Consider the following 53,334-nt stretch of genomic DNA (forward strand, 5'->3'; position numbering starts at 1 on the left):
ATCAGAATTTGGTGTAGATTCAACGGTATTTTGTTCCCATTTATTATTTAGAACTTCTAAACTCCAACCATGAAATTTGAAAATTCCTTCAACAATATTTCATTGATCTTTCGTTACGTTTATTGTGACTTCTCTTTTTTCTTCCATTGAAACAATAAATATCGTGATTACGCGCGCTTTTCGTTGGAACCTTATGCTGTTGGTGTTGTGGAATTTAGGTAACATGAGTAATGTTCGACTTCATTGTTTTAATCTAGGGTATTTTGTTTTATTTGAAAACAAAAGAACTATACTTCCAATGCCTAAAATTATGATTTTTATATTTTTCACCGAGGAAATCTCATGAGTTTTTCATTTTATAAAAAAAGGAATGAAACGTTTCTTTTTTTTTTTTAATTTGGCGGCTATGCATGACAATGCACTATTGACCTTACTCTTATAATAGTATATTCCATAGATCTAGATTCATGAACTTTGAAGAATTATTCTATATTTGAAAATGTAAGGGGGCATAGGTTAAAACCCCTAATTGTGTGGTTATCTATTTGACAAATTAATTCGAGGATTTTTGGGTTTACACACACCTTACTGAAAGAGTAATCAAGGGAACCAAGGTTATAGCGGTAATCAAAAGAATGTAATCCAGGGACAAAGACCCGACATTGAAAACAGACATACACAACAATGAACATACAGTAACTAAAATCATACATACAAAGTAACAAAAACAAATGAGCAACTCGGACTCCACTAAAAACTGGGAGCATGGACAAGGTGCACCGGTAGGGTAAGCATCCTCTGATTTTCTAGAAACACCTGCCGAGTTGCTCATAAAAAGTCAAGTCCGGGGTAGACAAACGAGGAAAGGAAACCTATGACCTGTTGAATAAATCAGTTTTCATGGTGCAGGTGGATACACCATAACGATCCACGAGTTCATGATGACGACCATAAAACTTCTGTACTGATGACTCCAATCTTGTAGCAACATAACCCTGTTCCAGAAGCCTATTTGTTAGAGTTCTAGCGCGATACAAAAAGTATGCGTAGTTTCGGGATCACACAATATATGTAATAACACATACATTTTCGAACTAAATAAAAATTGCTCAAATTAAAAAAAAAAAAAACCAAACAAACAAAATAACCCTTGTAATAGATGCGTCCTATATTGAAACTTGACGCAATTTTCAAATACCGCAAACATAGTATAAGTAACGCAATGAAGAGAATAAGAGATGAAAATCGTCGTGAGATTGGAAGAAAAAAGAGAAAATCAGACAGTGGAGAACAAATGAGAGTTAGGAATGAAAAAAGAACGTTACAAGAGGTCTTGCCTGTCGTAGGGACCTTACAATTCAATGTACAAACTAAAGCACAAAAACACACTTTTTAAATAAAATTGATCGCGCAAAATCATTAATTGGTGACAAAGTCTCTACAGTAACCACCGCGCGGTTCTTCCTGAAACACCATGGACATAAGGATAGCAACCTATCTTCAAATACTGCCACAAATGAAACCAAAAGTTTTCGACCATACTTATTATTTTCGGAAGACCAATGCATTGAACCTATCTACCTTACAACTGAATCCGCTATTCGAAACCTGTCAGCCGGTATCCAAGGACATTGTAGACAGTGCACCAAATTTCTAGATGTAAAAAAGACGCACTGTTACTATGCAATGAAAAACTGTGATGGATCTGCCGAGAAACTTGGGTTTTTATTGGATAACATTGTTTTCCATTACCAAGATATCCATTCACATTGTTCATCGTCGTCCCGATGTCATAATGAAAGTTCGTATACGCTTAGCAAAACCCTTCTAACGGATCCAGTCGCAATTAAGTTATTTGAAAAAGCAATTCACAATTTGCAACTTTACAAGACTCCACAGGATTACGTAGAATGCATTGATACTCACTGTGTAGAGTCTTTTAATAATGCATGTTTAATATTTCACGACAAGCGTACGTCAGTTTCACTAGTTGAAGATCCGTACCATCAACGTCGTCGGACTGGGAAACGTGTGTTAAAGCGTAAAACACAAGATTACACTAAAGATATTTGGAACCTGATTGCGGAACATTTGTACAGTCGAAATTAGTGTTCGTTCGTCTGCTGAAGTGAATTTTCGAAGCATTCGAATTATGATCACTCATATCATTCAATAATTGAATGTAAGTCATTGCGTTATTATTCATGTCTTTAAAATAATATGATCAACTTAATCATGTGCCTTTTGTTGTTGTTCATGACAGGATTTGTTTTGATTCTATTTTTACACACAAAATAATCGTTATCACCTGATAAGCTCCGCCCACATTTTATGTCGGTAGGCACTACCGCTAATGCATGTAGTTTTCACCAGCGACATACACAATACTATCGAAACCTATCACTAGAAGCCCTCCTTACCCTCGCCAGGACTCAGAATCCGTGGTGTGCAACAATATACCAAACTGATATTTGTAATGAAAACGCTACCCTTTGAATAACTAGGTCAATACAAATCATTTTTATACATTATAAATGTGTATGATCAATACACTGACATTCAGCAAAAGGAAAACGACATGAAATGTAGAATGTATCAACCATGAAATTTTGTCACGGTTCAGGGGTCATTCTTCTACCTATGACTTTTTAAAATGAAATCACATCAATAAAAACCAGTAGGATGTCGAATGTTATTTCACTCATTTGCACCATTCTGATTTTATTAGGGGCCTTATATTTTTCTAATGATGAAGACAAGCTAGTAGACAGATCGCTGGAATCAGCATACGATTATATTATTGGTGAGTTTTAAAATTTGTATTTATCTATTCAAGGTTGGAAACGCACTATATTTATTAGGTGATGGCACATGGATCAATCTCTAAAATTAGCTTTTTATTATTTTCATTTACTGCATACATAACAAGCTTGTCACCAAAATACAAGAGAAAGCAGCTGGTTTCAAAGTTTTATTTAAAAGTCAATATAAAGTTCATTTTGGAAAGGGGCATATAACAAAACTCGTGTGCTTAAATTCTTTTGAAAACTAATAAGCAATTTGTATTAAATAACACATAATATAATGTTCAAGTGTGTGCCTCACTCGTATGCTCACCCTTTGAGTTCACTTCATGAATTTGTTTGGTTCGTTCTCCTCGTATCCATGTGTATTTTGATATTTTGTCTTTCATCTTGTTTCTCCTGTCAGTATATATTTCCGATTGTTTTGTCCTTGAATATTCCCATTTGCATTGACACTTTGGTGTTTTCGATTTTCCAGTGGGTGCAGGCTCAACGGGATCAGTTATTGCTAATCGATTGTCTGAAAATCGAAACATCTCCGTTTTACTGATTGAAGCGGGCGACTCTGATTATGGAGATGATACTATACGAATTCCTCTCATGGCTCCAGCAGTACAAAATTCACAAAAAGATTGGAGATTCTACACTGTCCCACAGCAACACTCCTTGTACATGAAGCAGGGACAGGTACCACTATATAAGACAGCTCACTTAAAACCAATTTCCTCGATCTAATCGTAGAAATAAATGTAGTTATTGTTCATGTTAACTAAGGTAGAACAAAACACATGCATTACAATCTGGGACTTACTAGGATTACAATTAAGATTAAGACCATCACACTACATGCTTGAGATAATCAAACAGCACACATTTTAATATATATATAATGAAGTTCTGATAAAACACTGGTTCAGATTTATACGTTTATAGTACATGTATCTTTGTACCAGTTGTATGGTCTTTCGATAGTATATGAAATATCAAGCTTCCAAGTGTAGAACACAAGATAATGTTTACCGTTAAATTTTGCAGAGGAATTTCTGGCCGATGGGTAAAGTTCTTGGGGGAACTAGTAGTATGAACTTTCTTGCTTACGTCAGAGGAAGTAGATATGACTATGATCAATGGGAATCAGAGGGATGTACAGGATGGAGTTACAGAGACGTTCTACCGTATTTTTTGAAGAGTGAAGATAACCAAATAAATAAATATTTTGATTCAGGTTACCGTCTGTTGGTTTAATATATGTTATAATCAAATTAAATCATATGTCTTTTTCTCATCATAATTTTTTCTTCAATAATAAATAGCATTGACAATGAAGACGTTGAAAATATGTTGTTTTGCATAGTACGTACATCATATCATTTTGTTTCCAATTTCGATTAAAATCTATTTCAACTGACTGTTGATCCTTCATTCAGATTGGAATATTTGTTTCCATAACTATATCATAATTTGTTTTAGCATTTCATTCTGATGGAGGAGTGTTAAATATTAATGAACCTAGAAACACAGAATTGCCTGATATTTTAGCGAAGGCTGCAAATGAAATTGGTTTGCCCACAGTCGATTTCAATGCAGAGAGTCAGCTAGGTAGTAATTTACTTCTAAACTCTACTATAAAGATATGTTTTCTTTCAATCGTAAAAATAATCTTTGATTTTATTAATCTTTTTGATTAAAAGATATGCAGAAACTTTGGAATATCGCGAATTTTGTTCACAGTATTTTAAGTTACAATACAGTCAAGCATTAAATGTGTAGAAGAACTAGTTTTTTAGTTCTGAACCGAAAAATTATTACATTATTTTTTTTTATGATAAAAAAGAGTCTTACATGTGGAATGAGACGTGTTTTTTGTTTTGTTTTTTTTTTTTTTTTGAAAATTTTCTTAACTGTTTGTCCATTTCTGTTCATAGGGTTTTCGTACATGCAGTCGACTCTGAGGAATGGGGAACGACTCAGTACAGCTAGAGCTTTTCTTAGACCTATATTGGATAGGCCTAATTTACATATCAGTATAAATACTATGGCAACAAAGGTAAAATTAATCAGGAATCATGATCGTCTATGAATTTCTTAACAACCATTATCAATAGTACACAAAATGTTTTTTTTTTTAATTCAAATGTAGGATCGTTAATTGGTAATGATTTTCACCGCCCCCCCCCCCCCCACACACACACCATATTTATATATATGTAATGTTTATGTGAATTTTAAAATGCGTTTATTAACAAAGTTATTTTTTTTCAATTTTGTTTAATGTTTTAATTGCCCATTTCAGTTAGATTAAGCCAAGACGAACCATACGTACTCAGCATTTTAATTATTAATGATTGCATTATATAAAATAAATAGAAAGAGCAAAAGGCAAATACAGAACAAAAGCAAACTTATGTTTATTTCAGATCATTATCGATGGAAGAAGGGTTGTAGGAGTTGAAATGGTAAAGAAAAATAGGAAAAAGAAAGTTTATGTTAATAAGGAAGTGATTGTATCAGCTGGGACTGTTAATAGTCCAAGTTTACTGATGTTGTCAGGTATAGGCCCCAGGAAACAACTTGAAAATCTTCATGTGAGTACAGTATTGTTTTAACTAATCTAATCAACATTGAAAAAACAATAGTAACCAACAATTTGTCTATTGGTTAGTACACGTCTTCTAAAGCCCTTTCTTTGATTTATTACCATTGTTCTCAAGGATTTCTATATCTGAACTAACGCTTTACCTCTGAACAAACATCTGCTTTAAGACCCTTTCTATAAATATGTACAACTTCACAAGGACAATTATTGTTCAAGACAAAACATAACTGTTCTCAGACATTTCCGTTCAGATGTATACAAGAGTAAATTGAAACGTGTTTTGAAAATACATAAATGACATCAGTTTAGGACTTACGAAAAATTCATGAAAAACAAGTAAAAAATCATATAGTAATCATAAGTTTTCCTTAAAGTTTATATATGAAAGGCTTGTGCTTATCATATAATTTTGGAAATTATATGTTTTTATGTGTTTCAATATGCCCAAAATGAATATTTCCTTATTGACCTAAACATATGTTGCAATTTTTCCTTTGCAATATATTTCTACGAATGCACTATACTGTAGGGAGGCTTTCTGTACAAATACAATCAGAAAAAAATGGAGTAAAATTAATTAACTAATTCTGAAAAGGATTAGAACATCTGAATTGTATGTACCCGTCAGTCTTTTTTGTCACAAAATACCTACAGAATAAGTGTAAATGGTATATGATAGATTCCCGTTGTTGCTGATCTTCCCGTCGGTGAAAATCTGGAGGATCATTATCATTTGATGGAAACGATCCGAATAAACAAACCCTATAATATGAAGTCTGGAGATGGATTATCATGGTGGAATCAACTGCAGTATAAACTATTAAGGAAAGGTCAGTATGAAAAAACAGATTTCTTGTGTTATTAGATACACGATAAAAGCAGTATTTTGTCATAACCAGAAATAATTGTAAGTGCAGTTGAACATTTTCGAAAATATGTACTGTAATTATCAACTACATTTACACATCATCTTTAACAATACATCTTTCTCTGCAGGTAAGTTATGGTGAAAAAAAACACAGAAGTCTTTCCATGATATATTATTTAAGATGTTTTCTGCAATGCAGAAATGACATCAATACATTCTCCTAATTGTCTGTAGTTCGAAGTATAAATCATAACATGAAAAGCTTTTACAAATTCATCATCAAAGGGAGATAACTAATTCCCCCTGTCATTATATTGTAAACTTCTAATAGAAACGAACTGTCATTTCATCTTCAATAGACCATGAACTATGTACCTATTGTCAAATTCTTTTTTTTTCAAGCATGATTCATTATTTTTCATTTTAGTCTGATTCTTACAGATTTCAGCTGGTAATATGGGGAAAATGGGTATATCGGAAAAAAATGCGCTGTGCGTATCGTTCGAATAACAATAAAATTAAAACAAATTACCAAATGATTTATGCAGGCATTTTATCTGGTAGTGGAGTAGAAGCTCAAATATTTGCACATTTACCGGACAGAGATCAAGAATTACCTAAATATCCGGATGCCCACATAGAGTTTTTATGCCATGCTAAAGATGATGGATTTATTGACGGATTTCCATTGAATCAAAATCAGACTGTAAGTTTTTATTTGCTAATGGTAATACAAAACAGGAGTTCGTGTAGTTTTTTCTTATCAAAATGATGCAATGCTTACCATTCACAAACGCAAATGCATCGACCTCTAAATATTAAAACTAACGTGCTCCGTGCGTAAGTGGAGTCAGTTGTGAAATCCGGGTTTTTCGTTTACTTTCATTCATAATTGTTATTTCATTTTCTATGTTGTGTGTGTCTAGTTATTTTGTTTAGTCATTTTCGCTGGGTTATGTCCTTTTATTGCTACAGTTCTAATCATGGTTCCCTTAATTTCACTTCCAAACTTGATGAAGAATAAATAATTGGTTCTTTTGTTTGAAACATATTTTTGCTTGTGGAGATACTAAGAAAAAAAAATAGAAAATATATTCCCTCAAAGTGAAAAAAGTAACAAATCAAAGTTCCAATGTTGGTATTATAGTTTGAAAAGGTTTTTCTATAAACGATTTTAGCTTTTTTTTACTACCTTCGTAGGTCAATAACATGTTAAAGACACGTGCTGGGACTATGGAGTTTATAGCAGTATTATTCCATCTCCATCCACGCTGTACAGGAAATGTACGGCTCAACAGTAAAGATCCCTTTGATTATCCTCTGATTGATCCCAACTACCTGTGTCATAAAGACGATCTTAAAGGCATAATTGAAGGTAATACATTTTTGTACATGCGAGAAAGAATTGAAATGGCTTTGTTCTTCCATACACTGGTAGCTTGCAAAGTTTAGTCTAATGCAGAAGTCCAGGGGCAACGGCAATCAATGCTCCCCTTACATAAGATACAATTAATAGAACGCTATCAAAAAGAACACTATCCAGTGACAACCACTAAACAAAGAAAAAAGACAAGTACAATGTAGAGTAAAAAACAAAAGTAAATTTCTAGATCCACTGACAATACTTAATACTTAAGAAGTAGTAATAAAAGTTATGAGAATAATTCATACTATTTTTAAATATCCAGATGATATTTGGACAATGTAGTTTGAATTGTACCCATAATTTGACATATTTAACATTTTGAAACTCATACATATTGTCATTAAGATAGAATTAAAATGATTAGCTACTTATCATACTAATTTTATTTCAAAATAAATTTACTCGTGGATCGTTATGGTGTATCCATCTGCACAATGAAAGCTGATTTATTCAACGGGTCATAGTTTTCCTTTCCTCGTTTGCCTACCGGACTTAACTTTTTATGATCAACTCGGCGGGTGTTTCTAGAAAAACGGAGGACGCCTACCCTACCGGTACACCTGGTTCATGCTCCCAGTTTTTTGGTGGAGTCCGAGTTGCTAATGTGTTTTTTGTTACTTTGTATGTATAATTTTAGTTACTTTATGTTCCTTGTTGTGTATGTCTGTTTTCAATGTCTGGTCTTTGTCCCTGGATTACATTCTTTTGATTACCGCTATAACCTTGGTTCCCTTAATTACTCTTGTGTTTTCATTGCCAGGAGTGAGACTTTTGCATAAATTGGTGAAATCAAAAACTTTACAAGACATTAATGGTAAAATGGTGAGACTTGACTTTAAAGGCATTTGTGACAAGATAGAATACGATACAGACCAATACTGGGAGTGTATAATACGGCATTGGGGGTCGACAGGATATCATCAATCGTCGACATGTCGCATGGGATCAGCGTCGGACCCTACTGCTGTTGTCGACCCAGAACTCAGGTTTGATTTACTTACATCTAAATATAAAAACGGTATACTTAATGACAGTTTTAATAAGAAGTGTTTCGATTTAAAGTTTAAATAAAACATCAATACAATGTCTTGGTTTCAAAATGCATATTTATCCTAAAATTATAAAATCACTTGCTGTGTAAATGACATAAATTGTACTATTATCATAGGGCCAAGAACTAGTTATTAACAACTAAATATTACCTCTGATTTTCTCTTTTCAGGGTTAAAGGTGTAACTGGTTTGAGAGTAGCAGATGCCTCTGTTATGAGACATGTCCCCTCGGGTAATACTAATGCACCTTGTGTAATGATTGGTGAAAAAGCAGCTGATCTCATTAAAGGACAAGACAGTGTAAAGGAATTCAGAGAAAGAATCAAACATCTTAAGTTATGATAAATTCATTTACAGGTGTTTATATACATGCGTACGGATATTCATGCAGGTCCACTTATTTTCACAAAATATTATTTAGTTCTACATAGACTAAAACTCAAAGTAATTTTTTTAATGACAAGCCATGGCACTGATAAAAAAATAAAGTTATTATCATATTGAAATGTGCTATGATTTGGAAAAAAATCAACATTAAACATCCACTTCTAAACAAGGCATGTTCTGAAGTCCTGATAATATGAGCATATAAGATTTGTGAATGTAATGCCAAATGTTGCCCCCCCCCAAAAAAAAAAACAAAAACAAATACACCCAATCTAAAAACACCAAAAAACATTTATGTTCAAAATGAAGGATATGTGGTCCAGTAGTTGAATACCAACCCTATTAACTGGAAGTTTTACTGGTTAACTAAACTTAAATATCCCTTCACTTTATTGATAAAAAATTTTACATTATACGAGTTCATACAAAATCACTACTACTAACAAACAGGGAAGGATTCCCATGATCTATGTACAGTTACCCTTCTTCAATTTTACAATCATGCCATACCATTTAAGCATTATCCAATAGACATTACTTACACTCATCGAAATATGGATGCTGAAAGAATATCTAAGCACATGATAATTAATAATTACTTCTGAACACATATCAAAAATGCAAACATATCGAACGTTTTCTCTACATAAACTGAACAAAAAGTTAAGAAAATAATATCTCTCTCCTCTACATACATTAGAATACGATCATGCTATGCTACTATTGTTTACGAATTTTACATGTGACTGTTAATCATATGTCACAACTACAATTAAATAGGTACCAGATAAGACATGTGAGAAGTAACCAAGGGAACTAAGAATTTTTGCTGGTTAACTAAACCTAGATATTCTTTCATTTTATTGATAAACAAGCTTACAAAACATTGTTCATACAAAATCACTACTACTAACAAACAGGAAAGGATTCCCTTTGTCTATCTACAGCTACCCTTCCTCCATGTTCCAATCATGCCATATCATTTTAGCATTTTCTCGTTAATTAGTGGTTATTATTTGTAGGAAGTGCTTTAAAAGTTTCGATGTATAGCATAGTCTCGTCCTTGTTAAATATAAAGTATAAACCTATGGTCTGCTTTTGTCATGTCATGCTGGCTAGAAAGATTAAGCTAGCTAATTAGTTAATAGAGATTATTGTGTATTCTGGTAGTGAATATAGTATTACAAGTTCCGTATTTTGCAACATAATGCAATTTTAAAAATAAAAATCATATAATTATAATTAAAACTTTGGTATGCTGTATACGTGTTTCAAGGAGTAACCACTCATCAGCATTAGAACCAAATACATAGAAAGTTCCAAGATTCTAAAGTAAAGTGTATGCAAGAAGTACACTAAACAAAACAAAATATATATATATCAAGATAAGAAGCAAATCCAGCATGGATCAGAGTAGACTACTTGGGTATGTAAAAGGAGCTACATTATTGCAGCCCAATGAAGTTTACCTTCTGGGATAAGGATAGCATTTATTTTCTTCATTTTCTCAGTGTCAGGCCTTCATGTAGGTTTTGGTTAAAAATATAGCTCTTAATATGGCTAAATTTCTTGAAAAATAGGGCATTACAGGGCAAATCTAATGAAATAAAGGGGTATTAAAGGATTTTTTCTAAATTTTGCACTAAATTTATACTCTAGAAATACACACCTATTCATCATGTACATCTCATTATAATGAAAGCACAAAACACATTACATCATATCAAGGATACACAATTAAATCATGTATTGTAAATGTGTGTACTATACCAACTAGGAAATCAAGGGAGCTTTGGAATGTCTTAAAGTCTTCAGTAACCACAGATCTGCAAACAGTCAAAGCTGTCTTGGTACCATGTTTTTGTAGTCCATCACAAAGACTTGAGTGTTTTGTATTAAATGAAATAGTAACAAAAGATTCCAGGAGCCTGAATCGCTCACCTGCTTCATTTTTTGCCTTTCAAGGGCAATAACTTCAATGAACAATTTTGACTCAAAGAAGACTTGGTAGGACTTATCATAAATTTCATTTAATCAATTGAAAGTTTCTTTTAATCTACTGTAGCTTTCAAGATATTGACTGAAAACTGCTAAAAACATCATTTTTTGCCTTTCAAGGGCAAAAACTTTAACAAGGAGTTGTCTGAAAACTTTGATATCTGCACACTTTTGTACGCCTTATCATTAGAATCTTTCCAGCAAGAGAAAGTTTCCTTCTATTTATCATAGTTTTCGAGATGTTGGCTGAAAACTGAAAAAACAAACATCATTCTTCATCTTTCAAGGGCAATAACTCTAACAAGGAGTTATCTGACAACCTTGATCTCTACAAACTTTTTAGCCCTGATAATGAGGATCTTTTCGGCAATTGATAGAATTCAGCTAAATCTAACGGTTTTGGAGATATATGTGAAAAACATCTGTCTGACCCCTATGTTTTATTTTTTGTAACAGTGGCCATGTTTTTCCATGGATCAAAACAATTCTATACAAAACACACCAAGGAGCATTCATACCAATTTTGGTTCTGATTGGTCAAGTAGTTCAAGAGTTGAAAATTTTTGAAATAAATAACAATAAAAATAGAGAAATATGTCAAAAAAGGGCAATAACTCCAACAGATCTCATCATGCTGAACACTTTTATTGCATGTCAGAATTTGGCTAAACTTAACGGTTTTGGATATAAGCAAATAAAACTTCTGTCTGACCCCTATGATGTATTTTTAGTAACTGTGGCCATATTTTGCGATGGATCAAAAATCCCAACATAATTTCTATGCAGAATATCCTAAGAAACATTCATACCAAGTTTGGTTCTGATTGGTTTTGTTGTTTCAGAAAAAAAGAGTTTTGAAAATTTCATAACAACGATGTAGGACAAAGACGATGGATGCCTAGTAATTGCAATATCTCAAACGTGATCTAAAGAAGAAATCTGAGAAAAATAATAAAACTGTCTTCAATATGTAGAATTAAGTTACAGGTCATATATGTACATGTAGAAAACAGGTTTACTATTCAATCCCCGAGAAAAAAACCTGACTTTTTAATTTTTTCAACCAATTAATTTCGATTTATATGGATAATAAAGGGAAAGAGGCTTAATTATACAAAAATATAGGGATTATAGGACATTGCAAAAAAAGATAGGGAAATAAAGGAAATATACAGGCCGTTGTAAGAAATTCAAATAGCCTGTTTTAATGTCATGGCTATGCTAAGTATTTGACATTTTTTTCACGCAAGTTGTCTACAAACAATTATTAAAAATTAAGAAAGCAATTTATTTTTCATATCCAAACTAATTAATAAATTTGTATAATGGTTTTTTCTCCCTTTAATACATCATCATCAATGTCCATATCGAAAGTGATTTGAGTTATGTCATTGTTTTAAAAAAGTACTTAGATCTGTCCCACTCTTTACAAAGCACAAACCCATTTCAATTATATGTTAACAAAATACGAAACTTTCATAATTTAGCAATTAAGAATTTATTTTTTGAAAGGTCATTAATAAAATTCCAAAAAAATAAGCTTTATAATATAAAATGATAAACAGTGCCTTCAGAAATATATATACACAGAAAATTGTCCAATGCATTACAAATTCATCAAAATCACGACACTTAAGAAGTCAGATTTCCAAATTGAAATTATGCAATTCATCACCACATGTTTACATTGAAGCAGTTCACAATTTTTTAAATGATTTAGCATCTTTTAATTAGTTACACTACAATATCTTTATGTGTCAATCTGCCTTCTCCAGTCCTTTAAGTCTTTCTAGAAGTGGTGGGTGAGAATAGTTCCATGAAGAATACAGCCAGTCAGTAACTGGGAAACCTAGATTATCCTTGTTTAATTTGATCAGAGCAGATCTTAAATCCGATGCCATCTTCATTGACTTGGCAAAAGCATCAGCTTGGAATTCAAACCTTCTACTATTGACTGTCATCAAAAAACTAAGAATCTGGAATTGAGATGAATGAAATAGAATTAGTAATCTGAATTTTATTTTCCTTAAGTGAAAATCTATACCTGTGATAGTTTAGCATTTCAAAATTAAGTATAAAAAAAACTCTAATAATGATTTTACTTTTTTTAACATTTATTTCACCACTAAGTTAAAACCTAACCACGTAATCATTCCTATGCTTATAAACAAGTTGAGAGCACGAACATAGTTATACTTAGATTATCTCCCTTCCAGATATTCAATAGCCAGCTATGGCTAATGTCAAAATCTAACACACTCTCTGATAAAACAATTATTTCTATCCTAGAATAAAATAAAAATTTCATGTGGTCGTTATTAAATTCTACTTATTAATAAGGTGTAGGGTACCACATTTATCTAGAAAGTGTCCATTTTTATTTCTTGTTGTGTCTATCATCACTGCGTTTCATTTTTGTCTCTTGACTTTCAATTTGGAATGTAGATTTATGAGACTGTACTTATTTTCATGACTACTTTTTTTCGCGTTTTGCTGTTGTAGGCAAATTTCGTGAAGATTTACTTTTGCATTTTTAATAAAATAATTGCTTGAACATATGAAGATAGTGTCTAATTTTGCTTTTTCATGACTATTTACTTTTGTGATAATTCTATGTCGACGAAAGTCTCGCAAATAAATCGCTCACGAAAATCAGTTGGTTTACAATAATGGAACATAATGCAGATATAATTGTATGAAGAGGTGGTAAATGTACATAGAAAAAAATACCCTGATTTTGAAAAAAGCAAATTTCCAATCAAAGGAGACGAAAAGCATGTCTGTAATACTGTATACTTTTTTATCATTAATATCAACAGTGTCCTTCAATAAAAATCTTTATACTTACAACATTATAAGGTGAGAAAACAAACTGGAATATAATAATAAGTCCAATGATAATGGGTTTTGTAGAAAACCCAAAGGCTAAATATAGATCATCTCTCTTAAACAGGATGGAAAATAGCATGAAACACAGGAACGTATTTATCTAAAAAGGAATAAACGCAATAAATATAATATAATTTCAAAATACACAGACCAAGGCAAGTTAATTAAGTGAATGTCTTTAGTCTTAGTCAACTATTACTTCATTGTCCAAGGTTAGACAGTGCCCTCGTTGTTGTTTTATCTGTGTACTTGGGTGGTCATTTCCCTATATCTTTAAATTGATAGTGATATTTTTATCAAGTTATTTTTGTATTTGGTTTAATCTCTACATCGTAGCTGTGATCTTATTTGTTTATTGTAAACTCCTTTCAATAAAGTTTCAGTTTCAAAATTATCTTTCAAGAAGAAATAAAAAGTTAATATTTCCCAAATCTAAATTTAAAGATTAAAATATCTTGTGTATTTTATCCATGCAATAAAAATACCAAATTGATTTTTTACCTATACAGGTTTTATTTTAAGGGAGACAACTCAATCTGATTAAATGTCAAATTCTAATACAAATATATGTTGAACTCTAAATTAAATTACAAAACAAATATTTGTTTTTCTTGACCAAAACACTTTATGTTATTGACATACTCTAAACATTACTGACTGAATTTTGAATGAAGCTACTGAATTTACTTATACTGCTCTTTTAAAATTACTCCTAAGGTTTGCATATATCAGTTACTGAAACTGAATTGTATACTAACTGAAATTCTAAAAATTACTGCACAAAATTTGTCAAGAGATTTCAGTATATGTGCTGAAGAAAAAAGTTGTTTCAATAAAAGTCTGAGTAGTAGGGAAGTATGTAAGATACATGTATTACTATATTTCAATCACGAAAGTCTACAGTTCTTGCCTAAATCATCATATCTGTTGGGTTAAAAGGTATGATGGTTTAGGCAAGAATAGTAGATTCCACATAAGGGGGAGACTCCCACAAAATCAATGAAAAAATTTAGAATCTCCTACATAAAAATTAAAGATTTGTGGGAGGTTTTTGGTTATAAAAACTATATTTTCAGTGAAAAATACTAAAAATTTGAATTTTTACATAAAAAAATGGAGGAAAAATCTCCCACATGTTAACAGCTATGAATCATCTGTGGCCAATATGTACATGTTTTTGTTCAACACAACTAATACTACATTGATTCATTTGAATAAAATTCTAATTTCATCCCACACTGACATCATAACCAATGTCGATATAGACAATACTTATACATTAATGAGTTATGAAACATCCTATTACATTCCCAACCTATGTATATCATAAATAACAATAGTAAACAATAGTAATAGTCATCAATCTGATATATTCTTGTTTCAGTCAATTAATCCTATCTACAGATACTAACGTTACTAATAATAAGATTTTTCAGATTGTGGCTGAGTTTCCAATGTCCTAATTCATGACCCAGAACTGCAAGAATTTCATCATTATTACATCCCTGTTTTTTATGTTCTTTAGGTTCTTCATTCTTTTCTTCTGTCTTTTCTTCTGTCTTTGCTTCTTTTGCTTCCGTGTTTTCCTGAAAAAGAAATAAAAACCTTTAAAAGATAAATGATCATTTCATGTGTCAAAAAGAAAAATCAAACAGCATTATATTGCAAATTTCTTACTGATCTAAATGAAATGTACTGTAAAAGAAATTATGGTACCAAAAAACATGTTTTCTATGAATTGTTGAATCAGAAAAATAAATTCTGTTGGAAGTTACCAACTTCCTTGGTTATAAATAATATATAATCATACAATTCAATAAAGCTCATTTTCAATAGTAATGTGGCATTCTTTCATTGTTTTCAAATATAGCCATTTCAAATTGTTTATACCCATCAGTTTTTTGTTATTTGGCAGGGGATCATTTAATGTCTCATTAGATGACCTATTTGTAAGTATGGAAATGTGGACTATGAAAAATATTATAACACAACACTTTTCCTTCAAATTTAACAATGAATAATCTCTTTAATATTTCAACAAGTATACCTCTTCATTCTTCTGGTCCTCTGTTTTCTTGTTGAGTGGAGAATAGTCCTCCAACAAAGTGTCAAACAGAACTATCCTCTTGTTCTTAAAGAACCCATAAAAGTAGGCATTACTGTGGGCTGATCTTTTGGACCCTAGAAAGAAAATCATGAGATACCGGTGTAGCACATGGTCACTATAAATGTACTAATTTTCATAGTTTCTGTCAAGTGAATATATTTGAGGGTATCAATATTCACTGTTTCAAAACATGATAAGATTTATAATTTATGATTTATAAATTAAATTAATACTTTAACAGTATTTATGAAGAGGTGGTAAATGTACCTAGAAAACTGTAGGTTACTACAGTAAGTTATAACCATTTACTCAACAGTAAAATACTATGTGGCTACTTTCTTAACGTTTTGTTGATAAAAAGATTTACTCTCATTAAAGTTTTCAAAAAATTGAAATGGTTCTCCAAAAAGATATGAAATATTGACAAATGTAACATGATAAAATACAAAAATTAGCAGTCAATCATAGTTTTCTCAACTCAAGTTCTTCTGCCCTCATATAAGAATTATCATTAAAAATTGTACTTAACTGGCTAATACAAAATAAAAAAAATATTAGACCATACAAACCTTCTACAACAAAGAGTTTCTTCAAGGGGAAGTCAATGCTTGCAGCTAATTTTTCAATTCTAGTTCTCAGTTCACCTTCAGGTAAGGGTTCAAACTTATCAAACAATGGTGCAATGTAGTCTGCATACACTGTTATCAAAACCTAAAACACATAAGTTCAAGTTAATTCAAGGCATCAAATACTGAGGTTAAGTATAAAATCAGAAGTATTAGACCTACTGTGAAAGTACTTCAATTTGGGAAGACCAATTTTCATGGATAAGGAAAGATAAACAAGTTCAGGGATTCTCCTTTTTGTTGGGAAGCAAATTTTGTGGTCTGACTAACCCACGAAAGCCTCAAAAATTGGTACACAACAAACAATAGTACTTCCACACTAGTTTATTTAAAATCAACATCAAAATGGTGAAATCAACAGCAATGTTCATAGATAACTGCTAGAGAGGTAGCAGATTGATTAATATGTGTCATTTAAATCTTACTTTATAATTGCAAAGTTTTTAATAGATAAAACTTCAACATCTGCGTCCTAATCCTTTGAAAACATAGTAATTTTCACAAGCCTTATTCTCATGACTCAACAGATAAATAGTAAGACGCTAAGCTTCATTTAGGTTCACAAGTGGAAGACATAAACATAGTGGAACAACAAGACAAAACAGTCTTTGCACAGGTTGGCATGGTTAAGGTATACCTTAATAAAATACATGTAGATCATTATAAAGATCAAAAACAAAAGATAAACTTTAAACTTACCAATGCTACACCAGATACTAGTACCAATGATACAGGTGTCCAATCTCTGAACAATCCTCAAGGTCAACAATGACTTTTGAACATACAACACACTTACCAGATAACAGGAAATGTCATTAGTCAGACTATAACTTTTAGATTGGACAATAAATATCTGTTATCTCCATTTAATTTATTAAATTATCAATAAAATGCTCTTTAGGATACAGCTTGGTATGACTGCTAAAGTTAAACCCCAAACAAGTCAAATACAATGTTCAAACATGATCAAACTGAGAAATTAGGATTGATATTCAATGTCTGAGAAAGGTGATTTTTCTCTCAGTATGAAAGTGGTCAAAGAAGTTAAGAGTTAGGTTAAATGACCTTTTACATTTCAGGGATGGAAATTAGCATTTTTCAGTGCTCTAGGATTCCACTTTCGCATCATCCAAGACAAGTGCAATTTTGTTGTGGGAAAGTTGATTATTAAGCCCTGCAGGACGTTAATCTCTATTTAGAGTTTTCCTGATGAGACCTAAAATTTTAAAAGATCCTAGAACACTGCATTTTTGGGGTTGAAACAAGTTGGCATCGCCATATACATATGCTGATAAACAAGTCAGCTATTTTTAAGCTCCCAGGTCACAAGTGGCTTGTGAGCAATGCAAATTCAATGGAAATAACAATAACACATCAAAACTGGATTAATTGGCTGCTAATTCAATTTAAAAAAAAAATAGGGCATTAATGGAACATTTTAAAGTGTAACCCTGCCACCTAATGGTGAAAAAGGGAGATGTTAAAAAAACATCATTTAGGATTTTGCTGTAAATTGAACTTCATCTGTATTCAATGGTACTCAACAACTGTGCATGTTTTCAAGTTATCATATGGAAACCAATGGGTGATGGACATACAGACAGATTTTCGGAGGGTATTATATAATACAACACAACTTCCTGTGTGTGTGGTTAAAAAATACTACTTATGTATATACATATTTTAAACCTAATGAGGAAAGAGATTTTGTATGATGTATCATGGGGGTTGTGTATGGGAATAATGGAAACATAGTATCTATTTACATTAAAATTATATCTAATATCAGAAAAAAAACAATAGTTAGAATATATTACTTAATATAATGAAGAACTAAAAAACAAATTTTAAATTAGTTACATAATAATATAATAAAAGAACTGGAGTTGAGATGGGGACAATGGTGGAGAATATATGGTGTAAATAGAAATTTCATCCAAGAGCTGAATTATATAATTGGGACAGGTTTCAGAAAGGCAAAATGACACAATCTAAAAAAAGAGAAAACAAAAAGCACTTTGTCAAATTCAAAACTTATCTGCAGAGCATTTGTCCTGAGGCAAAAAGATAATAAAATAAAATGAACTAAAGATAAAATACCATCTACCAAGAAGCAAAATTCAATTTAAAGCTGAAGATAAAATGTATGTAAAAAAGTTTTAAAATATAATACTTAATAGGTAAAATAACTATAGGTCATGTTATCCTGTGATGCTCTAACTATTGGAATCATTTTATTATTGTAACTTTAACGGTCTTTTTTATACAGTTTTACTGCTGAATTTGAAATCTACTTTAGAGTAGTTTTACAGAGATACTGAAAAAAATGATGTAAAAAATATACAAAAACCAACAAACCAATAAAAAAAATTGGGCATCTAATGATACATTAAATGATACCCTGTCACATTGTGTTGTGTTTGATATCCATAGACACATCACCATTTAGGAACACCAGATTAAACTAAAATTTGAACTTTATCCAGACTCCATAATCTCAAAAATTTGTCAGCATTCCATGAAGGGTAACTCCAATTAATTGAGAAAAAAAAATTCACCTATTTATATTCCAAGAAATATAAGTCTCATTTATCGATAAAAAGTTTGGTTGGGGAAAAAAAGAACAGAAAAAACTTTTATCTTGACTCAGTAATACCAAAAAGAACAAACTCTCACAAGTCGTTAATAATAAAAAGAAAGATAACTCAAATTCATCAAATTGGGGGTAAAAACAACTTAAAATAGCTGTAATTTTTTAGTAAATAATCCAATCAAACTGAAATTCAAATCTGATCTATATTTATTGATACCAAATAACTATTCAATTTTTGAAAAAGATTCTTTGACATCTTCTTAAGTTATCATCTGGATATTGTCATGGGATGGACCGATGGACAGACAAATGGACATTCAACTACAATATTTTTGAAGGGTATATCATATTCATACCTCACCAACTTGTGTAACAGGTATGAAAACAACACATATGAAAGAATAAGTAAATTTAGAAAGCAAAAGTTAATTTTACTTTAAGTAAAAATACAAAAAAAAAACAATAAAAAAAACATGAACATGATTCAAACTTACCAGTAGAAATATGGAGAAAACCAGAGAACAACAGCTTAGAGCATACAATCCTTTTTTCTGAATAAGAAAAGATCAGAACAGCAGAAACCACCATAGCTATGGTCATTAAAATGACCAATACATAATAACAATAGAAATAAACCAGCATTTAACTCACCATTAATACTATGGATAGATAAAACCAGCCAATGACTACACAATAATCGAACATCTTCTGTAAGATATAGATCAGGAGTTATACTTATCTCTGTCATGGAGTCAGCTGAGGCGTAAGATAAGACAACAGCATGACAGTCTAGATCTGTTCATGTACTTACCAATGAGACAATAAAGACAAACAGCCAACAGTAAACAAAAAAGTAGTCCCCACCAATCTGTATAATGTAGATCAGTAAGGCAGTGATTGGAATAGCTATTGCCATACCAACTAGTAACTTCTTAATATTGTCCTTTATGTAGAATGGTAGGGTCTAAAAATGTGAGAAAAAAAGAGTTCAAAAGAATGGTCAGCAACTTATAAACCTACAGTAATTGACAAATTCTCATCAAGGATGTCGAAAACAAACTATGTTATACATCTATAATATATTTCAACCTTCTGTAAGGCTTCTTTGAATATGATTGACATTGTATTCTTCTTTACTCCATGTTAAATAATTCTGTAATGGTACTATAGATATGTTGTCACTTTTTTATCACGAACAAATACTACAGGGAAGAAAAATATAATCAATATTATCATTTATAATGAAATCAAGTCATTTCAATTTTTAGCACATTAACAGATATACCAAATAATATTTACTTTTGACAGAATCTATGAAAATCAACTTATACTGTGAAATGTGACTATTCGTCACTATTATCCACGTTCAAAATTTCAATACCAATTGTAGGGATATTTCCGTTTCAATTACCTTCATAAGTAAGACAACATATAACAGTAAATATCATATCATACTTTTAAGATTTTTATTTGTTTACTTTCTTTGATATAACTGCTGGTGCATATAATGTCATTTTGACCACTAGGAAACTACGTGGACTGCCTAGCTTTCATTTTAAGAATGTGACATCATAATTTAAGAAGTGTATTTATTCACATTTTTTCCCACACAAATGATTTTGGAGTATATTATATATGAAAGGTATAATATGGCAAATACTTGTTGTTCATGGTATTTCAAGTCAAATAGCAATATATGGACCAGTTGGTTGCCCCAAAAAATTCAATAGACCTCAGCTTCCCTTCAGTCCATATGATTATTTGGGGGCGACTAACCTGTCCATGTAAAGCCATATGACCCTATAGGGAAAAACATTGTACAAAGTAAATATAACATGTATTTTTTATCAGTATGTGTACAGCATTCTTTGATTAGTATGTGTACAGCATTTTTTTATCAGTATGTGTACCACATTTTTATTATTTGACTATTACTTCTCCTACTGGATTGGGTGGCTAAATCCTGTATTGGCACACTTTTGTATTGTATTGTTTTGGCAGTCTTTATCATATTCAGGCTAATATTTGAATGTTAGTCAGTTAAAAAACAAAATACTGGCTTTTTTTTCTAACAATTTTGTGTCAAATCAACTGTGATACTGCCAATAAAAATCAAATTTTTTTTATCAATTAAGGTTAGTATTGGTTTTTGATTTCAATAAAATGAGAAACCCATAGCATGCTATTCTCTGACCTTATAAAAATAGGATATCACTCCGACCATGACTATTGTTCAGTTTAGGTCTTTTATCTTGACAATAAATTGAACAGGGTTAGGATCTTCATTAGGACTAAATGCATACTTGGTTTAGACAATAAATATAGAAGGGTAATGATTTAAGGAGATAGACCTAGGGTAAGGGACATAACTCTTGAAAATCAGTGATATGTTTGTATCATATTCAATTTTACCAAAGCCTTTCAAGCTTTCATTTGAAACAGAGTGAAATCAATCCAAGTTACTTTGATGCTTACATGACATTGATATAAGAAGACTAAATAGAAACATTTCAGTGATTTGTATGAGTTGTGCCCCTTACCATAGGTCTACCTCCTTAAGAATACTTGTAGACACAGCATAAAGGGCAGACTATATAGTGTACCAGTTGTCCCTTTCACAACTTTTGTTGGTCAAGGGACAAAAACAAGTTTTTAAAATGTACTAGGATATATTTAATTCCCCTCATATTACCAAGTAGATAATTAATCACAGTTAATGAAATTGCACAAGGTAGTTCCACAAATAATTGCAAATAATGTCATGTCTTAAACTTGTTAGATCTTATAAAGATGAGTCAGTTATACCTGTTTATTGAAACCATGTTTCTCCTCAAGAACAAAAGTACTATATAATGACCAAGGCTGGGATGTGATGGTACTGAATACCTGGGCATACAGCATAAATACTATGGAAACCATGATCTATAATAAAATGTAAAAAGTGCTGCACATCTGGAGGAAAATGTCTACAGTTTTTGCTAAAGTGATTCACAATCTGAGTAAAAAGTCTTTTTGATCAATGGAGATCACATGTGATGGACCAATTTACAAAAATCAAAAATGGAGCTACAAACATATCCTTTGTCAATTAGCTTTTACATTCAAAGTTTTCAATCAGGACAAATCTTTTGATCTCAGGTTGTATTGTTTGAGATGCAATAATGGCTTTCATGATTAACACCCACATTCCTTTATTTTGCGCTGTATATGAAACATCTTTCAATACAAAAAGTACATGTAGTGTATTACATATATTAATAATTTTTTTTTTCTACAGAAACAAAATATCAAACCTTGAATTTAATAATTATATCAACACATACCTTCATTTTTTTTTATTATTATAGCATAACACATAGATACCTCATAATCAGGACTGTAGCCAAAATATGTAATAGTGCTTACAGAAACATTCCATAGAAATGGAATTCCACCTAGCAACAAAACCATCTGTAACAATAAGCAAGTTAATGGGTTTAATATCTTAAAAAGAGTTTAAGTCTAGCAAAATATTTATAGTTAAATATAAAATATTTGAGAGAATTGATAACTTAATAGCTAATGATGCCATACAACGAATATGTTTTCTACATATCAGATTGTAAAACTATAGTCTTTGTAAAACATTAAGATATATGTTTTATGCTTATAAGTTTCCCTATAACTTAGAAGCACTAACAACTATATGGCTCATAGAGAGAATGCTGTACCTCTATGAAGATTGTTAACAGCAAAATGCAAAAAAGTATTATGTTGTTAAAAAAAAAAAAAAAAAAAAATTCTGTTAAAAAAAAATAACATTAAGCATAAAATACAATATACAGAGAACTAATAAGATTTTTACTTTTTGTAAGCCTTTGCAGAACAAAGGAAATGTGGAATACAGGCAGGTTTTCAGGGGTTTCAATGACACTTATATTATACAGATATGTATTAAGTATGATAACTTCAAATCTTAAATTGAGATATAGTAACATCACCTGATATCTTGTAAATACTTAAAGCAGAATTCAGAAAATATCTACAGCAAAATTCTGACAAGTAACAAATCCGCCTAAAGCAACAAGTACAACTAATAAAGATATCCACAATGTATTTATCGAAAAAATGAAGGAATTTACGTAAGATTATGATTTTTTAAAAACAAATTTTGAGTGACACATATAGGTTGACTATAGTTACAGGAAGGACACATGCTGACCCTGGTATAACTTGCAGGTAGGGTAACAAGTACTCACTAAAATTATTTTGGATAGTTTTGAACTGAAAAGAAATTGATATCTGTATAATGATGTGCAGTTTTTATTCAGTTTAGTAAAAAAAATGAAATTCAATTCATGAATATAGGAAAGGTGTCCTGCACATGCATTTTTGGAAAATTGAACATGGGTTTGTTTCAATATTAGGGAGCTTTACTGGCAGCAGGGAAACTTATTAAATATGGTTTGACAGTAAAAGACTGGGATCTTTTCATTCATTTCTACCTACTGTGGTTTCTATTTGTGAATACAATGACTGCCAGCATCCAAATGTACTTTTATCTAAGCCATACAGCCTTGCTTTGGTAAATGTCTCCTGATCAAGAACATCTTTAAGACTCCCTGGCACTGTTGTCACTGATTTATACAACTTTCTCTGGAAAAAATGCAATGTAAGGTAGACAAATAATTACCAGCACATTGAATGTTAAATTAGCTTAAATATGGCATTGGTCATATATTCAGTTACATGTTTAAACATGTATTCTATAAAATACATGACATATCAATTACAGTGCAAAAAACTTGTGACTTTATGTTGATATTTTTTGGTAGTCTGAATCAGAATTTGAACTCTGACATTCAGAGGAGTAAAACAAACACATGCTCTGTGAAGTGTAATTTCACACAGTCAGTGTTGGGTCATTACAGTAATGTGTGTCTTTGTGTCATTAAAGTAATGTGTGTCTTTGTGTCATTACAGTAATGTCTGTCTTTGTGTCATTACAGTAATGTCTGTCTTTGTGTCATTACAGTAATGTGTGTCTTTGTGTCATTACAGTAATGTGTGTCTTTGTGTCATTACAGTAATGTGTGTCTTTGTGTCATTACAGTAATGTGTGTCTTTGTGTCATTACAGTAATGTGTGTCTTTGTGTCATTACAGTAATGTGTGTCTTTGTGTCATTACAGTAATGTGTGTCTTTGTGTCATTACAGTAATGTGTGTCTTTGTGTCATTACAGTAATGTGTGTCTTTGTGTCATTACAGTAATGTATGTCTTTGTGTCATTACAGTAATGTATGTCTTTGTGTCATTACAGTAATGTGTGTCTTTGTGTCATTACAGTAATGTGTGTCTTTGTGTCATTACAGTAATGTATGTCTTTGTGTCATTACAGTAATGTATGTCTTTGTGTCATTACAGTAATGTGTGTCTTTGTGTCATTACAGTAATGTGTGTCTTTGTGTCATTACAGTAATGTGTGTCTTTGGGTCATTACAGTAATGTGTGTCTTTGTGTCATTACAGTAATGTGTGTCTTTGTGTCATTACAGTAATGTGTGTCTTTGTGTCATTACAGTAATGTATGTCTTTGTGTCATTACAGTAATGTGTGTCTTTGTGTCATTACAGTAATGTGTGTCTTTGTGTCATTACAGTAATGTGTGTCTTTGTGTCATTACAGTAATGTGTGTCTTTGTGTCATTACAGTAATGTGTGTCTTTGGGTCATTACAGTAATGTGTGTCTTTGTGTCATTACAGTAATGTGTGTCTTTGTGTCATTACAGTAATGTCTGTCTTTGTGTCATTACAGTAATGTCTGTCTTTGTGTCATTACAGTAATGTGTGTCTTTGTGTCATTACAGTAATGTGTGTCTTTGGGTCATTACAGTAATGTGTGTCTTTGTGTCATTACAGTAATGTCTGTCTTTGTGTCATTACAGTAATGTCTGTCTTTGTGTCATTACAGTAATGTGTGTCTTTGTGTCATTACAGTAATGTGTGTCTTTGTGTCATTACAGTAATGTGTGTCTTTGTGTCATTACAGTAATGTGTGTCTTTGTGTCATTACAGTAATGTCTGTCTTTGTGTCATTACAGTAATGTGTGTCTTTGTGTCATTACAGTAATGTGTGTCTTTGTGTCATTACAGTAATGTCTGTCTTTGTGTCATTATCTTTATATTACTTTAAAATTTGGTTTTGAAGAATTGTCATCTTCTGTTAAAGTGGGTTTCATTACTTTTGTTGTTGGAGCATTTCAGAACTTACTTAAAGGTTTGTCTACTGTTGTCAATGACCTTATGATGACCTCTAAATGTATATATTGGTTTAGATTTAAGTTATACATACATGTAGATGTATTTGTTGTGATTCACCACATATGATCTGTTTTCATTATACAGTTGATATTAATGGGTAAAATTAAATAGATGGATACTCTTTTTATAAATAAAAAAAATAACAAATGGGGGCTTCTTCCATGCAAAATAAGCACTTTGAGGCAAGCTTTGAATTATCATTTCTTGTCATATCATCATAAGTTACATGTCCATTTGTTTGTTTTGCAGTTGAATTCAATGCCTAACTTTCATTTTTTTTTAACACAGAAAATTACAAAAATATTCCAGAGCATGGTTGGTATATCTATGCTATATATTCATAATTACAATAAATCTAACTTGTATAATTGTACAATTACTATTATTATTAGACATTGTCAAGTTGTTTTGGGTAGATATCTTTAACAAGGTTTTAAAAGTTTAGATTTTTATCAAAAGATATCTAAAAGTATTATTAAATTAATGTAACAGATCATGTTAAGAAAGATCTTGAAAGAATTCAGCCATGGTCTGTGATTTGTAACAGTAGAGAGTCAAATTGGCCATGAGAGGAGCACAATTAGTACTCACTGAAATACAATGAACAATCTGTGTGAACAAAGCATTACCAAATGGAATATGAATATTGCCATTTAAACAATACAAAGCATTGGTCATATCTTAATTTGCCCAATTAATGTACATGTAATTAACCCATCAAAAATCATTGAAAAATTCATTTTATAAGAAAAGAATTAAGTGCCAGATTTGATTAGATATGACAACTTTTCTTTAATTAGTTCATGTGGTAGCATTGTATACAGGTTAAAAATTTATAATTATCAACTGAAACATACAAATGTTGACAGTAATAAAGTTGATCTAATACCTTATGCCTAAACAAAAACAAGAACTACCTTCTGACCCTTATTTTGAAGGAGATGCTACTAGAAACACCAAATTTTTTTAAAGGCCTTAAACAAATTTTTAGCATTCCAGAAATAGTTTACCCCATTATTTGTATAACATTACTGCAATACTTAATTAAGAAGTTTTAAATAGTGGAAATCTGGCATTGATTTTTGACGTGGCATTATAAAATAGTTAAAATTTCAAAGGCATGCATTATAATGTATTAGAGTTATGCCATTCAGTAGCCATGTCTGGAGGCATTTTTTGACTGAATAAACCCAAAACCTGCCTAAATCCTGAATAAACCAAAATCTTACTAAACCAGACACTGTTTGAAGTCCCTTTATATCAGTACAAATGTATTTTGAAGCTGGTAACTGAACAAATTCTACAGTCCTAAAGAGATTCTGTCTAGACAGGTTTCAATGCATATTTCTCTGATGACAGGAGCATTCTACAAATTGTAAATATATATACACCGTACAAATAAAGCAAGCAGATACAAAATAAGCACATTTTAAGCTGCATGGTTTTATCAATTACAAAATAAAATACTGCTACTAGTCAATAAATTAAGTTTGATTATACCTGTCTTGTTTTTAGATATTTTCCCCACAAGTAATTAAGCCAAGAAAATTCTAAAATAGCCAAAAGTATGCTATTTTCAGTGATGTCCATTGTCACGATTCTCAACTACACAGTTCCAAATCAAAAGTTTTTGTTCTATAAAAACTACAATAATTCATTTACTACATATAGCATCTTAGTGCTACTGGAATGTCTGGGGAAATGATTATGTAGTACATTGATTGAAAAAAAAAAAAACAAAAAAAAAAAACTACAGAAAACAAAAAAAAAAATTGCTGGAAGTGTATTCAAATTTATATAACCTTGGTTAATGAACCTAAAGAAAGTGTTGTAGTACATGTAGAAACATGATGTCAGGTTAGATTAAAAAACTAGTAAAGTAAAATACACATCTGTTTAATGACTTCAAGGCAAAAATGTTTGACAGCATGAAATGTCAGTTTAGCTGTAGACCTAGGTGGGAGTCCATAACAAATTCATGGTTTATAATGTAAATGTCCTTGGAAGTTTGGGGGGGGCAAGTAGGGGTATTTACTTTAATAGTGATTTAATAGTGATAGGAATGTCTGTCCTTCCTTTCATACTTTCTTCTGTTGAACAGGGGGGGGGACCCATCTCTTATCTATTACTCCTCCAACAGCAATGGATGGAATTGAATGAAACTTGCACAGGATCTTTATTACACTTTCCCATTGTGCACCTCATATTTTAAAGTTAAAAGATGCATATAAGCAAATGGGAGAGTGGGGTGTCAAGCTCACAGTTTTTTCTAGTTTTATCAGTATGGACCTAAAATAAATCATTTGTCAAAATAGGGAGGTTTTCTAGTTTAGTGTGGTCAACACGTTCATGTGTAAAAATAAAAGACAAACTTTGATTTTCTAAATACAATTCCAGGAAATATGATGAAACAATGAAGTAAATACAGACAGAGTCAATCCAACAAGGCTCAAGTATGATAGATTACACAATAAGCAAGACTATTCTCCAGCTTTTATTTATTTTTACTTTAAACCCCCCCTCCAAAAAAGAAAAAAAATATTACCAACGATATTTATTGTCCCTGACCCTAAACTTTGTTATAGGAAAAATTTCGATATCAAGAAATTTCATCCCTGATCTGTAATCGAATCCACCATTGTGGTAAAAAATGGCAATCTCTGGCGACCATAAAATTTTATAAAAAATCGACCCACCAACCATATTTTTTTTTTAGCAGGTAAAAGTAAACAGTATACACACATATTTTTTGGCCTTATCAAAGGGTCTTGTAAAATAGAGTCCTACATGTAACATGTACATTCTTAGGTATAGTACATTATATGTAAAGAAAAATTAAAAATTCAGAATGAAATGATTAAGTTTTTGAAAAAGCACACAAATGTTCAGAGCCTCAAAAAGTTTTTTTTTTCTCTCCAACTTTGAACAATGACATAAATGTAACAAATCTAAAACTGTCAAAACTTATAACAAAATTACTGTAAATTAGTCCCAACCTTATCTTAATATTTAGTGTAAATGATTCAGTTCCAGTAATACAGTACAGTTACAGTCTTATGATGACAATTGTCCCATTCAGACATGTCCAAAATTAAATTCTGACAATTTTATGGCCAGTAAGTAGCTGGATGGTCATCAGAAATGGTATGGATGGTCATAAAATAGTTCTTGGATCATTACATGGTACTTGAATAATTAACATGCGAGTCCTTCCAGGTTTAAATATCTGTAATTTATATACTAAGTATTTTGTTTCTTTTTCAGGTACTTTAATATGAAGCACACCTATACAAGTGCAATATCAGTACTTAGTATTTTTCTATTCAAAAGTTAACCTGTTAATAATTTTTTACTGCAATAGCAGGGAAAAGAATTTTTAAAACTAATTCTAAAACCAATATTGAGTTAAATTTTGAACTGTTACAATTTTATTTCAATAATGCAGTCCCTAAAGAGCAGGCCCTAAACTCTAAAAAAATTCTAGACAACAGACATACATGTACAATGTGTATATGGACAGTTTTCATTCTTTAAGAAGAGCAGTTAAAGCTGATCCTTTCTTCATAGGAAAAGGGTATCTTATTTGTAGATGTTGTGGCAAAAACTGATATGAAACAAATAGACGTGAGTGTAAAAAAAAAGTGTGCAATAGCAGGTGCCATCCATACTTTTCTTGAAAATTGGTAAGATTATAAAACTTAATTTCTTGAAGTTAAATGTATGTACATGTACATTGTACAATGTACCAACTGAGCACTGTAATTTTAGTAATTTCTGCAATCAAGAGAAAGTATGACATTTAAATTAACTGCAAAACTCACAAATGCATATACATGTATCATTTGTGACAGTTTGACAAGAAATGCAGTGATTTTTCTAGCACTTGTCATTTTCGACCTAATCTTATTTCGTCACCTGAAATCTTTAAAAGTAAACAAATCATGAAGAGCTACATAAGCACAACACTGGTTCAAGTGGCGAAAGTGACAATTTTATTACCCAAAGCTAATTACAACTCTCAAAAAGTGTCAACAACTACCTAATTTGCCAATTAAACTAATCAGCCAAATGTCCATCAATTGACTCAAGGGTGACTTTCATGCACACAGCTGAAGGTCTATAAAGTTCAAATGCTGGTAAAAATTTCTGCTTAGAATTTGTTTACTTCTCTTTAACTTTGTATCAAAATGACATAAAAAGTGATTTATCATTAATTTTTGTACGTCAAACTTGAGTGTAAACCAATTGTGGGTAATATGGTCACAACTGGTGTCACTACATTTTGTAGTTGCATGTTGGCAATATTTACAATCTTGAAAATATCATTGATGCTATCAATGAACTCCTCAGAGACCAATATTAAATATAATAAACTTGTCATTAACTCAATCTTGATCCCAATAGCACACTTGATATTGTGGTAAATATGAATCTCAAGAGGCACCACGGGAAATATTTATTTCTGTTCAATGCATGTAGTACTGGTGCATGTGAAGGCAGTTCATAGATGAATATATATCTACACTGCTAGGTGTATTTTAGTGTTTTTACAAAGGACGACCATATAGAAAACAGCATTTTGTTTTCAGTATTAAAGGCATTCAAAATTATGATAGGCATGTTTAAATTATATGGTCCTTGATTAAGTATAAGAGTGTACAACGATTTCTATTTTTGATGATTCTTAGAGGCTGGGGAGTTTGTTTTAATTCAATCTCAGGTATGCTATTTGGATTGTCTGGAAAACATGGTTGCATGATAGTGGAAAAAAATAATGTTCTTTATTCATACATGTATGCAATGCAAATCAAAATTTTAAATAATGTCTTTAAACAGTGCTGTAAATACATGTAACAGGTCAGATGATACTGAAATATCTTATAAGTATCCCAATATATATTTATTGCGTCTTTAATATTAAAGGTGAGTTACAATGTACACAAACATGAATTGATGAACTTAATACATGTATCTGTCATGGCATTCAGCAGTCAGTATATCACTTATCAGTGTCTGTCTGGATGCATTTTCTGAGCAAGGCCATAAAATAGCTTCATACACAAAATGCCCTAAAGAATATCATACATATTTGTAAATATACTAAAACAACCGTATTAAGGAATCAGAGGAATATAGCAAGTACCTTCTACAAGTTGTAGGTATGAAAAGATAAAATAAAGCAAAGCTCAAGCTGCATGGTTTCATCAATAATGTTACAAAATAACACACTGTCAGTACGTAAATCAAGTTTGGTTATACCTGTCTTCCTCCTAGATACTCTTCCCACAAGTAGATTAGCCAAGAAAATACTAAAACAGCCAAAAGTATGCTATTTTCAGTGATGTCCATTGTCACGATTATTTACCGGAAGCGGCTTTTGGACTCTTAATTTTTCAACAGTGTAGGTTCAACACCGAATGATTCCGTAATTTATGTTATACTTAACACACAAAAGACAAAATGTAATTGGTCTAAAATACTTTTTCCTTATAGTATTGAACTTAATTTTATAATGAACTTGTCTCAGTAGAGAATTCCAAGCATACATGATTTATGTCCATTTATATGTATAACTGAATACTCCCTGAATTGGGAAGGTGATTTTATTTAAATATCTAGTGCTAGGAACTAGCCTAAAAACTCACGCATTGTACAAGGCACGTGCTATTAAACAAAGTAGATCATACCATACTATACCGATTACATCGTTTCTGCCATCTTGCAAAACTCATGAGTTTATAATAAATAATACAGTAGTGTATATTTTCAATGAGGAAATAGACTAAGTGTTTGATATTTTATCTTAAAATTCTTTAAAAATATTCTTAACATAAAGCGATGTATGGAAAAATGATAATGACAAAAAGCATTTATTTTCAAAAGACTATTTCGAAAGGAAGACTGTTGTCTCGAAATTTAAAAAAGAATAATGGGAATTATAGTTTTTGAATATAACAAGAAAAAAGCTCCGTGGTCCCAAATGTTCTCTTTAAAATGGAAAGAATGTTGGATAAGTGTTGTTTTTACAAATTTTAAAAGAAAGTCTATCAGTTGAGTTTTTTAATAGTTTGCGAAAGGGCGATCTTACGCGCCTGTATAATAATGAAAAAATGGAGGTACTGAGTATGCTGTCACCTAGCGTTACAATGGAGAAGTCAGCATACCGGTAGACATGTAGTAGTGGTTAAAAGATGCTAGTCTCCAAACTCACACTAAGTCATGATCATGTACTATATATGTCCACGAAACTTACGGTTAAAATTTATGCACATTATTTAGTCTGTTGCCATTACAAGTATATACACCAGTGCATGGACATATATAAGTGTAGAGTATCTATACCACGTGATAAGGGAAAATATTATATACAGTACTAGCAAGAACAAAGATATCAAAAATCGAGGTTTTATCAGGACAGAATCGGTCACAGTAAAACATTAAATTCACTCATATCTTATATATAATTAGTTTATTAACTTTTTAATGAGACTCTGTCTAGTAATATTCTAGTAATATTAAAGAAACTTACATTAATTTTCAGAAGAGACAATTGAAGATCAAATTTGAAATAAAAAGCCAGGACGATAATGTATGGGTAAAAAATCAAAGATGAAAAGTTGGTTAAAATAAAAAGGCAGGATGCCAATGGTAAAAACAAATCAGGATCTGGTTTGAAAAAAAAAAATAGGACACGCTAGAGTTAAAAATCAGATCAGAAATCATACTAAAAGGAATCCAAGACTCAAAGTTTGTTCGTAGTCCCTATAGAAATTAAATGGTTGCTCTCTTCCCTTTGCCACGCACCTGTCTCCCGCTCTCTCCAACAGGGCCAAAAAGAAACTCCTGTTTCGTAGTCTCGCTAGTTAATTGCTTAAGCGAGCAACTACCCTTACTATTGTGTCAAAATAATCTATTTCACTAAAGACGATTCAGATATAGTTGATGTATGCTTACAGTATATGTAGAAGCCCTAAAACGTCGTTATACTGCAGCTCTACTACAAACGCTTACAATGTATATGCCGTTACGATGCTTCAGGTCGAGGTAATATTTTATGATAAGTATAGGAAGATAAAAGTGACATGAACTACCCATTCCTACCACACAGTAACGCTAACAGTGCATTTTTTTTTCAAACAAGATATTAACTCATGACGGGAAAGAAATCTTACTTTAATAATGTATTTTCAATTTCAAATTTAAATTTCGCCCTTATTCATCGTAAAATCGTGTATGTTTTGTACTCAAAGATTTTTTAATTATTTTTCAAGGTTTGGTGTATTTGTGATATTGATTCCACTAGGGCCTTCATCTAGTCGTGGATGCTTGCATGTTGTTTTGCAGTTTAAATAGGATGACTTATTTAAAACGAAAGGCGATTGTTAAATCAAATTTATTTGACAAAGTGGTCGATACGCTTGCGCACAGTCAACATTCTGGAGTCCAGACATATAATTTTTCCAGCCCGCTTTTTGGTAGAAAGCTGACATGCAAAAATAATTCCCGTCAGTATGTGGTTTGACCAACATATCAGCCTCCATTGGATTTTTAGTAAGTTCCCAGATCCAGTTGGGTTTATCATGAGATAAATTTGTGTCCATCATTCCAACATACATCTGTAAATCTAAAACGGCAGGCAAATTATAAAAACAGAAGCACTTTGGCGTAACTGAGAAAAGAATAAGCGATAAAACACATGTCGTTATATGTTACCCGCACCATTTTTTTTATCAGCCCGACGGCCGACAAAGAATTCCAATTATCTACCGAAAGTTAAAGGTTTTAGAATGTTGGTACATGTATCTAATGTATCTTAGTATTTCATTTTCAACTTTAACTGGTTTCTAAACATCCCCCAGAAGAATGTCATGTAGGAAGCTGAAACCTTGGCTTATGACAGTTTTCGGTTTCGTTTGATTCAACACTCGGAAACAGGTGTATCATTTTTATCCGATTGGATAAGAATCTTTCCTGACGGGTGTTTAATAGAAAGCAAATATGCATAGAAGCAGCACTCCTTGTTCTAATTTTGAGGAGTTCCAAGTACGTTTTTTAAATTTATGACTATTCAATGATTGTTCTGTTTTCTCTCTCGCGTTATATTACATGTCACTGAACTATCTCAAAATCAAACATACCCATTGAATTTGGGATTTGAAATATAGTTTGTGAAAGTAATAAAAATTGTTGTAAGTCTGTGGTAGTATTGAATTCTGCCAAATTAGAACACCTTCTCCTGCAATAATTCTGAAATGTAAATATATATCTTCAAAATAAGTCGCCTCAAGAACCCACAATTAGACATCAAATACAAAACAAAACCATTCAGTTATTTTTTTTTTTAATTTTCGATGTAGTTTTGATGATATTTCTATTAATTGATAGTTTTCAAGTCTAAATATAGATATTAAGTTTATATATGTGTAAACAACTTAACACCGCTGTAGCTATTATGATGTTGTCTGAATTTAATATATATCTAACAAGTTTTTTTTGTGTGCGTGAACAAAAACAATAAGTAAAAACAATCATTTCAACGACGTTGTTGTTTATTTCATCACTAGTACGTTTATTGTAAAAATACAAACCCTGCTATGTATTTTGTCAAGAGACGTATACCCTAAGTGGTAACATACTCCATCAAACATGTGAAAACCAGATGGACATGCCTTTGAATTCTGTATTTGTTGACATGCTTAAATGTACGAAGATATAAATATATTGGAATTCTCTCTTTCATGAAGATTGATTCGAATAAAAACTTTGAAAATGTTTTTTTTTAGAAAATTATTTACAGTGTCGTGCTTGAACGTACCGTATGTACAATTTATTCTTAGTAAAAATGTCATTGCATGATTAAGTAAAACAAAAGTTTAGGACTATAATAAAACTAATAAGAATTGCCAATACACGGAATGACAATACGTATAATATCGGGCTGTATATGTATATATCGCTAAAGTCAGTAAATATAAAGTTTTGTTATGAAGTGTTGTAATTAAAGTATATTTATTGGGTTTGTGTGTGTGTGTGTGTGTGTGTGTGTGTGTGTGTGTTGTTTTAGGAACTTTTTGCTGCATTTCATAATAGATTAATATATGTAAAAAGCGATTTTATTTTATCTGACCAAGTCTATACTTCAAGAGATAACATGACGTCTAACTGCTTTCATAAAGTGCATGGATAACCTTGGCATGTTTCGTTTATATATACCTGGAGGTTCTGTGGGTGTTAAGTTGGTGGCTTCTGTCAGGTTGGCATTACAGGTTTCTCCAACACAACACCGACCTTGTAAGGAGAAAACTTGTCGCCTCCCGAATATATCCGTTACAGAACTATGGAATCTCTTACAGTTCTAATCACGAAGTAAAGGATAAATCAAAATTGTAAACATAACCAGAGTACATCTGGCAAATGTCAGGTTTTGTCAATAATAGTCGAACTACAGATCTAGAGGTAGCTTTTGAGTCTAACACATGTTAAATGTGCAAAGTAAATAATGATACGACAACAATTATTCTTATTTATCTAAATAGAACATACAAATTTTCTTACGAACACCCAAAACGATTTTGTGAGTGTGTGTATTTGTGTGTTGTTAAAAAATAACAGTCTTACATCTTTCTGCATACACCCAAGTCTGACAGCAGGCTTAAACTCATGGGTAAGGACCTCCATCATAAAACATTCCTAGAAAGATATTAAAATAATTAGGTGTGTGTGTGTGTGAACTGTCTAAATAACGAAATCTTTCAATTATTTTCGCTCTCCATTTTGATTTCGCCAAAAGACCCATGTACAATGATCATATATATTTACATTAAATTAGGAGGTTGTGTTGTTAGTCGTTCAGGTGTTGAAATTGAGGTCTCTTATTTCTTCGTCTGTTAGCACCAATATGTTTTCTATATAGTTAAGAAAAAAAAACACGAAAATTGTATCAACATCTTGTTTTAAACTACACCGACGTGTTCTATCAATTTTTAAATACTATAAGACAAGAGTAATTTTAAAATATTCCTATACTACATTTCCGTTAACTTAAAGTGTACATGTACATGTATATCTTTATAATTACGTTGCCATGGTTGCATTCTGTTGTCTTGGTGCAGTTTTCTGGATCTTCGATCTCGTCACACTCTAAACAATTATCTGGAAGCAAAACATCTTTGCATTAAAATAGCATGACAACCGTGATACATTAATAAATTGTTCAATATAACTTATATGATACAACGTCAAAAACACAACTTCTCCTTCCTGTTCACATATGTACGTTAATTGACAAGAATTGAAGATTAGGATTTAATCATAAAACGTCAGTTACTGTAACAAAATAAAACAACAACATAACAGAAACCAAAAAAAAAAAAAACAAAAAAAACAAAAAAAACAAAAAAACAAAAAAAAAAAGAAAAAAAAAAGAAAAAAAGAATACCAACGTAACAACAAAGACAAAAAACAATATTTCAAAACAAAAAAAGCTGTGGTCATATAAGTTTAACTTACAACATCTTCCACAAGAATGTGGGCATATATTGTCTGCAATACATGGATCAGCACACATATCTGGGTTTATTTGTTCTAGGCGTTCACAAATATCGTCGCCAAGATTTTCACACAAACTTCTACTTTTAGCTGGCACTGAAATTATATATTTAAACAGATGGCAACGATTATTGGTAATGAAGTTCCCGGTACCCAACCCATGGAGGTGAACTAATTAACAATCGTGAGCTAAATGAAGTACCATTAATATACTGACAGTATCGACACTTACCGGATTATATTTCATTACATTGTAATGTGATGGGTGCCGCTAGCGATGCAGGGCATGTCGTCACTTTTGATGTCCCCCTATATTTCTGGTGTTTATATTGCAAGTGCTTTAGTTTTTCTGTGTGATGAATTTTTTTTCTTATACGCAGTTTTTGTATTTTATTCTGTCGTCTGTATGTAGATCGTTTTGTTTCATGTTTTACGTTTAGAACACATATTTGGATTTGATGTCTCTGAATCATCCTTTGAATTTGATGCTTCGGTATTATTCTCCCGATATCATAGGAGGTGCTGGTTTTATTGAATGTAATATATACGCATAATAGTAATCATCCTTCGAGAAAAAATCCTAATCTGTGATTTACCAGTTGTAGGCGAATCTGTAGTGTTTACAATTTGTAACAGCGATGGAGGATTGTTGTTACACTGATCTTGATTACAACATCCAGCATCAACACTGACTCTCTTTGTCTTTGAAGATATTGATGTATATTGGAGACAAGTCTAAAATAGTAGATAGAACTAACATGAAGAAGAATGGGGATGAAATGTGCATGTATTTTTATAGAAGTCATCTAGAATTAACGCGAAGGCGGAATCTATATATATGCAAGTATATAGTTAAATGCCATTTTTGTTTTGGTTTTCCTTTGTACATGTAGATAGTACAGACTTAAATGACTGAATAGTCATGAATAAAATACAAATAACGATCTCGTTCTAAGGTTCTATGTACATTATATCACTATGTTTTATTATCCAGTTCTTCACACGTGTTAAACTTACAGTTTCTTCGGCACATCCAAGTTTATAAACTTCTTGGAAATGATCATCAAAAGTTTGAACTGTGAAACAAAACTACAATGGAGCAATCAGTAACCAAGTTAACAAAATGAAATGAACAACATAGTTTCAATTAATTTTCACTCATGGAAACTAAGCCTATTCACATAAGCCATTTGGTCAATCATCAGCTTTTTAAATAATTGACTTTTTAAAGTTAATATATGTAAGTGAAGGGAGCAATTTACAGATATCCCCTCCCTCAAAAGACATCATACGATAAAAAACAAAGAAAAAAAAAAGCTTTTCCTTCAGTGAATCAATGGACATGTCAAAGCGTACCACGGAGAGGATAAAATTTTGAGAAGTAATATTTTCTTAACTGTATCCGTTCTGAGAGAATTACATCTTATTTACTTTCTCAATATCTCTTTCCAATATGTACGTTTGGAAGTTTAATATGTACAACTTAGATGCATTTGTACTTGAATGAATGCACTTCTAAATATAATGTGTCAGAAACTGAATATGCTCACTATATACATGTAGCTATTGATTACCTCGTTGCTGGAATCACATTGTCGTGTAGTTGTACAGTTAGTTACATCGCTGACTTCATGACAGCTGTAACATATGAAAGCTGTAACAAATAGTATATAATTACCCATCACCAAGGTTTTTGCATTTTAGTTGCCACTGATGTTATATATTTGAACAGACGACCCTGTTATTTGTCCATGAAAGACCCTACCCATGAATGAGAACTAATGATCAACCAAAGGATGAAGGGACTTAAAATATTAAAATACATTTTGGTATTAAGTATGAATAATATACAAAATACATGAAAACATTCACATTATGAGATAAACAGAAACTATGGATGATAATTATATACTTATTATACCTATCATGTATTACCTTTTTTCAATGTGAACGTTCTTCTACATTTAAAAAAAATAATAAGACACCCAATAAGGTTAACCTCAAACAATCAGAACGAATATCATTATTAAGAAAATTTGACTATGACAGTAAAACAGTTAAATTACATGTTATATAGAAATTGATAAATCATATAGAAATTACATTGTGACAAAATTTTCCTTAAAAACGAGAGAAAAAATTAGCATGACATTTAGATATTCAATGATTACTAGTTATAGATTAATGTAATACAATACCCGAATGGAATTAAGTGATACCATTTGGTAGGGTACTTGGCAATGGGGTTTGCAATATGGTGAATGGGACCAGGAGCAAAAGGCACACGAGACAACTAAATAAGTTGTTATTTCTTGATAAAAAACAAAACAGTACAAAACAGAACAAATCAGGAAGGCATCGTCACTTAAGCTTCAAAACGTGGGACTCGCACACTTATAGGCCATTCAACATGCGTTTATAACAGCCATAACACAACAAGTATCTTCAAAAGGGGGCAATGCAGCCACTAAACCATCTCATTATTTGGAAAATTTATTATAAATAGTTTTTTCTATCAACTTTGTACTTACGACAATTCCCACAATAACGTCTACAAAGTTTTGACATACATGGATCATCACACATATTGGGGTCAGCTTTACTCATCATGTTACATAGAGCAGTGTCTGTATCAGAACACAACTGGCTGTTCCCCAACGATACTTGCAGTATCAGAATAAACCCTGCAATAATACACAATCATTATTCAAAATGAATTTACATTAATTTGAATGAATGTTCTCACAACGTCAGATAATGTCAAAAGTATTATAATGGGGATTATAGTAATAAGTTCATTCCCTGTTCATGTACGGAACACGTTTAGAGTAGTTTTGCTCCTGACGAAGGCCGTAAGGTCGAAAACTTAGGATCACATTTATCAATTTGTTTTACGTTTTATTCTTTTTTTGTATTCAGTTCCTTTTTACCTTTTAAACGTTCAGAAATTCATTATTATTGATGTAGCTTTGACTCCGATAAAAAAAAACAAAACAAAACAAAAAAAAAAAAATACAAAAAAAAAAATACAAAACAAAACAAAAACTGACTGCACACAGTATACAGTTACCTAACACAAATTGGAAGCCAGCCATATCCCCTTTCCAAAATTGTGGTTTCCAAACTTAGTATGTGTTTCACATAGATCGTGACCTGATAAGGAAAATTCGATTAAGTCCATGTTCATTACAATAGTTCGTATCAGACTGGACAAAACCAGAATTTATATAAATATGGGAAAGGTTTACGAAAATATTCAAACAACTTTATGCATAATCAAATTGCAGTTGTGCAATTTCATTGTTATGCTATAAAAATGACTGCCGTACAAAACTTATTGACTGTTCATTACCACGGTATTAATATATATTTTTACAAATATTCCCGATATTTCAGGACCCCTCAAACAATTCGATCGCAAAATAATAAATTTGTTCATAATTCAATTAAAAGAAGACAGAGAAATTTCAATTCTTGGATTATTTTTCAAGACATCGAACAGTACTGAATTACAAAACATGACAACATATGTTGACCTACATATATATTTACATAAGGAAACATGAATGAAATTATGCAAGCATTTGATAAAGATGTAAACTAGTCTTTGTCAGCATGTTCTTACTTCAGGCAATGGAATCTAGACGGAAGTAATTTTCATAACGAATAAACTAACGTCGTTTAGCGACTCCAGGAAAATTTTAGAAACAAAATCAGGGTAAATTGTAACACCAATCTTATTTATATGACATTATGCATTTTTTGATGTTTTGTTTTAGTTGTTAAAAATGTTGGCTGATCAGTCTAAGAATAACAAAGATTTCAAAGGGATGGGAAAGCTTTTAATACCTTTCGTGCTTGATATATAAGGAGATAAAAATCATGGGTCAGTGTGCTCGTCTTTGACATATAAGCATCTGAAATTTTGGCGGGAAAAGGATTTCTCTTGATTTTTGTATTAGTAGGTTTGATCTATGAACAACCAATAAGAAATAACAGATTTCTTTAAATAAAAAAAAACTTCTCAAATTTAGTGCAATTATGAAGAGAAAAGTAGGGGTTTCTGGGCAAAAAATTGTCTTCTTCTTATGAAATTGGAAACAAAACTAACGAAGTCCGAACATCTGACAAAAATTGCTGAACATAAGCAGCGAACATCATTAAAAAAGATTAAATGATATTTTGTTAACTTTTCCTTTCCAAAAAACATTAAAAATGGTTTAAGTCTTATCTTATTACCAGTGAGAACACATTTAAAATTGGACCTTTTAAGTCAGTTCATTTTATTGACGCTGTACCTGCGATCCGCTATTTAGAGTTCACTGTTGTATGATTGTAGACAGAATTAAAAGATTAAATTATTGATATTAATAAACAATAAAGTTAGTTAAAAACTTGGGATAAAAAACAACTTTCTCTTTTTAATACACAAGATCTATAAGATGATAATTCAGGTGTAGGATAGCAATGTAGTGGTTTTTAATGCTGGTCTGTTTTTACTGATTGATAGGTGTCTGTGTCTGTAAATAGCATTATGTAGGATTGGAAGACATGTTAACAACTACTTCGTAGAGAAGTCTTCTTCCGTTGTCACTAATAAAATATAATGTGCATAATAAAAACTAACTTGTAGCGCTTTGATTTTGTTTGACTTTTAGAACCGGATTAATTTGTTCATTTAACATATACTATAGGTTATGGCTTTATAAAGCGAATATTAAGTTTTGTTTGTTTTTGAATTATGTTAGCCTCTATTGGTTAAAACATGGTACTTTTAATATTAGTTGAAGCTATCAAGTTATTGTTAATTTGATCAAGGTTATTTATAACATTTAACATCACTGCATGTTTCCAGAAAGTTTTTTTTAATCAAATTAAACGTTATGCATTGAATGATATACAGAACCAATACGAAAACCTTGTGTAATCCTTTCAGGATCAATATGGATTTGTATTCTTTGATGACTTTTGCTCCCGATTTTTGTTGTTGTTGAGATTTTTGACCTACTGCAGAATTACAGTATGATATACATGTATAATTTTAGCATTTATTTATGTAGAAATATACATTCTAGTAGTATACATCTTGTAATATTGTTTGACAAAGGAGTCATTAAATATGTTTTTTTCCCAAATACATCTGTATTCCAGATATTATAGCAACATTACGAACGAATGGACAAAAAAACAAAAACAAAAACAAAAACAAAAACAAAACAAAAACAAAAACAAAAACAAAACAAAAACAAAAAGCGAAACCGAAACAAAAGATACTTTCATTAATGGTTTACGGAATCGACCCAATGGAAAACGTGTGAAGTGGAAACATCCGCCGATGGAACTTTTCTCCTTTAAAACCGCCTCAGTGATTTCGAGCTGAAACATGCGGACATTGTACGAAACCGGAAAAAAGCTGCCAGAGAAATGGAGCGCTACAACCTTGATATTCTGGGAATCGGCAAACCTTAAATGGACATCATCTGGAGCGGTCATACTATCTTCAAGGTAAAATCTACTGTACCCTGGACCACCAAACGAGGATGATAACCATCAGTATGGAGTAGGAATCTTACTCAACAAAAATGCCAAATCATCACTCATCGAATGGAATACTCTGAGTGAAAGAATTATTGTTGCAAGATTTATGTCCAAGATACAAAAAGTAACAATTATTCAATGCTACGCTTCTACCAACGTAGCAGTGGAAAAATAAAAAGAGGAGTTTTACAACCAGCTCCAAGCTACCCTAGATAGAACAACACCACGGGATATCTTTATTGTATTGGGTGACATGAAAGCCAAAGTCGGAAACAAGTAACACTGCGAGAGAACTCATCACGGGGAAGGAAGAAAGTAGTGACATCAACGAAAATGGAGAACTCTTTGCAGAGTTTTGCTCCCACAACGATCTGGCCAAAGGAGGTACAGCATTCACTCACACGGATATACGCATAACAACCAGGGTATCTTCCAACATGAGATCAAGAAACCAGATAGACCATATTATAGTCTCCAGGAGATGGAGAAAGAGCATGATAGACATTAGAGCATATCGAGATTCTCATAATGCATCCGATCAACTTGTGATGGCTAAATTTAAGATCAAGATAGCCTGGGCAACTAGACAAGATCAGATAAGAAGTAGAAAGTACAACGTTACGATGCTGAACGATCTACAAATATGCAGAAAATTCAGCATCAAGCTAAGTAACCGCTTCCAAGCACTAGCAGACAGCCATGACGACACAGTAGACAAACAATGGGAAAGAGTAAAATCCACACATAACACCACATGCCACGACGAACTTGGATTCTTAAAGAAAGAATACAAGATATGGTTAACTTACGATACAATCGAGACAATTGAGAAACGTAGGTCTGTTAAGGTACATATTGACCAGGCCAAGACAAGATTTTGGAAATCTCGGTTGATGAGGGAACGCATAAACATCAGAAAAGTAGTAAAGAGAAAGACCAGACAGAATAAAAGAACTTACATCACCGAGCTCGCTTCAAAAGCAATGGCCAGAAATGACACCAAGACTATGTACAAAATCATACGCCAACTGGCTAGCAAGAGGTCATTTTGGAAAGAATCAAGGCAGAAAATAGATGCAGACCTCCGTAATGAACAAGCATGATTTCGATGTGGCCGATCGTGTAGTGACCAAATTGCCACGTTACGGGTCATCATCGAGCAGTCCATAGAATGGTAATCATCCCTCTACATCAACTTCGTGGACTTCAAGGATGCCTTTGACATGGTTAGCAGAAACACTAAGACACTATGGAATCCCTAAAATATTAAAGATTATCCAAGGACTCTACAAGAATACCAAATGCCACGTCATCCACACATTCCATACTCGCGCCATCCTTCAATGTACATACCGGACTACGCCAAGTAGTCCTGTCATCCCTTATCTTCTGAATAGTCATAGACTGGAAGATGAGAACATCGATGACACCTCCTTGAGGAACCCAATGATCACTCACTATAAAGCTAAAAGACCTTGACTTCGCAGATGATGTGGGCCTCCTATCCCATCAATTCCAGCACATACAACTAAAGACATCGGCCTTTACGAAACAGCTAAAACAACTGGTCTAGAGATCAACACCAATAAAACCAAGCCATTCAGAGTAGACACACAGAACACAGCAGCCATCATGCTCAAGATTAATTCTATTGATGACATTAGCAACTTCACCTGCCTTGTGTCTGAAGTGTCGTTTCAAAACATAGTGGCGGCGATGAGGCGAGACATCAAGGCGAGACTTTGAAAAGTCAGACAAGTAACTCTAAGACCAATCTGGAGCAGCAGAAACATCAGCATAAAAACAAAACTCAGAATATACAAGACAAATGTCTAGTCAATTCTTTTGTATGGATCGGAGACTTGAAAACAGACGAAGAAAACCGAAAATGACCTACAGGTCTTCGTAAACAAATGCCTCCGACAAATTCTACAAATCAAATGGCCCAATGGAATTACCAACACAGAGCTATGGGAACGTATCAACCAAACACCCATTACTGACACCATCAAGAGACTTAAATGGAAATGGATAGGCCACATACTAAGACGCACAGACAACACGTAACACTTTCTAGACTGGAATCCGCAAAGCAAAAGAAGAAGGGTTGACCAATAACCACATGGAGACGAACCATAGAGGCCAAATTTAGAGCATGCCAACTTACATGGGCAGAAGCAAAGAGAGCGGCAAAAGCCCGAGCCAGATGGAAGACTGTTGTGGAAGCCATATATACCCTCTAGGGGTTAATAGGATTAGGTCAGGTAGGTAGGTTCTGCCGAGCATGCTAAAGTGCTAAATTGACTTTGTTTTGTTATTTAATTTAATTGTAAGAAATCCATGCCATTTTTATAGATTATTTTAAGTTAAATCATGAAATAATTTCTTTTACGGTATGCCATTTGTGATTTCTGATGAAAGTTCTTGATATCATATACACTGTTAACATCTGATATTTTTCAGAAAACTATTGACCAAACTATACGACAAACGCGATGAAATTTCATTCCGTATTGTCAACTTTCCTATCATCTGTGACAACATCCCTTCAGCACCTGCAAACTTATATCACAACCTATACGCTATGCCCGTATACCTGATCCTTGTTTACAGTTTACATGTTGCTTATTTACTTTTGTTACTTTGCACGTATTACTTCGGTTATTTTATGTTCCTTGTTGGTTATGTCGGTTTTTCATGTATACTTTTTGTCCCTGGAATATATATATTTTTTTATTTCCGCTAGAATTTTGGTTCTCTTGATTACATTAACTCAAAGTAAATGAGAAACTTCGGAATCAGATTACTTAGCGCAAATACAAATTGGTAACGTATCTGTTCTTGTCTTACTACCAACATTCCCCGATCTTTTCAGCTGCAACACAACAAACGTAAAATAAATCGGTCTTCTGCGTTTGAACATTTTTATAATCAGTGGGATACACTAGTAACACTTCTGTAGTTTATACAACTTATATTTAGAATTAAACAATCAAGAACATTTGACAAAGGGGCTTATACTTCTGTGTACAATTCACACTGGCAAGTCCAAAATGCCAGTGTCTTGAAGCTTGCATTTCTCGAGTCACAACACAATTGCCGTTGTCTACGGGTTGAGAAGGAATCCAATATGAGTTAGCAATAGGTAGATGACCATTTGACCAAACATGTGTCGGTAAAGTGTCTAGATGAGTCCTTTCTGCTCCGACATATAATGGTTGTCCTAGAGGAAAAAAACAATCGTTACCTGAACCTTCACTGCGTTCATTTTCGGTGTGTATATAAATTGATGTAAACCATACATTGTATGTAAATCTTTTTGAAATAGAGAGAATGGATATATAATGTGGTTACAACAAAATTGACCAATTCATTTACTTTGTTTATGGTTTCAGTTGCTACCTATCGCCTGGATATAGCTGAAATATTTCTGCTCGGGCGTTAAAACCCAACAATCAATCAATCAATCAATCAATCAATCAATCAATCACTTGTTACATTTCATTGTTTGCAGAATAATTGACATATCTTTTATCTGTTTCTTAAATTTAGTAATTGTGTTCAATGGCATTCAATTTTTTCAACACTTTGCACTTTAAATTCATTATGTTCCCCCATTTGTAAGTCTAAAAACAAATAATAACAAGATTTCTCACTTACACTCTTTATGATACATGTTAAATATAGTCATAAATGTTACCGTGGATTTGGTGAAGGTAATGTCTGGTTACAGCCGACAAATCTGAATCTCGGTCAAATTCAACTAAACGTAAACACTGTCTTGCACAATATTTCTGTTGATGAAAATAGAGTAAACCACAATATTCTATTTCGTATTTGATGAGAAACGCAATGTTAAATTCGTGATCGTTTAATTTACAAACATAGAAGGTGAATCAGAATACGTCAAGGTGCTTTCATTGTTTCGTCATGATAATATTCCGACGCTGTCAGTCTTTTGCCTTTTTACATTATAGTCTGCGTGTTTTACATTTTATAATATTGTGAGCATGGCTACAAATCGTTAAGTCAGTTCTTTTTTAATTTGAGTTTATGTCACCTTGCTTTCTTGGAATGTGAGAGGAATCGGGCCTGTCATAAAACACTGTCCATGATAATGATAAAACGTATCCGGACACCGAGAATGCATCGCAAACTTGCAGTCTGAAATAAATGAAAAGTAAACATTCACTATTTGGTTTATTACGTAAATGGTAATCAAGGGAACCAAGGTTCTAGCGGTAATCAAAAGAATGTAATCCAGGGACAAAGACCAGACATGGAAAACCGACATACTCAAAAAAGAACATAAAGCAACTAGAATCATACATACAAAGTAACAAAAGCAAATGAGCAACTCAGACTCCACTAAAAATTGGGAGTATGGACCAGGTGCACCGGTAGGGTCAGCGGCATTATATACAGGAGATTCTTTCAGGGTTAACTATTAATAAGCAATATGCATTTCATACAGTTGTTTTAAACAAACGTTTCACTATGCATTGTTGCACTGAGGGAAATGGATGTTTAATCTACTATGCATTATCATCATGAAAAGTCATTGTGAAATTTCAACGGTAAAATAACTACCTGGTATAGCTTCTGTTGTTTCAATATTTAATGATGTTGAAGTAGGTTGTTTCGAAGTAGAAAAATCAGTTGTTAGATATGTTTTAGTGGTGGATGGATCTACCCAATCTGTACTTCCATCACCAGTGGTGGTAGTCGTTAATACTTCGTGTGTTAATCGGTTAGAGTTGCACAAGTGACCCTTACAACAACCACCTTCGAGGATAAAACGTTTTCCAAAAATTGAGTGGTATGGCACAGATTGACTGTGCTTCTCCATGCGTTGGCATACCTACCATATGGTGTTAAAATGTGAATGTCATTTTGACGATTTGTTGGAATTGATAACAACTTCATTCATATTTCGCAGATTTAAAAGCAAGCTTTACAGTTAAAAACGCATGGGAACCAGCAAACAACGAACCAAAATTAGTAAAAGTTAATGTATAACTGATGAATAAAATTAAATGTTAGTAATATATAAAAGTAACTTGAAAAAACAGGAAAATTTTTATCAAAATATTGTCACATTTGTGGATTTTAATTTTGTAACATAAATTATAATTATTTTAACCATCAGTATACACGTGACATGAATTTCACGTTATTACCATATCACCTGTGCAACCAAGCTGCAATCCGGGTACACCCCCTGAAGTTAGCTTCAGTGTTTCTGATATAAAACACGACTGAAAGACAACAATAAATCAAAAATAATACTGTCACTTTACTATTATGGCATTTTCAAATAAGATTACAAACAATTACTTTTGAACTACAATACAGCAGTAACTCTTCTAGAAGGTTCTAATAGTCATGGTGTAAAAACTTAACTTTATAATCAGTGGACTTTCAATACCAAATACAATTTTTATTAGTTGATTTTTACCACAATAATGCCATTTGTTATACGGAATTAGTTCGGTAATTCTGTTATTACCTTCATTTAATGCATATTTCATACAGATAAACATTCTGAATAACACATATCCCCAAACACTTTTGTCATTTCTTGACTTAAATGTGTTTGCTTCGTAGATACCTTTCTGCCCACTTTATTCGGCCCCTTTTTTAAAATTATGGTAAATTTGATCTGAGACATACCTGATTACCTCCACATGTTGTTGTTGTTTTACAATCATTTGGACTTGCTACAGAATTACAGGCCAAACAATTGACTGTTCAAATAGGAATCAACAATAAAATTGTAATTTAAATAAAAAGAATTGTCACAAGTGAGACTGCATTTTTACACATATAAAAAAGAAAATCAAGAAAATAAAAATACCAGAAGAATTCGAATCAAAACAAATAAACATGACGAAAACCGGATCATCAGTAATGTATACATTATTAATACAACTGAGTATTAAAACTAAAAAGCCATGTAAATTAAACATAATACTCAAATGAGGAAGCATTAAACGTTAGATACAATAAATAATGTTTTTTATCGTTTCTCACTTACAACAAAATCCACATGTACTTGGGCATATTTGTGAAATACATTCATTCGAACATATTGTAAAGTTTTTTGTCCTTAACTTTCTGCAGATTTCTTGGTCAATATCTGCACATGATGTGTAGTTAGTTTTCCCTGTAAATAAATGTAAAATAATATGTTTTAGCATGTCATGATATTTTACAATGTGAATATACCTTTTATATCATAAAACTGTAAATGTCTCGTGTAGTTTCAATAATAGTCGTTCCACATAGGCAGAAAAGAATTTTACAAGCGATTTTAAGGAGGTAGACCTCGGGTAAGGGACATAACTCTTCAAATCAGTGATATGTTTGTACCATACACAATTTTACGAAAGCCTTTCAAGCTTTCCTTTGAAACAGAATGAAATCAGACCATATTACTTTGATGCTTACATGAGATAGGTATAAAATGGTGAACACAAACTTTCCGATGATTTTTAAGAGTTGTGTCCCTTACTCCAGGTGTACTACCTTAAGAAGGGCTTCATTTTTACATTCGTGTTTCTGTGTTACTGTTTTGTGTTTTACCTTTTGTTCTTCATTTGTTGGATTTTTTGTTTGTTTCTGGTTGTATATGGTAAAAGAATCACCCTTTGTTTACCTTTTCTTCTATTCGAGACTGTGACTAAGTGACAAAATGTCTATTTTTTCTAACTTATTGACCTGTAACTTCTGATTTGCTCTCGACGAGATGTAGAAGTGAAGGTGGTTTGTTGTTGCATTTATTTGTATTACAGCATCCGGCCTCTATTGTAATTCTGTACGACCTAGATATTCCGTTGTACTGTTGACATGTCTAAAAAAAAATTGAGGAAAAAATGTTAGGATGAATAACTTGGTAATTGTTTTACTGCTTGAGTAATAATATGTAAACGAATTGAAACTTATGTATGAATAAGTCTTCTAATCTTCTGTAAAACGATAATTTGATTTTCAGTTTATATATAAATATATTAAATCAATTTACTTAAAATCAAATATGAAATATACTATATATTTCATTGCTCCTTGCTGAGATTTAACAATCATCCTAATGACATCCGAAGGACAACGTAAGAAACTAACCTTCGAAGAAGTACATCCTAATCGGTAAGTCTCAGAAAATCTGTCTGTGAATGTCTGTGTTGTAAAACATACCTACAGAAATATACATATTTAATTGTTGATGAAGAAATAACACTTTGGTAACAAAATGTTAAATGCTTCGAAAATATAATAAAGAAAAGTGTTGGTGACATTCTTATCGATATTTAATGACACTGCACCCCAAATGCTAATTCCTCACTAAAGTTGAAACTTATCGATTGTTTAAATGTGTGTTTAAATCTTATTCCGCCGGTGTCTTGTGTTGTTTGTTCTTAAATATTATTTTTTTTTGTTTACTTGATATTATTTCGTCTAGATGACTATTTTGTTAAAATGCTGGATAGTTTATGTTAAGGAATAATTCATGAGTGTACATATTGTCACATGTGCTGGGTCTTTATTTTTGATTATTTTATCCAAATAAATGGCCAGCCCTTTTGTAAATGTGTTCAAACCATACCTAACAGGAAAAAAAGTTTGAGTCTGAATCGACCAATGATTATATAATGTGTGCTATATATTGTTGGCCACTTATACATCGTCATATTGGACAACATAACATACGACCTTATAACCAATAAAAGTTGTTTGTGGTATAACAGAGACAATCCTGCAGTATTTTATTGAACAAACACCGTATAGTGTACGGAGTTTCGTCAGTAAATGGTCATTCTTTATCAGAAAAAAAGAACAAAACTGAAAAAATAAAAGAAAAAAAACTTACATCATTATCGTATGGACAAGTGGTTACATTCTTACAGGATGAAATCTCGTCTATGTTATGACAGGAATAACACTCTAAATCTTCATTAAAAATAAATAAACCAACAAATATTAAACGTTATTAGCAAGTATCAAACATCATTTCTAAAATCAAATTAGAAAAATGTAAATTGGCCATATCGAAATTACATTAAAAATGAAATCCATGAACTACACGAAAACATAAAACAAGAAAATCGAACAACATTTATCTCAATAACACGGGGGTGACCTCTGTGTAAGGGTGTGCAATTGTTTATTTTTCAAAGACACCTGCCATGCTTTTCGTTGAAAGTGGAGTGTGGTAACAGTAAAGCTTATTTATGACAAATGCTATTATGGTCACCATTTCACGACAATAAAAGATTGAAGATGGAATCGTGAATAACGACAAGTCAATGATCGCCGTTCCGGCTTTTTAGAAATAAAAAAGCAACTTTACTTGGTACTTTACTGTGGGTTCATTTCTATGAATTCAGTTAGCACTACCATACATTAAAAAGTCTCTAAAACTGCGAAAACACGTAAAGAAAAAAATAACGAGAATATATAAACTTACAACATTGTCCACAGAACTTTGTACATAGACCTGCTATACACCTATCGTTACACATATCTGACACAGTGCTATTAAGAAGGTTACACAGCTCATTGTCAACATTGCTACAGCACAGCGCGTAGGAAATGATGGAATATAGCAAAACTAGGGTGAACGATAAAGATATATATACAATTTTCATTGCTGTTTATGCAGTTTGTTTATCTTCTAGTATATGGTTCAAACGGGTATTTTTACGTTGCTTTCGATATCCATATGTCAACAACGAACTTGAATAAGAAATAATGGAAAATAACGAAAAATCTGTAAGTAATATATAACAAATATTTATGTTAAAATTAAACACACAGCTAGGCAAGCACTTATTGACCTGTTGATAACATGTAATAATTTACTGCAAAAGTATACATCTCCATGCATATCTTTGTAGTAATACATTGAAAATATTAAGTAATATACACATTTCATACCAGTAAGTCGAAATATTAAATCCACTGATAACAGTTTGGCCTTCATCTTGACAAAGTAAAGATCAGGTGGTGTTATACTCAAATAGTCAGAAGTAGTGATAAACTTTCAACGAGCTTATATCATGTATATGTGTCCGGAATTCTGACACTATAACTTCTAAAATTGAAACTTCTATTTATAACGAAGCATATCTACAACGTGGAATATTGAAAATAACATCAACATATTTTTTTCAATATTTATTGTAAACATTGATAATGAAGACACAAAATATTCATGTGACATTTAAGTGCATCAATGTAGCGCGCGAGGTCTGTTATATGGCTCATACAAATATTAGGTCATACGAAAGATCATTAATTCACAGTGCAAATGTTACATAACGCAGCAAATTTGTACGAATTCCCGTTCTTGCATTCATACGAGAAAGAGGTTTTCTAAGCACTAGTGATCTACATTTGTTTATTTATAACCGAATGAATATCTTTTTATGATTTAGATGTACTCATTATTTTGTTTTCCATAGGAATGTAACAAGCGTTTTGATCATTTGATATATCTTCTATGTATAGGGGAAAAAAATTTGTTTTCCAATCATGCAAAAAGTACAAGAAATAAGGATTTGATACTTCCTCGCAATGAGATTATGGTATTGCACTTCGGTTGGATTGATGAAAGAAAAGTCATGGAACAATCGCAAAACCAAAGAACGAACAAGTGATAAACATGATGGAACAATCACAAAACCAACGAATGAACAAGTGATGAACATGATGGTACAATCGAACACATTTGTTTCTGTACATAAAGTATAAAAATAACTCATGGCATTTATTCTAGAATATTTAAGATTGCCTGTGGGACATTATCTTTGTGAAGAAACTTCAACTTAAACATGTCGTTTTTTTTTAATTAAACACATACAAACAGGAATATAAACTAATTATAAAAAAGGAAAGTATTCGTAGCCAAAATTGACGTAATTAAAAACTGTTGAAACGTAATTATTACGAGAAAAGTGTCCTTATTATTTACATAAATAAACACATTTGAAGAAAATGTACATATCTTTTTTTTTATTAACAAACTAATTTGAATAACTGCATAAACATTTATTGGGTTACAGAGGTATTTTCACCAATTACTTTTTCAATCTTCCTTTTCATCGCCTATGTGGAGTTGTACTATTACGTAGATTTGTATAACTGAATATCCGAGAGAAGTCCTTGCCATCCGGTAAACTCTGGAAAGTCCACTGTTACCATATTGTTTGTTATATCTGAAAAAAGACAAATCTGGGTGCGTAATTACATTACATCCCTTCTTATTGAAACATTTGCATCGTATTTTCTGAGGAGGTTTTCTAGAAAATATCTTGGCTTCACCCGCTTTTTACTAGTTGTAGTTGATTAATTGAAAATGAAAGTTTTTTAAATAGATTTAAAAAAACAAAACTATTTCGTGTTTGTGTTGAAATTGAAAACATACAGTTTCATTTGTAGTCTTGAAGCTTCATCTGAAGAAAATACTTTTAAAAGGCCAAAGAAGGTCTAAATTTCTTATCTGGACCTCATATCTTCGCATTCTGAATATATGTCAGGATTAAAAATAATAATAATTATATAACACAAATAATACTTTTTTCCCCATATATCTATAAAGTCTACTCAATGGGGACGTTTGAACGCTTTATCTTATGGATCCTTTCATCACTGAAATTTGTTATCTCTTCACTATTGTATTTTTCATGTTAATTAGCTTAACACTGCGAAAAACCGTCATTATAAAACGGCTATAACTTTAACAAAGAATCGCCTTTTAACTTTCCGTCTGTCAAGGGCAATAAGTCTAACAAGGGGTGTGCTACAACTTTTATTTAAAAAAACTCATTAAGCCAAAAAAGAAAGTTTTCAGTTTTGTGTGTGTGTGTGTGTTTTATAAAACCATAACTTTAGAACTGGAACCAAGAAACGTTCATGCCAATTTTCCTTACTGGCAAAGCCTGGTGAGCTAAAAAGAAACGTCGTGGGCTATTATTATTGTAGCATTTGTGATTTAAGTGTTATGGCAGTTTTTAATATATAACGCTCAGAGCTCTGAACAAGCTACCATTATTTAAACTCAGTTTGTGTTTTAAATCGGTTCTCAAAAATAAAGAATGATGAATGATACATAATAAAGCAATCAAAGTCATTGGTTATAAAATTTACCTACCTGTAATGACACCTATACTACTGGTTGTTACCTTATCCAAACAATGGAGTGTATTGCCCTGTTTAACCAAGACTTTATCTCCAATCTTAAGAAATCTAATATAAAGAAACAAATATAAACGTTTCATTTACATGTACTTATTTTTTCAAATACTTAAAGGAGAAGAGGTGATGAATTGCCTTATTTAACTAAAATTCAACTGAAAACTCATCATAAAGCGTTGAATATTGTTTTGGTGAATTTATAGACTTGTTCCATTATAAATAAGAAAACATAATGACATCTGATTATTCTTGCTTATAAAGGACAGAATAGTTACTTAAAGTTTACCAATATTTAGATATTGTGTCAAATTTTGTACTTTTTGGTCACCTTTGGTCATATTGTTTTGCGCATAATGACGTAAAACTTTGTCACCATTATGACGTCATTACAGTGAACTAAGCCACAAAA

At 31.9% G+C, this 53,334-nt stretch overlaps 5 protein-coding genes across 6 annotated transcripts; 2 read left to right on the forward strand and 3 right to left on the reverse strand.

Annotated features, from left to right (window-relative positions):
- The first annotated feature begins 2,585 nt into the window (after window positions 1–2,585).
- On the forward strand, window positions 2,586–9,395 carry LOC148614821 (glucose dehydrogenase [FAD, quinone]-like). Its single transcript, XM_088589229.1, has 11 exons — window positions 2,586–2,803; window positions 3,283–3,491; window positions 3,840–4,029; window positions 4,275–4,403; window positions 4,730–4,851; window positions 5,222–5,389; window positions 6,080–6,230; window positions 6,817–6,974; window positions 7,469–7,643; window positions 8,455–8,680; window positions 8,917–9,395. The coding sequence occupies exons 1-11, from the start codon at window positions 2,683–2,685 to the stop codon at window positions 9,086–9,088; spliced, it is 1,821 nt and encodes a 606-aa protein (XP_088445355.1). The 5' UTR covers window positions 2,586–2,682; the 3' UTR covers window positions 9,089–9,395.
- Window positions 9,396–12,605: 3,210 nt separating this feature from the next.
- Window positions 12,606–31,052, reverse strand: LOC148614822 (CAAX prenyl protease 1 homolog). The gene is made up of 10 exons (XM_088589230.1): window positions 30,906–31,052; window positions 23,835–23,981; window positions 22,710–22,796; window positions 22,152–22,268; window positions 20,158–20,310; window positions 16,697–16,838; window positions 16,068–16,201; window positions 15,433–15,606; window positions 13,980–14,120; window positions 12,606–13,107 (listed from the first exon to the last, which is right to left on the reverse strand). Exons 1-10 carry the CDS (start codon window positions 30,993–30,995, stop codon window positions 12,889–12,891), a joined length of 1,404 nt encoding a protein of 467 aa, XP_088445356.1. The 5' UTR covers window positions 30,996–31,052; the 3' UTR covers window positions 12,606–12,888.
- Window positions 31,053–33,023: 1,971 nt separating this feature from the next.
- Window positions 33,024–39,339, reverse strand: LOC148614823 (uncharacterized). Its single transcript, XM_088586204.1, has 12 exons — window positions 39,265–39,339; window positions 38,726–38,878; window positions 37,769–37,848; window positions 37,212–37,283; window positions 36,791–36,929; window positions 36,156–36,290; window positions 35,725–35,798; window positions 35,265–35,336; window positions 34,860–35,001; window positions 34,235–34,341; window positions 33,785–33,893; window positions 33,024–33,270 (listed from the first exon to the last, which is right to left on the reverse strand). Exons 1-12 carry the CDS (start codon window positions 39,287–39,289, stop codon window positions 33,029–33,031), a joined length of 1,350 nt encoding a protein of 449 aa, XP_088442330.1. The 5' UTR covers window positions 39,290–39,339; the 3' UTR covers window positions 33,024–33,028.
- A 2,830-nt stretch (window positions 39,340–42,169) lies between these two features.
- On the forward strand, window positions 42,170–42,835 carry LOC148614824 (uncharacterized). The gene has a single exon (XM_088590474.1). The coding sequence runs from the start codon at window positions 42,170–42,172 to the stop codon at window positions 42,833–42,835; it is 666 nt and encodes a 221-aa protein (XP_088446600.1).
- A 1,812-nt stretch (window positions 42,836–44,647) lies between these two features.
- LOC148614825 (uncharacterized) lies at window positions 44,648–52,875 on the reverse strand. 2 transcript variants are annotated; one of them, XM_088589236.1, is made up of 12 exons: window positions 50,667–52,875; window positions 50,197–50,340; window positions 49,600–49,679; window positions 48,855–48,926; window positions 48,453–48,585; window positions 47,770–47,898; window positions 47,406–47,479; window positions 46,913–46,990; window positions 46,323–46,593; window positions 45,793–45,896; window positions 45,433–45,526; window positions 44,648–44,955 (listed from the first exon to the last, which is right to left on the reverse strand). In XM_088589236.1, the coding sequence occupies exons 1-12, from the start codon at window positions 50,710–50,712 to the stop codon at window positions 44,717–44,719; spliced, it is 1,464 nt and encodes a 487-aa protein (XP_088445362.1). In that variant the 5' UTR covers window positions 50,713–52,875; the 3' UTR covers window positions 44,648–44,716. The 2 variants fall into 2 exon arrangements, with proteins under 2 accessions (XP_088445362.1, XP_088445363.1); XM_088589237.1 differs by lacking the exon at window positions 50,197–50,340.
- Window positions 52,876–53,334: the final 459 nt, after the last annotated feature.

The sequence above is a fragment of the Perna viridis genome, chromosome 6 (assembly GCF_037379345.1).
Source record: "Perna viridis isolate PV_CMFRI_1.1 ecotype Kerala chromosome 6, ASM3737934v1, whole genome shotgun sequence".
Taxonomy (NCBI): domain Eukaryota; kingdom Metazoa; phylum Mollusca; class Bivalvia; order Mytilida; family Mytilidae; genus Perna; species Perna viridis.

Bases quoted from the DNA above. Each gene is read 5' to 3' on its own strand.
- LOC148614821 (XM_088589229.1), top strand. From the start codon at position 2,683: ATGTCGAATGTTATTTCACTCATTTGCACCATTCTGATTTTATTAGGG. The intron at 4,030-4,274 runs GTTACCGTCTGT...AATTTGTTTTAG, and splicing joins AAATAAATATTTTGATTCAG to CATTTCATTCTGATGGAGGA. The intron at 7,644-8,454 runs GTAATACATTTT...TTTCATTGCCAG, and splicing joins TCTTAAAGGCATAATTGAAG to GAGTGAGACTTTTGCATAAA.
- LOC148614822 (XM_088589230.1), bottom strand. From the start codon at position 30,995: ATGGACATCACTGAAAATAGCATACTTTTGGCTGTTTTAGTATTTTCT. The intron at 16,202-16,696 runs GTTTGTATGGTC...TTTTCTTTCTAG, and splicing joins GAAACTCTTTGTTGTAGAAG to GGTCCAAAAGATCAGCCCAC. The intron at 15,607-16,067 runs GTATACTTGTTG...TTTCTTTTTCAG, and splicing joins AGGACCAGAAGAATGAAGAG to GAAAACACGGAAGCAAAAGA.
- LOC148614823 (XM_088586204.1), bottom strand. From the start codon at position 39,289: ATGGCTGGCTTCCAATTTGTGTTAG. The intron at 37,849-38,725 runs GTAAGTACAAAG...TATTTGTTACAG, and splicing joins ACGTTATTGTGGGAATTGTC to CTTTCATATGTTACAGCTGT. The intron at 35,799-36,155 runs GTAAGTTAAACT...TTTTGCTTCCAG, and splicing joins ACATTCTTGTGGAAGATGTT to ATAATTGTTTAGAGTGTGAC.
- LOC148614824 (XM_088590474.1), top strand. From the start codon at position 42,170: ATGAGATCAAGAAACCAGATAGACCATATTATAGTCTCCAGGAGATGG.
- LOC148614825 (XM_088589236.1), bottom strand. From the start codon at position 50,712: ATGAAGGCCAAACTGTTATCAGTGGATTTAATATTTCGACTTACTG. The intron at 45,527-45,792 runs GTGACATAAACT...TTTCATCAACAG, and splicing joins TCACATTCCAAGAAAGCAAG to AAATATTGTGCAAGACAGTG. The intron at 44,956-45,432 runs GTAACATTTATG...TTTTTCCTCTAG, and splicing joins TTACCTTCACCAAATCCACG to GACAACCATTATATGTCGGA.